This window comes from Magnolia sinica, chromosome 5 (assembly GCF_029962835.1).
Source record: "Magnolia sinica isolate HGM2019 chromosome 5, MsV1, whole genome shotgun sequence".
NCBI classification, from domain to species: domain Eukaryota; kingdom Viridiplantae; phylum Streptophyta; class Magnoliopsida; order Magnoliales; family Magnoliaceae; genus Magnolia; species Magnolia sinica.
Window position 1 is genome coordinate 6,154,147 of NC_080577.1, and position 72,089 is coordinate 6,226,235.

At 41.1% G+C, this 72,089-nt stretch overlaps 3 protein-coding genes across 8 annotated transcripts; 2 read left to right on the forward strand and 1 right to left on the reverse strand.

Annotated features, from left to right (window-relative positions):
• Positions 1 to 23,381: 23,381 nt before the first annotated feature.
• On the forward strand, positions 23,382 to 29,154 carry LOC131245265 (uncharacterized). Its single transcript, XM_058244602.1, has 3 exons — positions 23,382 to 23,701; positions 23,806 to 24,221; positions 28,513 to 29,154. The coding sequence occupies exons 1-3, from the start codon at positions 23,537 to 23,539 to the stop codon at positions 28,949 to 28,951; spliced, it is 1,020 nt and encodes a 339-aa protein (XP_058100585.1). The 5' UTR covers positions 23,382 to 23,536; the 3' UTR covers positions 28,952 to 29,154.
• Positions 29,155 to 30,059: 905 nt separating this feature from the next.
• Positions 30,060 to 48,766, reverse strand: LOC131245264 (homeobox-DDT domain protein RLT2-like). 4 transcript variants are annotated; one of them, XM_058244600.1, is made up of 19 exons: positions 47,990 to 48,766; positions 47,434 to 47,895; positions 45,389 to 45,468; positions 44,777 to 45,292; positions 44,462 to 44,683; positions 44,279 to 44,368; positions 43,952 to 44,116; positions 43,461 to 43,683; positions 41,346 to 41,446; positions 40,600 to 40,686; positions 40,337 to 40,489; positions 40,075 to 40,230; positions 39,567 to 39,776; positions 38,771 to 39,493; positions 38,140 to 38,694; positions 36,364 to 37,002; positions 36,148 to 36,252; positions 32,372 to 32,635; positions 30,060 to 31,451 (listed from the first exon to the last, which is right to left on the reverse strand). In XM_058244600.1, the coding sequence occupies exons 1-19, from the start codon at positions 48,099 to 48,101 to the stop codon at positions 30,651 to 30,653; spliced, it is 5,664 nt and encodes a 1,887-aa protein (XP_058100583.1). In that variant the 5' UTR covers positions 48,102 to 48,766; the 3' UTR covers positions 30,060 to 30,650. The 4 variants fall into 4 exon arrangements, with proteins under 4 accessions (XP_058100583.1, XP_058100582.1, XP_058100581.1 ...); XM_058244599.1 differs by having other exon boundaries at positions 30,060 to 31,445; positions 44,279 to 44,377; XM_058244598.1 differs by having other exon boundaries at positions 44,279 to 44,377.
• A 12,675-nt stretch (positions 48,767 to 61,441) lies between these two features.
• Positions 61,442 to 68,817, forward strand: LOC131245266 (uncharacterized). 3 transcript variants are annotated; one of them, XR_009170818.1, is made up of 4 exons: positions 61,442 to 61,548; positions 67,696 to 67,988; positions 68,148 to 68,235; positions 68,615 to 68,817. XR_009170818.1 is itself a non-coding variant. In XM_058244603.1 (4 exons), exons 1-3 carry the CDS (start codon positions 67,180 to 67,182, stop codon positions 67,986 to 67,988), a joined length of 624 nt encoding a protein of 207 aa, XP_058100586.1. In that variant the 5' UTR covers positions 67,165 to 67,179; the 3' UTR covers positions 68,148 to 68,235. The 3 variants fall into 3 exon arrangements, 1 of the variants encoding a protein (XP_058100586.1); XM_058244603.1 differs by lacking the exons at positions 61,442 to 61,548; positions 68,615 to 68,817 and adding exons at positions 67,165 to 67,230; positions 67,321 to 67,428 and having other exon boundaries at positions 67,524 to 67,988; XR_009170819.1 differs by lacking the exon at positions 61,442 to 61,548 and adding an exon at positions 67,414 to 67,428 and having other exon boundaries at positions 67,524 to 67,988; positions 68,615 to 68,815.
• The last annotated feature ends 3,272 nt before the right edge of the window (positions 68,818 to 72,089 follow it).

Consider the following 72,089-nt stretch of genomic DNA (forward strand, 5'->3'; position numbering starts at 1 on the left):
TTTTTATTTTTTATTATCTTTTTTGAAAAGTCTTTGTGAGGAGTCTGGATAAGGATTCAGAACAGTTATTCCCTCAAGGAGGACAGTGCGACTTCACGTCCTCCCCTGCGTCACCAAAAGATTTTCTCATTCACTTGCAGCCGACATGTTTATTCAACCGTACTAATTTTTGGGCGAGGACATGTTGGTAGCGAGTCTAATTCAATGAGCGGCCTGGATTTTACACACGTGTACCACATTATAAGAGAAGCCCGAGAAAGGATCCTAGTTTTTCTTCCCTCGTGTGCACCACTGACAGTAGCCACAAGCGAACGGGGACATTCTTCAGTCTTCACGAGCAGGTTACAAGTACTCGTACCGAGGTTTAGTTACTTTCGACATGTGATGTGCGTCGGTGGGTCCGGCTAGAAGGTTACATCATTTAGGTCCCAAGTTCTACTTAATCACAAATTTGCCACCAAGTGGCATGCTAAATCCAGGCTCCCCATCCTCCGTCGCCAAACACGAAAGTATCATACATGCCCACAGAAACACATGCCTGTGCGATCTGGGATGTCCATTTTATGTTCCTCACTGTCATTGTTCTCTAATAAAAGAAACCTCTCCCACCCAATCATCAATGTGGGCCACATGCGTATGAAACAATGGACAATTAGAGTGATTATAACCAACGGTCTACATTCAGTAAGAATGTGTCGCTCAGCTGATAAGTGGGCCAGACTGAATTTTAGGATGAGCCGTCTGAGGCATGGGGACCACCACTTGAACGTCCCTGATCCAACATACATGTGCTATATTGGCAAGGATGGGGCGTCTGAACCGAGGCTGACTTGAGGAGAGGCGGTTCGAGGAGAAATGCCTTGACCAATATGGACTTGGCCCTGATTGACCTGGGTGATAACATGACTGATCGTAGTTGGGAGATCCCATGCATTATTTGAAGACTCGGGTCGGCGGACTACTGCTATGTCGTGGGGAATGATCACATATGTTCGAGCTGTGTGGGGCCTAACGTGGGGTTTCAGTGCATGCTATCCAACCCCATCCGTCAGATTCACCTCTTGTCGAGCCCAGAGCCCAAACATCAACCTCATCAAAAGATACGGTGGGCTACACGACGGCGAGGAGACGCCCACCAGCAAGACTTCCTCATTGCATGTGGGGCCCAACGTGCTGTTTATATGCCATCGAATCCGTTGACCTCATGCTTTACCCATGGTCCGTTCAGATGGGGACGAAGATGGATGCCTATTGCGCGGTGAACCCAACACCACGAAGCTGCTATGTGGTGTAAGGACTCTGTGGGGCCTACCGTGATGTATATGTTTTATCCACGCCATACATCCATTTTTCCAGCTCATTTTAGAGCATATACAAAACTCAATTGGTCCACACCATAGGAAAGAATGGATATTGAACGCCAACCATTGAAAACTTCTTGGAGGCCACGAAAGTTTTGGATCAGCTTATATCTGTGTTTTCACTTCATCCAGGTCTATGTGACCCTCTGAACAGTCTGGCTGGGGTTTTAACGGTGGACATCATGATCCCCACTGTTTACTGAGATGTGGTCCACTTGAGCTTTGAATATTCTTCAATTTAGTTCTTACTTCTAAAATTAGCTGGAAAAATGGATGGACGGTGTGGATAAAACACCTGCATCAAGGTGAGCCCCACAGACTCCTCTTACCACGTAGCTTCGTGCTGTAGGGTTCACCGCGCAATAGGCAGTGCTCGGTAGTTTCTTCAAGCGAGTTGGTCCGTACCGAACATCTGCATCGCACTCCCGATCCGCTTTGAGCTGCCTTTGTTCATGAAGAAAGAAAACTGATCACCTACCACTTCTTTAGAGAATCAGTACCATTTTTTATTTTTTTTTTCAACACACGCACACACACCCCACACACTCACGCTGGAGGAATTTCACCACCTATGGGTACTCGAACCCTTGACCGGGAGTTGAAACTCCTGAGAGTCTACCACCCGAGCAAGAGTAAGGACCATGAAACCGTTGGAAGACCACTCCAGAACAAGCGATGGGGTGCCGATCTCAGTGTATTCATTGTATATCCAATCCGTCCGTCTATTTTTACTAGCATATTATTGAACATGATCCAAAAATGAAGCATACACAGATGTTATTGAAAATGTTTTGATTAAAAATATTTATATAAATATATAAAAAGGTTTATGAAAAACTTAGTTTTTTGTGTTTTGAGAATAATGTCATAAGGTAAATAAGAAGAATTTTTTTTTTCTTAATAAGTAGGGTGTTGAGTACCTTGTTATTTGCTCGGTGAATCAAAGGAGTACTGAAACTTGCGTATTCTAGTACGAACACATATGCATGCGCATAGGCTCAGACTCAATGCGAAGGTATAGGCATGTGAGGTAGTGATAAATCAGACAATGCAAAAATCGCTAGATGTGGTTAGCCCAACAGGCATAAATGGCTAACCAGTAAGTTTAAACGGCTAGTATGCAGCTTATTTTCCCACATGTAAAATAGTAAAAAATTGTCAAATAACGACTAGTTTCACTAAAAAAAAAAAAAAAAAAAAAAAAAAAGAAGAAGAAGAAGAAGAAGAAGAAGATCAATTAGAGTTATGACCCTAGATCAAAACGTACAGCTATCCTAGCCTATATTAACTGAACTTGGCTAGTTTATTTCATCACCACAAACCACTTGACTTACTCTTTCGTATGAACCAATAAAGCCCCAAGTGTTCTCTTATCAAGCCAACAAGGTTTAATACGAACCTAAGCCAGCGAGTCCACAAGAACCAAACTAGTGTAGGTCTAAGCTGGTAATTTCGCTTTTTGTCTCTCTCTGGCTTGGGAATTTTTCCTTTAAGTTTTCATCTGCTGGCAAACTGTGTTTATAGAGTTTCAATAGTGGTTTCTTCGTGCTTGCTAAATGCAGAACCACGCATAGTCTCATCTTATCCTAAAAGCTATTTACCTACAACATGTAAACAGTCTCAATTACTTTAAGAATGGGTGAATAACGCTTTAAGGACAGTGTGATCACACGTGCTTCAGTATGTCCTTAAATATTTTCGCTTTATCCTTTTTTTTTTATATAAAAATTATAAATCGATAAGTTGAGAATATCAAATTCTCAACAACAAATTTTAGTTAAACTACATCACAAGAAACAAGGGCTGTTAACTATTAAAATCATTCTATTAGCCACAAAACTTTTGGATCAAGCTGATATTTGTGTTTCCATTCATCCAAGTCTCCTAAGATTTGTATATGTTTCATTTCATTGCCCAAACCAATTCGACAATTAATTTATCTCACTGGATGTTGGACCCATCAAATATCTTAATGCGAACCAAATCAATTCTAATCATTTTATTTTCCACTCATCACTCTAATGGCTAGACATTAGATGGACAGGATCGTCCCACAGGAATGATTTTTTAGACGTAAGCCACCCTGCTACATCCTTGTGATTTGCACATCACTCTTCTGCGTGTTACGTGCAAGGACGGTTCTTGCGGCCTTGTAGTACCTTCCGTTATATACAGCAAAGAAGCGGAGACAAATAAGACCTAGAGGTGCTACTATACACTGCTTGTGCAGATACACTGTACAGTACTAATTTGAATTTTCAGTTTGTACAAGTGAGAGTCATTGTTGAATGATCCAAACCATTGATATTGTGGGCCACAAATGCACTAGAAATCTACTAACGTAAGAATCCTACACCTTTCAACATGTGGCGACAAAGAAACAGCTTCCTAACCCATGTAAGGCCAAACGTTAAGTGACTAAAATCTTTGAATATGGATCTTTAGGACATGGACCATCCATGACGAGTCCCATCATCTCAGAAATTTTCAACCAGTGAAGCACGGGTGCGTGCGCTACTTGTACGAATTAAAAATCATAATGTACTGTAAACAGTTAAATTCGTACACATCTACTCATATACATGTGGCTTCCAGGACGGGATCCTCTGCAACGACTGTTTTAAGCAGGCATAAAACACCCAAGCTTTTTAGGCCTCACCATGTTGTATATGTAAATCGAGTCTGTCCATCAGTTGAGAACCCTTATTTGAGCCGTACATAATGAAAGATTATCCTGACAAAAAAAAAAATCTCCAATGGGCCACACCAATATAACATTGATCGTAAAGCCTGAAAGTTCATTTGTTGTGACCTGCCTGAATTTTTTATCCCATGGGTCAGGTTTTGGGTTGGGTCCAAGAGGAGTGTAAAAATTACGAGTGGGTTTTCACACAAAATGGTAATCAAGAGCATATGATCCCATTGGATCCTTAGGGTGGCCCACCAATCGGACCCATTTAAAAGCCAAGTCCAATTTAGATTAGTTTTGTGAGTTCCTATACCTTATCCATTTATATTGGGGCTGCTTCATTCAATCATTTTATTTTATTCTTTTACATATTAAAATTACTTTTGTTCTTTGGTATTATATTAATTTTAGTTACGGTGCTCTCACGTGGGTAAATATATTAATTTCCGTTGAAATATTTTAATCAAAATATCACACGTGTAGAAAAATTCACTAGAATACTTCAAATGAGTAGATGGAATTGAAACACCAGATAAGAATTATTTCCATTAAAAAACTCCAAGTACCTGTGGCACATCTACCATACATGTGGCTAGAGGCGGGCATGGGATTACCCGATCCAGCTAACTCGATTTATCCGACTTGGTCCGATCCGACTCAACCTGAACCGACTGGGTGAGTTCGTCCGAACCGAGTAAGCTTCGCCCAATTCGAACTTAAACTGAGTCGAGTTTGAGTTACCTAGTAACTCGATCCGACTCGACCCAAAACTTGATCTGGTTAGACTCGACTCGATCCGAAACCCAACTCGACACGACTCTCTAACCCTACCCGACTCAATCCCAACTTCTCTCTCTCCCTTCCTCATCCCCCTCATCTTCCAAGCCCGGCAACCACCCACCACCATCACTCTCCTCCTCCTCCTCCTCCTCCTCCTCCTCCTCCTCTCTCTCCTCTCCACTCCCTCCCTCATCTCTCAATCCAACTCGGTGCCAACTCAGCCGGACTTGGTACTTCTGACTGGATCGGACTCGGTCCAGATCAGTCCAGGCCCGATTGAACTCACATTGACTCGGGCATGCTGGTCTTGGTATTGAGTCGGTTTGAGTTTGGGCCAAGCCTATTTCAAAACCGGATCAAGTCGAGTCAGCCCTAACTTGGTTCGACTCAACTCGATGCCCATCTCTACATGTGGCATTTAGATAAGCCAATCTAGATCATCTAAGCCGTGGGCCCCCTCGTAGATGAGGGGAACCACAAAAATATCATACTAATAGGCTAATTCGACCGTCCAATTTTGCCATTTGAATTTGGATTCATGTTGTTTCCTTTCTACCCGTCCATTTGATTGTCATCAAGTAAGGATTGTCTAATTGATATGTATTTTTTTAGATTAATCTCAATCCATCAGTGGCCCACAATTTGGATGGTCACGATGGGTGTTCATGTATGCTATGACCAACACGGATGTGTTGCTAATGCTCCCGTAATGAAACTAACTACCACGACAGTCTGAGCCCGGCCCATTAGCTAGAAAAGGTGTAGACAAATGTGGCCCATAAAGTGATTATTGGGCCATTCCATCATTGCATTGGGACTCACTTGATTCATGGTTTGGGTGGCACGTGCACAATACGGTGGACCACACACTCTCATTGATCGAACCGTAGATCAGTCACACATGCTATATGTTCGCAGAAAAGGTGGTATGTTGGATGATGGCTTTAGGTGATCAGTTCTCTGCAATGGGGGGCCCGTGCAATGAAAAGCTACGTGGGGCCCAAACTAATGTTATGCGACATCCACTCCATCGGCGCAAGCAGACGTGTAATTAACCAAAAGGCCAATCCAAAACTTTAGTAGATCATAGTGCAATCGAATACGTGGACGTCTCCTGTTGAAATGTTCTTGTGTCCTAATGAGATTTAGATCAGGCTGATGTTTGGTTTTCCTGGTACTCAGCTTATCAACGGCCAGTTGAAATCCAAACATCATGGCGGACTTGAGGAAGGTTTCAACGGTGGGTATGTGTCACCATCCCGACTATTTCCTGAGGTGTAGCCCACCTAAGTTTTGGAGTAGCCTGATTTTCGGGCTCACTATGTGACATGGCCTGGAGGAAATGCTGGAAAGGGTCATTTGTTTTGGAGGAGCCTTTTTCTTTTTTTTGTGTTCCCACCAACAATTGTTGTAGGGAAACTGCCGTCCTCTTAACATTTACTCAAACAAGTTCCATGAATTAGAGAGGTCAGGTGCGTTTAGAATATTTTATTTTAGAACTGTGACTTAAGAGAGTGGGTTCCGCAGTTTAATAGCTCTAATTTCAGTTAATACATGTAACATGTACATCAAGTGTGATCGCTGCACGAGTATCAGATAGGTTTCTAATTTTCTAATTTGGAGCGGCCTTTCACATCCAAAAGCTGCCAGACTCATCCAAGTCAACTCATCGAGTCAATCCAGCTGATCAAGCCTTGGGCTGAGTCTGGTACACAGCTAGTTTACCACACAACTCAGTTCTAAAACCAGACGGAGTTGAGTTGACTTGGCTGAGTTCCAAGACGAGTCAATGAGTTTTTGACATACAGATCATAGTATCAACGCATAAAATATTAAACATCTCTCACTCTAAAGAGAGTGATTAATGCAGCCCACATTGTCACATCAGCCCACTGCATTTGATTATAGTCTATGCCAGCTCACTACATATCGTTATAACCCATGTTTATATAATTAATTTTTAAAAGTATCACATTTTTTGAAATGATATGACCGTTCCCTTTAGGATTCTAATTGATTGAGACTATGTAGCTAAATTTTTAGGAGGTAATCAGCCATCCATGCTCTCCATACAGTTGTCACTTTCTTTTATAAAGAAAAGTTATATAAAGTTAAATTTTGAATGGCCCCTAGTCTAACAAACAATATACAACGCTTTGTGTTAGCCCGTAGTTCTCCATTTAACCCATGCGTAAGATGCTTGAATAGACTATAAGAACTTTCTTTTAGATTGAAAAGTGTTCTAGTTATTTGATCAACACGATCAACTTCATTTGATCTCAATTGTCAACTAATATAGAACTAATTATCATAATTGGGTGTAAGATCTTGGACTTCTACTGTTAATTTGTTCTTTAAGATTTAAAAAATAATAATCTCTAACTGCAATTGTTAAATGCTATAATGATTAATGAGAGGAAGTTGGTTCCTCAGCAATGTTTGTTAATTCAAGAAGGGATAGTCGCATGCCTAACAATGCCTTCCAAAAAGTGGGAAAATCTCGATTTTATGATATTTTCTTAAGTATTTTATAAGAAGTTCCAATTCAATAAAGTTGTTTATTCTCTAGGCTGACATTCTTCAGGGTGTACCCCCATCCATTATTGGGATTTGGACATCAAAATCATATTCAATTGATAACCGGAGTGCATCAACAGCTTAAAGAAGGGTGTCCATGGACCATCAGTGATGTGTGTCCAGTAATTAATATTCGGAATGGCCCCTAGTGATTGAATAGGTGTCTTTATTTTGATAATTTTTAGCCATAGATAATGAGTCATGAGTCATGTTCATGGAAACCATTTCCAAACTCTCAACACGGGAATCCTAACTACAACGTACTTTTCTCTGTCATTTCTTCATATTTCCTTTCAACCCCATTAGTGAAAGCCAAAGCTACCCTATATCAAATTAAGTTTGGTTCTTTCTTTGGTAATCTAACCATTGCAAGGCGATGACAAAAGACCAATTTCATTATCCCATTTCGTAAGGATTATGGCAATACTAGTATATGTTATTTGCCCTTAAATTCTCTATGAAAATTTCTATACAACATATCTTTTTTAGCACAACAACTGGGGTTGTGTTTGTGAAAGGGCACCTTCAAACCATTTTCAAGGAGATATTTCATCCGTTTACTGTTTGGTCATTTCTTGAAGCACATTGGAATTGGTTGAACTAATGTTCATGACATTTGACATGATGCAACGGAATATTGCAATATTTTGCCTAACAAAACGGCTTGCTGCCATAGAGAACTGAAGAACTTCTAGTTGGGAAAGTCCAAGGTACACCTCTATTAGACCCTACTTGTCCTTATTAAATGGTGAAAAGTAGAAACACCGAAAAATATGCTAATTTTAGAATTTCAGTAATGAAATTACTTCTATGTATAATCACAATCACCTTATACGGAAACACGAAACACACACGAAGACAGAAAATTCCATCAAAGATGTAAATTATCAACTACAAAAGAAGAGAACACTATAAAAACCATGAGATCTCTAAATTTAGTGGATTAGAATTTCTATAGAACTAATGGTAGAGAGGAAAAAGAAACATTTCAAACCAAAACCACATACATAAAATATATAGACCTTCATTTCAAAAAATTCAATTAGAGACTAACTTCATTATCTGTTATATTATGGTGTTAATGAGGTATACCGAATTAATACACGCTTTTCTAATTATATAAACTAATTTACACCCTCTAATCCAATAGATCCATTGTGTGACCCCTGATACTATAATTATCCATGGGAGAACAATACTACACCAGATTCATAAATGGACTAGAAATTATTCTTCCAAATCTCCAATTGCTTATCCTAAATCGTTAATTTGATCACACTAAATCGAACACATTTAATTCGATATGTGAATGTACACATATCCAAATGCTTTGATCAAGATGCTCACTTATCCACTTGTAAGATTGATTCCATTTTTTGTTATGGACATAGTAAGAAAATATAGCTATACTTGTACATATCCAGATTTCTCCTGCCTTTGCTATAAATAAACAAAATCTGTACCACTTTCCAAAGAATAAGATTACAACTATATGTGCTGGGCCTATGTGATGGCTGCATAACATCCACTCTCTATTAAAGTTCAAAACCTCATGTTTCTCCTTCGAGTACAAAATCAGGCCTATCAAAAAATTAAGAGGGAAAAATAATATAAACTCAAGCTTACACCATTAAAATTTGGGCAGTCAATGAGTTCCCAAATCTATTGGTACTTGATGGACCCAACCTGACTTTAATGGGTCCAGGTCTAATTTTTAGGAGCCGTCAAGTAATCGGGTTGAGTCCAGGTCTAACCTTTCGAGACCTGGTTAAATTAGGCTCTGATCAAATTTGAGTCTGGTTCATCAAACTTGGACTTGATTAAAATCAGAAGAGGTCAGGGTCCCAGTTAATTTTAATATTAGGATCATATATGTGAAATATATATTATTCTAACAATGTATTAAGGTTTTCCTAAGCCACGAGCATGTAAGAGAGAGAAACTCACTTACACCACGTGTTGAAGTGGTACATGTGTGTAAGATCTAATCCATCCATTGAGGTGGGTCCAATGATGCAATGCTGCTATTTGAACTGAACCAACTAGATTTAAAGAATTAATAGAGACCTGAACATGCATGATAGGAATCGGATCGAACAAGACCTGGATATGAAATGACATAGACGGGGAAGAGGCGAACCCAATTAACTCACGCATGGTACCATAGGACTCAGACCCGAACTTGACCCCTTGATACCCTTAGCGAAACTCACGTAACATGGCCCAACTGAGCTTTTCAATGGCCTTATCTTATAGGTGCCCATTAATCGTGATGGGGAGATGTTAAAAATCCAATAGATGAAAAGGGCCCAACGCATAATCTATAGTTTGAAAGGTTTTAATGTTTGGGCCGTTCCATCGGTTCCTATGGTGTGACCCACCTGTATTTTGGATCAGTCTAGTTTTGCTTCTGATGTAGAGCGGGTCGCGGACAGTTACATGGCCAAGATGGATCAGAAAAGGCCAGTCGACGACAGAAGTGATCCAGACCATCGAACCTTAAATCGGACGTACCTTGCAATCCGGAATGAGTTATCTGACGTAAAATATATGATTTTGGGGTAGAACGAGCTACTGAAGCCAACCAACCCGCTACACCGGGTTGCGCAGCTCGGAATTGCGAAAAACCCCTGGATCGACGGTCGTTTCCCTGTTTTAATTTCGTTTTTACTATAAATAGTAAGTTTTAGTTTAATTATAACTCTTCATCCATTGGGTTTTAGAAGTTGCGCCCAACGTGAAAAGAGCTTAGAATAATCAGGAGAACGGTTTGGTGAAGCCAAATAGGACACTTACTATTTTTGGTCGAAAACCTTGCACACTAGTAGACATCACGACCGTCTATAAATAGTAAGTTTACTATTTATAGTAAGTTGCGAATTCTAGGAGTTTGAGTTGTAGTTTGATTCTAATTTCTTTCTCATTGCTTGGTACCCTTATTTAAAGGGTTGTGAACTCATTTTTATGAATCAATTAATCAATTTCGAATTTATTAGAATTTATTTCTATTTTCTGCTTTCTTTCCTTGTGGATTCGAGAAGTCTCTGTGAGGAGTCCAGAGAAGCTCCGTGGATTCGGAGTAGTTATCCTCATCACGTTCATCCCTGCGTCAATTGGTATCAGAGCGAGGATTCCCCTCAGGCCGTTGGCAAACAATGAAGGTATGAATCAAAATTCTGTGGACGGTGATCCAGGGATTCGTTATCTTTCGGAAAGAATGAAATCTTTCCACCAGGAGAGTCAGCTGACCATGCAAGGGCTGCAGGCAACTCTCGACCGTCTTGCGGATGCGCTACTCCCGCCCCGAGCCCTAGGTGGTGCTCCACCACCTTTGGTTGCTCCCCCACCCATGGTGGCTCCACCACCCATGGTTGCTGTACGACGCAACCCCGATTTTCGTAGAGCACTACCAATGGCAAACCGTAGGGCTACACCAGATGATTCAAGTTCTAATGACGAGGACCTTAATGAGGGTTTTGCCCGACGACCAATCCATAGAGGTGATCATCTATATCGTGCTGAAAAAGACTATCGAGGTAAGGCTGAACTTCCTAGTTTTAACGGTTTATTATGTATAGAAGATTTTCTCGATTGGCTAGCCGAAATAGAGAGATATTTTGATTACATGAACGTTTCAGATCATAAAAGGGTAAAATTAGTAGCGTTTAAATTAAAATCTGGTGCTTCTGTATGGTGGGAACAATTACAACTCTCACGAGCCGCCAGAACAAGGCGCCCATCTCATCATGGCCACGGATGAGACGTCTTCTTCGATCTTTATTTCTCCCTAGTAATTATTAGCAGATATTATTCCAGCAATATCAAAATTGCAGATAAAAAAATCGAACAGTCACAGATTACACTAAAGAATTTCAACGGCTGGCTACACGAAATGATCTGTCAGAATCTGAGTCACAGAAGGTGGCACGATTTATAGGTGGGTTGCGACCAACAATTCAGGACCGAGTTCAGATGTACCCAGTCGGGACTGTGGATGAAGCAGTTCAATTGACGGGTAGGGCAGATACACAACTTGCAAGAGCTCCTGCTCATCCACATCCTTTAACTAGACCCCCCATAACGGGTCCCACGCAGGATCTAGTGCTGCCACGAGAAAAAGACCTAATACCTCAACTTCCTACAACCGCAAACCGTGACACGGGGAGCTGCTCATCCAGACCTCAACGTGCAGCACCCACAACAGCGGGTCCGAGTAGGATTCCAAATCCTTATGCTCGGCTAAGGTCGAACAATTGTTACCGTTGTGGCCAACTAGGCCACTTATCAAATACTTGTCCTCAACGTCTCACAGCACACTTGACTATAAACGAAGGGAGCATTGAAGATGAGGTCGCAGAAGAAGACCATCGCTTTGATGAACATGAACAAACCACTGAAGAAATAGCAAGTGGCAATAAAATGACGGGTGAGGATCGTGGCGAATTTCTAGTTATGAGGCGATTGTTGTATGCCCCATGAAAGGAATTACATCCACAACGACACAATATATTTCGTACTCGATGCACCGTTAACGGAAAGGTTTGTGATGTGATCATAGACAGTAGTAGTAGCGAGAACATCATCTCGAGAGTGATGGTGGACAAGTTGCGGCTGCCAACGATGAAACATCCTTCCCCGTACTCAATTGGCTGGATAAAAAAGGTGAATGAGACCAAGGTAACTGAACAATGCACTATCTCATTTTCAATTGGCAAAAATTATAAGGATCAAATACTTTGTGACGTGTTCGATATAGAAGCTTGTCATATGTTACTCAGTCGGACCGTGATGCGACCCATCGGGGATGAGATAATGTTTACGTATTTGTTAAGAACAGTCGAAAAATAATCCTTGCCCCTATGGCACCAGAGAACCACCCTGAAGCCTCTAAAGTGGAGGGGAGTTCCCTTTTGACCATTCGGAATTTTATGAAGGAATCCAAGGAAACCAGTGAGTTATACGCTGTAGTGGTTAAGGGCGAGAAAGAGGAACCCTCAAACATCCCTCCAAGTTTAAGACTGTTGCTAAACGAATTCAAAGAAGTCTAGCCTGAGGATTGACCTGATGGATTGCCCCCCATGAGGGACATCCAACATCACATAGACCTCATCCGTGGGGCTAGCCTGCCCAACCGCCCTCATTATCAGATGAGTCTGAAGGAGTGTGAGATACTTCAGGGGCAAGTGAAGGAATTGATCCGTAAGGGTCTCTTGAAAGACCATGAGCTCATGTGTCATACCAGCATTATTAACGCCAAAAAAAGATGGAAGCTGGTGTATGTGTGTCGACAGCCGGGCAATCAACAAAATTACCATCAAATATCAGTTCCCAATACCACGGTTGGACGACATGCTCGATATGTTAGAAGGGACCAAGGTGTTCTCTAAACTAGATCTAAGGAGCGGGTACCATCAGATTCGTATTCGACCCGGTGATGAGTAGAAAACGGCATTCAATACCAAGGAAGGGTTGTATGAGTGGCTGGTCATGCCCTTCGGCCTATTAAACGCACCAAGTACTTTTATGCGTTTGATGAATCAAGTTCTAAAATCTTTCACTGGCCGATTTGTGGTATATTTTGATGACATATTGATATATAGCCAGGATGAAGTGAAGCACAGGAAACATCTCAGGCAGGGCTGCAGATCCTACAAATTAACAAATTATACCTCAACTTAAAGAAGTATAGTTTTTTTAACTGACAGCCTGTTGTTTTTAGGATTTGTTATAACGTCCATAGGCATTCGTGTGAACGATGAAAAGGTGCGAGCTATTAGGGAATGGCCGATCCCGATAAACATTCATGAGGTGAGGAGTTTTCACAGGTTAGCAACTTTTTATCATCAATTTGTGCGAGATTTTAGCACCATAGTCACGCCTATAACAGATTGCATGAAAAAAAGACCATTCCAGTGGACCGATAAAGCTGACAAGAGCTTTCATGAGATCAAGCATCGTTTGTCTACAATACCGGTTTTGGTGCTTCCTAATTTCGACAAATTGTTTGAGGTTGAGTGTGACGCTTCATACGTCGAAATTGGAGGAGTATTATCACAGGAAGGCAGGTCGGTAGCCTTCTAGAGCAAGAAGCTCAGCGAAGCCCGAAAGAAGTGGTCGACTTATGAGCTTGAGTTGTACGCAGTTGTTCAGGCGCTGCGACATTGGCGACATTATCTGATTTAAAGAGAGTTTGTTTTGTACACTGACCATTAAGCATTAAAGTTTATTAATAGTCAGACTAACGTGAATCATGTGCATGTTAGATGGGTTGCATTTTTATAGGAATTCACGTTCGTTCTGAAGCGCAAGTCAGTGCAGCAAAACAAGATGGCTGATGCACTTAGCCGTCGTGCATCACTACTTATTATGATGAGCAACGAGGTGGTCGGCTTCGACTGTCTCAAGGAGTTATATGCCGAGGATGAAGACTTCAAAGATTCTTAGATAAAGTGCCAAGAATGTCACCCCAGTGACCTTCATATACAGAATGATTTTCTCTTCAAAGAGAATTGATTATGCATCCCCCAAAGTTCTCTAAGGGAGCAGATTATTCAGGAGCTACATGGAGGTGGCCTTGGTGGACACTTGGGGCATGACAAGACGCGAGTTCTTGTGGAAGAGCGGTATTACTGGCCGCAATTAGTAGGAGATATGTAAAAAGCCATACAATGTTGCCATGTTTGTCAGACCTCCAAAGGGCAATCTCAGAATACGAGCCTCTACACCCCGTTACCTGTGCCTAACAGTCTTGGGAGGATTTATCAATGGACTTCGTGCTTGGTCTCCCACGAACACAACGCGGCATGGATTCAGTGTTCGTCGTGGTAGATCGTTTCTCCAAGATGGCGCACTTTATCTCATGCAAGAAGACCCTCGATGCAACACACGTGGCGAATCTATTTTTCAAGGAGGTCGTACGGCTACACGGGGTCCCCAAGACCATTATTTCCGATCGTGACACGAAGTTCATTAGCTACTTTTGGTGGACTTTATGGAATCAATTCGATACACGACTTCAATTCAGCAGTGCTTACCACCCACAGACTGATGGGCAGACCGAAGTTGTGAATCGCACGTTGGGAAACCTCCTTCTCTGTATATTTTAGGAGAAAAATCAAAGCAGTGGGATTTGGCCTTATCTCAAGCAGAGTTTGTATTCAACAACATGGTGAACCGCTCGACAGGGAGATCACCGTTCCAGATTATTTACGAACGAGTGTCTCGCCACACACTTAACTTGGTCCCTCTGCCCAAGCACCCAGGCACGAGTATTGCAGCAGAACATATGGCAGACAAGATCATGGGCATCCATACAAAAGTGTAGACCAAGCTACATGCCTCGAATAAGAAGTACAAGGAACAAGCAGACAAGCATCGGCGACAAAAAGTGTTTGAGGTGGACGACCGCATTATGACTCATCTGCGCAAAGAGAGATTTTCGACCGGGACGTACAACAAGTTAAAAAATAAGAAGAATGGATCGGTACCAATCATCCAAAAAATCAATGACAACACTTATGTTGTTGATCTTCCAGATGACATGGCAATCTCACGGACTTTCAATATCGCGGACCTGACCGAGTATCATGAACCAGAATGATGTAGAGCAGGTCGCGGACAATTACATGGCCAAGATGGATCAGAAAAGGCCCGGTCAACGACAGAAGTGATCCAGACCATCGAACGTTAAATCAGGCGTATCTTGCAATCCGGAATGAGTTATCTGACGTAAAATATATGATTTTGGGGTAGAACGAGCTACTGAAGCCAACCAACCCTGCTACGCCGGGTTGTGCAGCCCGGAATTGCGAAAAACCCCTGGATTGACGGTCGTTTCCCTGTTTTAATTTCGTTTTTACTATAAATAGTAAGTTTTAGTTTGATTATAACTCTTCATCCGTCGGGCTTTAGGAGTTGCGCCCAACGTGAAAAGAGCTTAGAATAATTAGGAGAACGGTTTGGTGAAGCCAAATAGGACACTTACTATTTTTGGCCGAAAACCTTGCGCACTAGTAGACATCACGACCGTCTATAAATAGTAAGTTTACTATTTATAGTAAGTCGCGGATTCTAAGAGTTTGAGTTGTAGTTTGATTATAATTTCTTTCCCATTGCTTGGTAGCCCTATTTAAAGGGTTGTAAACTCGTTTTTATTCATCAATTAATCAATTTTGAATTTATTAGAATTTATTTCTATTTTCTGCTTTCTTTCCTCGTGGATTCGAGAAGTCTCTGTGAGGAGTCCAGAGAAGCTCCGTGGATTCGGAGTAGTTATCCTCATCACGTTCATCCCTGCGTCAATTGATATCAAAGCGAGGATTCCCCTCGGGCCGATGGCAAACAACGAAAGTATGAATCAAAGTCCTGTGGACGGTGATCCAGGGATTCGTTATCTTTCGGAAAGAATGGAAGCTTTCCACCGGGAGAGTCAGTTGACCATGCAAGGGCTGCAGGCAACTCTCGACCGTCTTGCGGATGCGCTACTTCCGCCCCGAGCCCTAGGCGGTGCTCCACCACCCATGGTTGTTGTACGACACAACCCCGATTTTCGTAGAGCACTACCAGTGGCAAACCGTAGGGCTACACCAGATGATTCAAGTTCTAGCGACGAGGACCTTAATGAGGGTTTTGCTCGACGACCAATCCATGGAGGTGATCATCTAGATCGTGCTGAAACTGAACTTCCTATTTTAACGGTTTATTACATATAGAAGATTTTCTCGATTGGTTGCCGAAATAGAGAGATATTTTGATTACATGGATGTGCGGATCATAAAAGGGTAAAATTGGTAGCGTTTAAATTAAAATCGTGCTTCGCATGGTGGGAATAATTACAACTCTCACGAGCCCGCAAAACAAGGCACCCATCTCATCATGGCCATGGATGAGGCGTCTTCTTCGATCACGATTTCTCCCGGTGATTATGAGCAAATATTATTCCAACAGCAATATCAAAATTGCAGACAAGAAAATCGAACAATTACATCGAAGAATTTCAACGGTTGGCTACACGAAACGATCCGTCAAAATCTAAGTCAGAGAAGGTGGCACGATTTATAGGTGGGTTGCGGCCGATAATTCAGGATCGAGTTCGGATGCACCAATCGGGACCGTGGATGAAGCGATTCAATTGGCGGGTAGGATAGAAACACAACTTGCAAGAGCTCTGTCGTCCATATCCTTCAAATCGACCCCCATGACGGGTCCCACGCAGAATCCAGTGCTGCCAAGGAAAAGATCCAGGACCTCAACTTCCTACAACCGCAAACCATGATACGGGAAGCGGCTCATCCAGACCTCAACGTGCGGCACCCACAATAGCGAGTCCGAGTAGGATTCCAAATCCTTATACTCGGCCAAGGTCGAACAATTGTTACCGCTATGGCCAACCAGTGCCACTTATCAAACACTTGTCTCAACATCCCGCAGCACACTTAACTATAAATGAAAGGGGCACTGAAGATGAGGCCGTAGAAGAAGACCATCACTTTGATGAACATGAACAAACCACTGAAGAAATAGCAGGTGGCGATGAAGTGACGGGCGATGATCATGGTGAATTTCTAGTTGTGAGGCGATTACTGTATACCCCACGAAAGGAATTACATCTACAACGACATAATATATTTCGTACTCGGTGCATCATCAATGGAAAGGTCTATGATGTGATCATAGACAGTGGTAGTAGCGAGAATATCGTCTCAAGAGTGATGGTGGACAAGTTGCAACTATCAACGATGAAATATCCTTCCCCGTACTCAATTGGGTGGATAAAAAAGGTGAATGAGACCAAGGTAACTGAACAATGCACTATCTCGTTTTCAATTGGCAAAAATTATAAGGATCAAATACTTTGTGACGTGGTCGATATGGAAGCTTGTCATATGTTACTCGGTTGACCCTGGCAGTCGGACCGTGATGCGACCCATCGAGGACGAGATAATGTCTACGTATTCGTCAAGGATAGTCGAAAAATAATCCTTGCCCCTATGGCACCAGAGAACCACCATGAAGCCTCTAAAGTGGAGGGGAGTTCCCTATTGACCATTCGAGATTTCATGGAGGAATCTAAGGAAACTGGCGAGGTATACGCCGTAGTAGTAAAGGGCGAGGAAGAGGAATCCTCAAACATCCCTCCAAGTTTAAGACTGTTACTAAACGAATTCAAAGAAGTCTGGCCTGAGGATTTACCTGATGGATTGCCCCCCATGAGGGACATCCAACATCACATAGACCTCGTCCCTGGGGCTAGCTTGCCCAATCGCCCTCATTATCGGATGAGTCCGAAGGAGTGTGAGATACTTCAGAGACAAGTGGAGGAATTGATCCGTAAGGGTCTCTTGAGAGAGAGCATGAGCCCATGTGCCGTACCAGCATTATTAACGCCAAAAAAAGATGGAAGCTGGCCCATGTGTGTCGACAGTCGAGCAATCAATAAAATTACCATCAAATATCGGTTTCCAATACCACGGTTGGACAACATGCTCGATATGTTAAAAGGGGCCAAGGTGTTCTCTAAACTAGATCTAAGGAGCGGGTACCATCAGATTCGTATTCGACCCGGTGATGAGTGGAAAACGGCATTCAAGACTAAGGAAGGGTTGCATGAGTGGATGGTCATGCCCTTCGGCCTATCAAACGCACCAAGTACTTTTATGCGTTTAATGAATCAAGTTCTAAAACCGTTCACTGGCCGATTTGTGGTAGTATATTTTGATGACATATTGATATATAGCCAGGATGAGGCGGAGCACAGGAAACATCTCAGGCAGGTGCTACAGGTCCTACAACTTAACAAGTTGTACCTCAACTTGAAGAAGTGTAGTTTTTTAACTGACAGCCTATTGTTTCTAGGATTTGTTGTAACATCCACAGGCATTCGTGTGGACGATGAAAAGGTGCGAGCTATTAGGGAATGGCCGATCCCGACAAACATTCATGAGGTGAGGAGTTTTCATGGGTTGGCGACTTTCTATCGTCGATTTGTACGAGATTTTAACACCATAGTCGCGCCTATAACAGATTGCATGAAAAAAGGACCGTTCCAGTGGACTGGTAAAGCTGATAAGAGCTTTCATGAGATCAAGCATCGTTTGTCTACAACACCGGTCTTGGTGCTTCCTAATTTCGACAAATTGTTTGAGGTTGAGTGTGACGCTTCATACATCGGAATTGGAGGAGTATTATCACAGGAAGATAGGCCGGTAGCAGTGAAGCTCAGCCAAGCTCGAAAGAAGTGGTCGACTTATGAGCTTGAGTTATACGTAGAAGCGATGCGACATTGGCGGCATTATCTCGATTCAAAGAGAGTTTGTTTTGTACATCGACCATCAAGCATTAAAGTTTATTAATAGTCGGACTAACGTGAATCGTGTGCATGCTAGATGGGTTGCATTTTTACAGAATTCACGTTCATTCTGAAGCACAAGTTAGGGCAGCAAGGTGGCTGATACACTTAGCCGTCGTGCATCACTACTAGTCACAATGAGCAACGAGGTAGTCGGCTTCGTCTATCTATGTTGAGGATGAGACTTCAAAGATTCTTGGATGAAGTGTCGAGAAGTCACCCCGGTGACCTTCATATACAGACGATTTTCTCTTCAAAAGGAATCGATTGTGCATCCCCCAAAGTTCTCTTAGGGAGCAGATTATTCGGGAGCTACATGGAAGTGGCCTTGGTGGACACCTTGGGCAGACAAGGCGCGAGCTCTTGTGGAAGAGCGGTATTGTCGCCGCGATTAGTACGTGATGTGGGAAAAGTCGTACAACGTTGTCGTGTTTGTCAGACCTCCAAGGGGCAATCTCAGAATACGGGCCTCTACACCCCGTTACCTGTGCCTGACGGTCCTTGGGAGGATTTATCAATGGACTTCGTGCTTGGTCTCCCACGAACACAACGCGGCATGGATTCGGTGTTCGTGGTGGTAGATCGTTTCTCAAAGATGGCACACTTTATCCCATGCAAAAAGACCCTCGATGCAACACACGTAGCGAATTTATTTTTCAGGGAGGTCGTTCGGCTACATGGGGTCCCCAAGACCATTACTTCCGATCGTGACACGAAGTTCATTAGCCACTTTTGGCGAACTTTATGGAATCGATTCGATACACGACTTCAATTCAACAGTGCTTGCCACCCACAGATGGTGGGGCGGACCGAAGTTATGAATCGCACATTGGGAAACCTCCTTCACGTATTTCGGGAGAAAAATCGAAGCAGGGATTTGTCCTTGTCCCAAGCAGAGTTTGCATTCAACAACATGGTGAACTGCTCGACAAGGAGATTACCGTTCCAGATTATCTACGGACGAGTGCCTCGCCACACACTTGACTTGGTCCCTCTACCCAAGCACTCAGGCACGAGCATTGCAGTAGAACATATGACAGACAAGATCATGGGCATCCATGCAGAAGTGCAGACTAAGCTACATGCCTCTAACGAGAAGTATAAGGAACAAGCGAATAAGCATCGGCGACAAAAAGTGTTCGAGGTGGGCGATCGCGTTATGGTCCATCTGCGCAAAGAGAGATTTCCGACCGAGACGTACAACAAGTTGAAAAATAAGAATATTGGACCCATCCCAATCATCTAAAGATCAATGACAACGCTTATATTGTTGATCTTCCAGATGGCATGGCAATCTCACAGATTTTCAATGTCGCAGACCTGACCAAGTATCATAAACCAGAGCATGACGAGAACTCGAGGACGAGTTCTTTTGAAGTGGAGGAGACTAATGTAGAGCGGGTCGTGGACAGTTACATGGCCAAGATGGATCAGAAAAGGCCCGGTCAACGACAGAAGCGATCCAGACCATCGAACCTTAAATCAGGCGTATCTTGCAATCCGGAATGAGTTATCTGACGTAAAATATATGATTTTGGGGTAGAACGAGTTACTTAAGCCAACCAACCCGCTACGTCGGGTTGCGCAGCCCGGAATTGCAAAAAACCCCTGGATTGACGGTCGTTTCCCTGTTTTAATTTCGTTTTTACTATAAATAGTAAGTTTTAGTTTGATTATAACTCTTCATCCGTCGGGCTTTAGGAGTTGCGCCCAACGTGAAAAGAGCTTAGAATAATTAGGAGAACGGTTTGGTGAAGCCAAATAGGACACTTACTATTTTTGGCCGAGAACCTTGCGCACTAGTAGACATCACGACCGTCTATAAATAGTAAGTTTACTATTTATAGTAAGTCGCGGATTCTAAGAGTTTGAGTTGTAGTTTGATTCTAATTTCTTTCCCATTGCTTGGTAGCCCTATTTAAAGGGTTGTAAACTCGTTTTTATTCATCAATTAATCAATTTCGAATTTATTAGAATTTATTTCTATTTTCTGCTTTCTTTCCTCGTGGATTCGAGAAGTCACTGTGAGGAGTCTAGAGAAGCTCCGTGGATTCGGAGTAGTTATCCTCATCACGTTCATCCCTGCGTCACAGAACATGGCGAGAACTCGAGGACGAGATCTTTTGAAGTGGAGGAGACTGATGTAGAGCAGGTCGCGGACAGTTACATGGCCAAGATGGATCAGAAAAGGCCCGATCGACGACAGAAGTGATCCAGACCATCAAACCTTAAATCAGACGTATCTTGCAATCCGGAATGAGTTATCTGACGTAAAATATATGATTTTGGGGTAGAACGAGCTACTGAAACTAACCAACCCGCTACGTCGGGTTGCGCAGCCCAGAATTGTGAAAAACCCCTGAACCGACGGTCGTTTCCCTGTTTTAATTTCGTTTTTACTATAAATAGTAAGTTTTAGTTTGATTATAACTCTTCATCCGTCGGGCTTTAGGAGTTGCGCCCAACGTGAAAAGAGCTTAGAATAATTAGGAGAATGGTTTGGTGAAGCCAAATAGGACACTTACTATTTTTGGTCGAAAACCTTGCGCACTAGTAGACATCGCGACCGTCTATAGTAAGTTGTGGATTCTAGGAGTTTGAGTTGTAGTTTGATTCTAATTTCTTTCCCATTGCTTGGTACCCTTATTTAAAGGGTTGTAAACTCGTTTTTATGAATCAATTAATCAATTTCGAATTTATTAGAATTTATTTCTATTTTCTGCTTTCTTTCCTCGTGGATTCGAGAAGTCTCTGTGAGGAGTCCAGAGAAACTTCGTGGATTCGGAGTAGTTATCCTCATCACGTTCATCCTTGCATCAGCTTCTATGTAAGAGATGAACTTCAAGGGCTAGTGGCTCCAAGTATGTGCTTGTGGAGGGATGTGAATTACCCACTACCTGGACAAGGAGCCTCTTGCAATGTTTGTGAGAAACCCACCCTATCCCGGTTCATGCTAGGACATGAGCCCTAGAATGAGGCAGATTAAAAACTCAATTGGTCATACCATAGGAAATAGTGAGGAATGAATGCCTCCCACTGAAACATTTTGGAGCCACGGAAGTTTTAGATAAGGTGAATGATTTTTGTCTTTCAGTTTATCCTGGTGGGAATGACTTTATGAACGGTTTGGATGGCATATAAACATCATCGTCAACCCTACAAAGGTTTCAATGGTAGGCACTTTACTCTCCACTTTTTATTGTCATACGGCTCACTAGAGTTTTTTATCAGCAACATTTTTAGGCTCATGTACTTGCATAAGTTTGCTAAATAAATGAATGTGATAGATTTCTCAGACAATGGGCCTCATCTAACTTAGTTTGGGTTGTTGGGTTTTAGGCAATATATATATATATATATATATATATATATATATATATATATATATATATATATATATATATATATATATACTTGAACCCTCGAACCCTTATATTAAAAAAAAACTTGATGTTATAAGAGATGCGTTATTTGAAGTCGTTCGGTCTAACATGGGGCTCAATCAAATCCTTCTATGTGGCCATGGATCTAAGCTACATACATCACTGTGGAGATGTCTGGGCTCCACAATCAGGGAGCCCTTACGGGGTGACTTTGTTGCCACCAACGTCCACGTGGTGACCTAAGGTGGCAGGAATTGATTGGCCACAAATGAGCCCCATAAAGCATAGTTTGACCTTGTTAGGTTGACTATATACTCAACTGGGCCGGACGTGGATTGGGTACTACCCCGGCCTGTCCCGAGCTCCGAACAGGCAGGGTTCCGAGAGGCTAACCTGATGTATGGGTTTATCCACACCGATCATCAATTTTTCCAGATTATTTTAGCAGATAAGACTAAAAATGAGACATATCCAATTTTCAAGTGGACCACACAGTAGGAGTTAAACGCCTGTTATTAAAAACTTTTTGGGAGCCGTAGAAATTTTGGATTAATCTGATATTTATGTTTTACTCTCATTAGGGTACATGTGACCTTATGAACAGGTTGGATGGAAAGTAAACATCATGTTGAGCCATTGGAAGATTTCAACTGTGGACGACATTATTACCGCTGCTTCCCGTGGTGTGGTCCACTTGAGCGTTGAATCTGTCTAATTTTTATTTATTTTGGCTTATACCTTAAAATTATATGAAAAAATGGATGGACAGTGTGGATAAACCCATACATAATGATGGCCTCCACAAGTAATAAAGCTGGAGAAATTGAGTAAGTAATAAAAACAAGAGACTAGTGTAAACTGCCCTCGCACGGGTCCACTTTGAAATCGGACCAAGTCACACGTGTCTGTCATCTGAGCAGCTCCCAGGCGATCCTGACCGAGTAAGTTGCTTCATCCAAAATCAAGCCAACATAATCATCGCATGAGCCAATTGACACATTGCCCAATTTCTCTCGACCATCCATTTACCATGTACAGAAATGGCCCACCTTCTAATCATACAGTGCTGATTTTTCGTACATGGCATCTAGATCGATGGGATTGCCTGACCAACCGCTCTGATAACCCACACGTGCTCCTTGCCCACACATGTAAGTGCAAGTAGCATCCTTACTGGAATGGGTGATAGTGAGAAAACGGCTTACTTCTGGAACCTTCCACACCTTTCTCTTCCCCCCCCCCCCAAAAAAAAAAAAAATCATCCACTCTCAGACTAGACAACCACAAACCAAAACCCACAGCACCAGCAACAACAACAACAACAACAAAGGAGAAGCCATCAAAGCAGCATCAACTACAACAAGTGGTGAAAAAAAAACAGCAATAGTAAGAGAAGGATATGGGCGTGGACTACTACAAGATCCTTGAAGTAGACAAGAACTCCAAGGAAGACGATCTAAAGAAGGCGTACAGGAAGCTGGCCATGAAATGGCACCCCGACAAAAATCCCAACAATAAGAAAGAAGCCGAAGCTAAATTCAAACAGATCTCCGAAGCCTACGATGTATCTCTCTCTTTCCTTAATCAAACGCCCACCCCACCATCTCCTTCTTTGTTGTTGTTGTTGTTGTTGCTGTTGTGATCTTTTTATATTGATATCAAATCCAGGTCCTTAGCGATCCGCAGAAGCGGGCCATCTACGATCAATATGGGGAAGAAGGGCTGAAAGGGCAGGTCCCACCTCCCGGCGCTGCTGGTGGGCCGTCCGTCTTCCAGACCGGAGATGGGCCCAACGTGTTCAGATTCAACCCCAGAAATGCGGATGACATTTTCGCTGAGTTTTTCGGTTTCTCAAGTCCGTTCGGAGGAGGGATGGGAGGTGGGGGCGGCGGGTTGAGGGCTGGATCGAGGTTCCCCGGCGGGATGTTCGCGGACGATTTCTTCGGGTCGTTCGGAGAGGCTTCAATGAATCAGCCTCGGAAGGCGGCGCCGATTGAGAATACGTTGCCCTGCAGCCTGGAGGATCTGTATAAGGGGACCACGAAGAAGATGAAGATTTCAAGGGAGATTGCGGATGCAAGCGGGTTAGTTTTCCCTTCTATCTTACTTTTATTTTCGATTGGGATATGTTCTCCAAGCATTTCTTTTTTATTATTATTATGTGGGTATTCTCTGTTTTTGGGTATTGATTAATGGGAAGGTGCTTTAATGATTTTTTTTTACCTTTTTATGTGTGGGTAGTTTATGCTCATTCCATGTTTTCAGATGTTGTTTGAATGTTCTAAGATGTGGGTTTTGTTTGTTTTTTGATAGTGTAGTGGGTGGTGATGCCTTTTCGTGTTCGTGTTGTGTATATGTAGCGGGTGGTTTATAATCATTTTATGTGAATAGATTGGTACTAGAAGAGTAGTCTGAATAGATTGAAAATGGAATTGGCATTTGTTGTTGTTGTTGTTGTTGTTGTCATCATCATCTACTATAGATCTGTTCTGTTGAGAATGTTTTATCTTATACCTGTTTTGGTTAATTAGTGCCAAATATAGTGTTTATAACTTTATCTTGTTATGTTTGATTAAATTGTTGCGAGGATTCAACATTTCCAATGTTTCTGTTGCTTTGCTTTGAGGAGCCTTGAGTGGTTTGCTAGTTGGATCTCGCTCTTCCTTAAACAGAATCACAGTTTTTCTTCTTAAGTCAAAATGTGATGTTTGAAACTTTTGGCAGCCATTTTCAAGTACCATTAATTCACTTGCTGTCACAAAATATGGGGTGTATGCATATGTTCTTGCTCAAATGTCATAGTAGTAGAAATCTCCCAATTCAGAGAGAGCAACTTGATGGAATGAAGCTTGCATAATGTAGGGTTACAAAATCTCCCACTAAGGTGCTTTTATTATTTTCTCATGTTGTATGAAGTTGTTAGTCTGCATATGAGGAATTATAATGTCCTGTGCAGTGGATTGAGTACATTTTGGCCCATGTTTTTATGGACCAGGCCATCCATCCAATGGTCCCCACTGCAGATGGGAAAATCCTAGGCATTCGATCAGTTGCCTACAAATAGGCAGTGGAGAATAAAAATAAATAAAAAGCAACGGTCCACAATCGGTGGAAACTAAGCCAAAAAATCAATTGTCTGGGATTTTGCAATTTGGGAGATTTTAGTCGTGCCATGGCAGGGCCGGTCAGATCAATACCTAACAACTTCACTGCAACTTGAATACAATATTATTAAAGAGCCTACAATTGATGGGACCCAGTCCTTTTGAACTGTTTCATTCCTGAAAATGAGTTCATATCATTGTAGTTAATCCCAATCATGTAATAGAGATGATGACAGCTGGTTTTTAATTGGGTTGTCAACGGGGCAGGCCTGGAGTTGGCTTCAGCCCCAATTTTGAACTGTTTCATTCCTGAAAATGAGTTCATATCATTGTAGTTAATCCCAATCATGTATTAGAGATGATGACAGCTGGTTTTTAATTGGGTTGTCAACGGGCCAGGCCTGGAGTTGGCTTCAGCCCCAATTTTGAAATGTTTGGGCCAGGCCTATTCAAAAAAAGGCCAGGCCCATTGACAGCCCTAGTTATCAAGATTATTTTTAATCCTTACCAAAAAGGGCTATGATCTCTAATACAAAATTATGATTAACTAAAATGGGATGGACTCATTTTTAGGTGTCTACCAAACAGGCGCTTAGATTGTGCTCCCAATCTAGATGTTGGTTTCTCAAAGTAAGAATCTACCAAGTTGTAGTAGCTGGAAATAGCAAGCAAACATGTTATTTATAGGCAGTCCTGCTTCCATTTTCAGATGCATTCTTTATACTTGCACTAGTTATCCCAAGTTCTAGACTTCCTTTATTTTACCAATTACAATACATATAAAGCAGTGAAATGGAATTTGTTGAGGGTAAATCCAAACCTTTATTTAGAGGACATGCTGTTTGGAGAATCCCCTCCTCTGTCCAGTTTTATTATATTAAGTGGCTGTGAGCCTCCTTTTGCCAAGCAAATGACTCCTTGGAAGGTGCTGGAGAAACATTAGATCCTTTGATAGACAACCTCCATTGCAGGCCTACTACCCCAACATTGTTCTTGCCAGCCTGCATGTTACCTGTGATAGAGTACCAGCGTTGGTACTGTTACGGGTCCGTGCGCAATCCCCTTGGGCCCTTAAATCTTAGGATACAAGGACAACAATGATACTCATTTACTAGTTAAGTTCTTTATTGTTAAAAATTCCTTAAAATATACACGTGTGCACGTGTTTCATATATATGTGTGCATGTGTGCCATATTTTGTGTGTGTGTGTGTGTGTGTGTGTGTGTGTGTGTGTGTGAGAGAGAGAGAGAGAGAGAGAGAGATGTTGCCCATAAAATTCAAGCTGGGTGGAAGAAATGAAGATGTTCCTCTAAAGTTTTATGTGATCGTCATGTACCACCCAAACTGCAAGGGAAAATTTATAAGATAGCTATATAAGACTAGCCATGCTTTATGGGACAGAATATTGGGCAGTTAAGGAACAACATGTTCAAAGGATTAGTGTAGTTGAAATGAAGATGTTGAGATGGATGTGGCAAGACGAGGAAGGGTAAAACTACAAATGAATGCATTCAAGGGAACTCAGGAGTAGCATCAATAGGTAATAAGATGAGGGAAAGTAGACTTAGATCGTTTGGTCATGTGCAACGGAGACCAAGGACCGCACCGGTTAGGAGTGAGTTGGCAGAAGTTGAAGGATCTAAAAGGGCAAGGGGAAGGCCCAAAAGGATGTGGATAGAGGTAATAAGAAAAGACTAGATGGCCTATAGTCTAACTGAAGGTCTGTCCCATGATAGAGTGGAATGGTGGAATAGAGCGGAATGGCAAAACAAGATTCTTGTAGCCAACCCCAATCAATTGGAATGAGGCTTGGTTGATGATGATCATGATAATTAATATTTTATTGTCTTATTACTTATTATTTTAATATAATGTCTGGGTATATGGAAATTGTCTAGAATGCGTCTTGCAAAACCCAAGTAGCAGGGACAAGGATATGATAATGGTGGTGATTATGAATGCTGATGTGTATGGCTGAGCCATATCCATTGTGCACACCATTCCCGTATTTTGTCATATCTGAATGGGTCTCCAAGGCATTCAAAGGATCTGTATTTGTTATATGAGTTGCCTTGGAGTTTGATGTGCTACCTATTATAGATGGACACCAAAAGATCCAGATCTATGTGAATTTTTTGCATTAACATCATGTTTTGATATGCCACCAATTCTACGCTATTTTGTAATATTATATGCATTACATTGGATTTTGATATGCTGCCAACTCTACACTGATACAGATTCAAGTGTTTGTATAGATTAATTACGCAGAGTCAGTGTCTGCACGTTTTTTTTTTTTTAACAGAAGATGAACAAAATGGCCTCTAATACCTCATAGTTATTGTGTACTAACATTTTTATGTTTGGAGAATGCTGCAGATTTTATTTTATTTTTTGAACAATCCTTTTTAAATGTGACGACATTTGAGAACTCATATCACCATCATCTAAGTCTTATCCCAACTAATTGGGGCTGGCTACATGAATTGTGTTCTACCATTCTTTCTGTATTTAGGACCATATCCTCAATTAAATCATAGGTCTGTAAATCTTGTTTTTACTACCTCCATTCATATGTTCTCATGTTGAATTGAGAAAAAGAGCAGCAGTTGTATATCCAAGTGTGCATTTTTTCTGTAATAAGGAGACCTAGAACGTTATCACTTTCTTTCACAAGTCCATTATTGTACAATGAAACATATGATTTATTATATGGTATGCCTTACTTTGGATGGGTCATATCTAAAAAGGAAAACACACGTTGATTTTACAACCCTAAAACCTTCCAATTGGATGACTTTTAATGGGAAAAAAATGAATGGTTGATTGAGCTTTGGCCATTTTTTTCCTAAATCCATTGGTTTTATGTTCCCATTGTTCATAAATATAATGGTTGGAATCAGGGTTTTAAGACTCGTCCGAGTAGGGTGCGACTAAGACAAGTTGACTTGGACTCAATGGGACCTGATCCGGTTTAACATCACGAGTCAGCCCTGACTCGGGAGGAGTCACAAATAATACAGGGCCAGACGAGTTTATCCGAGTCGCCGAGTTATTTAACCATGGTTGGAATTGTTTTCTCGGTGTGATGTTTGAGACCAGGTAGATGTGACCATTGTCCGATTTACAAGCATTTGTGAGTTGTTGATAACTTGAACCAAAAATAACGGAATGCTGTTGTAATGCTGTTGTCTTGCCCTTCTCAAACTATATCATCTTTTGCTTCTGGGACATTATCCTGTTGTAACCTCCATGTACCCTAATGTTCAGGAGAACCATGCCAGTGGAGGAGATTCTGACAATCGAGGTCAAGCCCGGCTGGAAGAAAGGAACTAAAATCACATTCCCAGAGAAGGGTAATGAACAGCCCAATGTCATCCCTGCAGATCTTGTCTTCATCATTGACGAGAAGCCACACAATGTATTCACAAGGGATGGGAATGATCTGGTCGTTACGCAGAAGATACCACTGGTTGAAGCTCTGACTGGCTGCACCGTCCATTTGACAACACTCGATGGCCGGAGCTTAACCATCCCCATCCAGTCCATAATCCATCCAAGTTATGAGGAGATTGTTCCAAGGGAAGGAATGCCGATACCCAAGGAACCCACAAAGAGAGGGAATCTTAGGATCAAGTTCAACATCAAATTCCCATCAAGGCTAACTGCGGAGCAGAAGGCTGGAATCAAGAGACTGTTGCCACCATGAGACCCATTGGGAATGGTTTTGGTTAGCTATAATGACAGTAAGTTGAAGGCTGGAATCAAGACCGTTGCTTGCCGTCTTGAGATCCCTTGTGAATGGTTTTGGTTAGCTGTAATGAAATTAAGTTAAACAGAACGTGGGATTTGCATTTATGGATTGTAATTTTAGTGAGGTTACATATGTAATAAACGCAATTTACATCTGTAGCTCTGTTGGTTGAATGTTGGAAATGATGAAGTGGAAATCTATGTAATTTGCAGCTGAGAAAAACACCCACAGCGGAAGATAGCTATGGTGGATCTTGCCACCACCTGATTTATTGATATTGATGAAGGGAGTCCACTTGATTTTTCAGGAGAAACAGGCTTCAATCTGGATCCAATCCGACTGAAAGGCAACAAGGTTCACCAAGGGGTGGCAAAACATGACCCGACCTGACCTGGAAAATCACGGTTTCAGTGACCTATTTCCCATGAGTTGGGTTGAGGTTATGTTTTTGTCGACCTATGATTAAATGGGGTAGGTGTGAGTTTGCTAGGCGAGACTCAGGAAAGGTTATAAATATGGTCCTTCCTTTTCCTACCTTGCCATGTACCTATTAATTATATATTATATTGGTTATGATGGCTGTAATTTGCCTTATAGTAGGATGCGATTTTATATTAATTAGGAGTAATAAATATACTAACTATTTTTATATTGTTATGAGATGAGCATTTTTTAAATTTTATTTTTAACATTTTTAATCAAATGGATTAGGTGGTTTGGGTTTGGGTTTGGGTTTGGGTTTAACCCATTTATAGGTGGGTTAGGTTGAGGTTGAGATTTTTAACCAATTTAATGAATGAATGGATTGAGTTTTAAGTTGGATCCATCGATCCAACCAATCCCATTGCCACCCCTAGGTTCACCCATCATAGACTTTTACTATGGCCATTTTCTGATGGATGCCCCTGGGAAACCAGCTGTATTTTTGAAATACAGGTCATATGCAAGTTGCCCTCTTTAACCTATATAATTATATCCACATGATGACTGTTGGTAAAGATTGTTCAGGTGTTGGATTAGTGCTCATTACACAGCCCATTGCCTGAGTGAGTGTGCGCTCAACTTCTTGCTTAATCCATTTTTCTATTTTTAAAAATAAAACCCATGCTATGGGTAGAAATGGAAGAAAGTTCTATTTATCTACATTTTCCCATCATTTTCAACTACTTTTTTCTTTTACATGAAAAGAAGACATGGACCATTAACCCAACGATTTAGCACATGAAAACTCATTTGGAGCAGCAACTCGAGCAGCAGAAAAGTGTCTGGCGCTCGTTCACTTGGAGAACTTCTGAACAATTCAGCAAGGCAATGGGGCTCACCACACATATAGGGTCCTTTACTGCAGACTGTCTCTCACGGCTGGAACTATTTGAGATGAAATTCAATCCATTGTTGAGTTGCAAAGCATCTGACAGTTTGTACTGTTGACAAATGGGGGAGCTGTGTAACATTAGAGATGTTCTCCCTATCTGCTTGACCCAAAACAAATCAGTGACTCCTACATCTGCCTCATTATCATTCCTCCAAACACCACATGTGAAACCATCAGACCGAGCTGCCGAATTAAATAAAAGAATGCAAGCTATGATGCTTTCCATTGCTTCTGGTGGACATTGTCTCTCTGTATATATTCAACAAGGTCACAAATTTCTTAATCACTATACTCTTCTGAAGACATGGATGCTGTGCCTTCATCTTCATCCCCATTTCCATCACCATCCCCAGACCCATCTCCATCATCCATGCCACCATAACCATCCCCATTCCCACCACCTTCCCCATCCTCATCCCCCTCTTCATCTCCATCCCGATCCCCATCTCCCTCATCGGCCCCTTCATCATCATCCTCTTCACTGTCGTCCATCAACTCCTTTGACTTGCCACTATAGGTATTGACATAGACTGCCCCCCGATCATCATACTCATCCCCAGATGCTTGAACATTGTCATCGGACTCAGACATCCCTGCACTGTTATCTTCGGCCTCATCTGCATACATCCTTCCAGTTCCATCTCTGTCCCACTCCTCCCCTCCGGAACTTCTCGGCGACTCCCCACCTGTATTCTGTTTGGCATTGCTGATGTTGTGGAAACCACTATCCTTTTTTACCACTTTATTCTCTGGTTTCTGTTTCTTCCTGATCGTGCGACGGCCCCGTCTACGTCCCCGTCCTCGTGTACGTGCTCTCTGCACCTGCCCTTGTGCCAACCTGTCACCGTAGCCAGCATTTTCCTTGCTGCATTCTGCTCGTGAGCTGCCACTCCCTCTTTGCCACCTTCCACCACGGCTACGGCCACGACCCCTACCACGGCTGCCACGTCCACGGGTTAGGCTGCGTCCGCTCCCAGGGTCAGCCCAGAAGTCTTCTTGTGGATACTCAACTTGGTCTGGGGTAGCTGATGGTTCCAGATCTTGGATATTCTTAACAACTGCATACTTTGATGGCTGTTTCTGTGCATAATCAGAAGACGCTAATCATGCTTTAAACTTGAAGAGGAACCCAAGGAACACTAATGTAACAAACAAAACACTTCAATTTGATGAAATGCCCCCAGACTTCAGGATGAATCCTTGGCCCTTGGGACTTCCAAAATGACAAGTTTTGCACATTCTATCAGAACAAATTGTCAGGTACTCCCAGAGACTACGAGTTGCATATGCTCCTAGTGAATAGAAGACCAGCCCAGATAATAAATATGGAATTGTCCGGTGCAGCCCACACTTCATGGGCCACCATGCAAGATCACACCCAATTGTATGATCCATCTGAAAATCAGCCTTCTTTTATAGTTTTGGCATCCACTTCAAGCCATGGAAAAATGGCTAAGATTGTCTCATCATTTTGATTCTTTTGACCCATAAGCAATCAATGATCAACCGACCAAATGGATGGTTGCAATTGTTGATGGGACCTATTTCCCACAAACAATCTTCACCATCCATTTTATAGACTACTCATCAGATGATTAGAATAGTAATGACCGGGTGTTTTTGCTCAGTACCCCATGAAGTATGAGCTGGACCTAATGAACACTTCAGATCTATTTTAATTGAATTGTCCATGTTCCCTACACGGACTAGAATTCCTACTGTGCGTGCGTGTGTGTGAGAGAGAGAAATGTCAAAGTGGAATATAGTTACAAAGCTGTTATTGAATCTGTATTGGCTTCATTTATAATCACAAAAGTAGCAAACAATAATCTCTTATTAGCATGCACAAGTTTTTATAAGCAAATCCTATGATAGTTATGTTGCGTAACAGTTAGCAATGTTTTGTAAAATTCAAGTTGATTCTGGTATCAATTTATCATGAAATCTGGATAAATGGTCCGAGTCTGCAAAAAGAAATTAATAAACAGAATGCTACTTACAATGAATTCTCCGGCCTCCTTGTCTTTATGAGACTCTACCTTCTGTTGAAGCATGTAAGAAATGGATGCATCAAATTCCATAAGCCTTAATGCCACAGCAGCTGTGGTCTGAGGTATCCATGGTAGCACAGGAACTGATGCAGGAAGGGTAGCATCATCATCAACAGCATATACTGGTTTAGAGGAACCCAGAAGTTCCTTGGTTGTCTCAAAACTTGAAGACAAGTAGTCCCGTTTTATAGCACCTTCCAACAGAGTCAGGAGCTGCAAGGATACAACATTATACATCATTATCATCTAATTATTTTATTCTAGAGCACTTCCCAACATACTCGGTTAAAGAAGGGATGCTGAGGCATTTGACACTGTGCCCGAATGACTTAAGAAAACAAGCTAAGGCAAACATGTCTAATCCACACAATAAACAGCCAGACATGGAGAAAGTATTTATTGCCATGCAAACATTCAATCAGTAATGCAACATTGCTGCAATGCATTTGAAGTAATGCTTGGCGGGTTGATGGCAAGAATTTAATTAAACAAGAAGACAGAGCATTAAAATTAAGAAACATCATTCACTGGTTAAGCATATGAACAGGAAATGTCTAGAAAATAAAGCATGAACATCATCAAAGCAGCCTCTATTAGATCTGAATCCCTGATCTGGAAAGCAATTTCATGGCCAAGAATTTCTGCTCTTATCACTTTCTATTCTGGATTGGGAACGAAGAGAAGGTAATATTTTAGGAGGATAGTGGATGCTCTAATGTGCCATTGGTGAATTGTTTGAAGATATGCCTGTTATCGCTGTCAGAAAAGGGGTTACTGTGAATCACTTCTTCGAACGGTAGGGAGGTGAGGTTATTTAATGCCCTACTTTTCAGAGCAATTTGAAGGATAGTGAGCTTGCTTATCTTGAGCACCTTTTAGCTTTGGTCCAGGGCGTATAAATCCCTCATTTGGGCTCTGATACAAGATTTTGGGTGATGGATTCAAATGGCAAGATCTCCATCAGCTCGTTTTCTCAACCATTATCTGGGTGCCTCCGCTGTCTATTCTGTGCATTCTCTAGGATTTGAACTGCCCCAGTCACGCTGAACATCAGAAACTTTGCTTAGACTGCCGCTCTTGACAAATAGTCACAATATTCATTTTAGATCACCTCAAGATTAGGCGCTTTGCAATCGCAAACAGATGCAGCTTGTACACCGTGAAGAAGGATCCGTCACATCTGTTGCTCCATCACCCTGTATCGAAGAAACCTTGAGCTGCAGTCTCATCCAAGATTGACATGAAGCGGGCATTTCCTGCCTCAGCTAGGGATGTGATCAAGTGTTGGGCATCCTCAGTATGGGGCCCCCTTGGTAAGATTCTTTGGAATATGGCCGTACTTGCTGGCCTCTGGAGTTTGTGACTGGGAAGAAAAAAGAGTTGTTAAATGCAAACCTCCATCAGTGCAGTTGGTATGCAAGAAGATTTTCAGCCTTCCAATTTCCCAGGCAAAGTTTAATATCAGGCTCTCAGCTTCAAGGGGTTGTTTGCAGTGTTCATAGAAGCAGGGTGGTATTTAATTTTGATGGATGCCATCGAGGAAACTAGGGCTTTCTGGTGTCGGTGACATCCTTGGTGACAGCAATGGTGGAATAATTGTGGATTTTTTTGGCGTCAAATGGGATTAGAGATTCAATTTTGCCGAAGTTGCGGTCTTGATCCAAGCCAGCAGGATTGAGTTGCAGCATGCAATCTGAACTGAGGCAAAGGATCTAGTATCGGATCCTATTATTTGTTTAAAGTGGCTCTAGAACTGCAATCTCGTGGGTCAGCAGCAGACTTATTAGAGGAAGCAGGTGACGTCTGCACGGGCTGGGATGTTTCCTTTATTCATACGTTCTTATGAGACATCTCGCCATATCTGGTGCTAGTAGGGTTAATGTTCATTTTTGTCAAGAGATGATGGGTAGCTTCTTTTTCTCTTTGTTAGTGTTTGTTGTGTTTGTTGCAGCATCTTCGATGAGGATATTGGGCCATCATATAGGGTCTACCAAAGGAGGAGGGCCTAGTCAACAGCCCCAGCTTCGTTACGGATGGACGACATCTATATGGGGCCTAGCAGGCCACTTTGAAGACCCCACGTGCATGGATCGTGCATCTGGAAGACTGCATACTGGGAAGAGGCATGTGGGTTACTATGATAGGAGAATTTGACAATTGGATTTTGACCGTTGGCCTATCTAACAGTCAAATCATCATCTGCATGCCATCGGACTACTGGTCCACTCAGATTTTGGACCACATGGGTCCCTAGTTGTAGGAGTTTTTATTTTTTACATTATTTTGGACATGCTCGATGGTTTGGATTAGGATTTAATAGTTTAGATTCATTATTTTTGAGTTTACACATTTTATTTAGTACTAGGGGCATTATTGTAAATATTGCTTTTTGATACTATAAATAAGACGGGGGACATCCACACCCTAGCCCATGAAATTTGAAGAAAAATGCTATTTCTTTCTCTATTTCTTCTTGCATGAGATTTGCAGGTGAAGTTCTAGACTCTAGAAGGATTAGAGAGAATGTGCGAGGCCTCGAGAGTGATCCAAATCATCCAAACATCCACCCATCGAAACCCTAGGCCGCATGCCCCTTACCCATGGCCGTACACACATGCGCATGCCCACACGCATGAGCGTGTAAGGTTGTCCACATGGGCAGCCACTTCCCCTTTTCTTTTTGATTTGTTTCTCCCATAAAACTGTTAACTCTAATGCCTGATTTCATCCCTTTTAAAACCCAGACCTTAATCTTCCCCTAAACTAATGCAAGGGCATTTTCACACCGGGCTCGAGGAGGGTTCGACCAAGGACCTAAACCATGGATGTGGGGCCTACGGTATGAGATAGAGAGATTAATTCGCCATGCTCAATCAGTTCAAACTTTTCGAGCAAGTGCTTAATTGTCCTGCATCAAATTGGTATCAAAACGGGAGATCTCGTGTTCGAGACTCCTCACCGAGGATGATTAATGCAGGGACATTTTCACACCGGGCTCAAGTGGGGTGGCCTGTGGGATGGGGAGCACACTCGAGGTGGGCAGCCCGCAGAACCCATGTGATTTGGGGCCCCATGTGAGAGAGGTGGCTCGTGTGAGGCGGAACCTATGTGATTTGGGGCCCACAAAGAGGGTTCGGCCGAGAACCTAACCCATGAATGTGGGGCCTAGGCTATGAGATAAAGGGATTAATTTGCCATGCTCTATAAATTCGAGCTTTTAGAGCAAGAGGTTAATTGTCCTGCACCATAAACCCTAACCCTAGGTTTCCTATTTTGAACCTTTAGCCCCAAGTTGTGTTCAAACTTGAAACTAACAATCTAGTTGAGCGTTGGGACTATCCTATGCTAGAACGGGATTCCCATATCTCGTAGGAACCATTCTTTCATAACTTTATATTGATTATGCATGATAGGATGTCAATTTTGGTTAGAACCTGGCTAGTAAAACTGGAATTCTCTAATTTGTGGTAGAGTACATATTTCTTTCATACTTGATTTAACTGTATTAATCTGGAAATTGATCTCATTCATTACTTTGGCTTAGACAACCCTAATCCTGCATCAATCTTGCTGCACGTTTGTTCTCTGTTTTGCCTCTTTTATGTTGGGTATTGGGGCCTTTGTTTCCTAGTCCCTTTTTGTAACTCCTCCGTTGGGATAATTTAATTATCAAAGAAAAAATAAATAAATAAATTGCACAAAAATAGTTTAGAAGCATCAAAAACCTGAAAAAGGTCCTCCACTGATGATGCAGAATGCAGTTTTACACCCCAAGACTTCCGATAGACTTCGGTCCAAAAAGATTGAAGAGCTTCCGGGGGAATAGAAGCCTATAAAAGATTAAAAATAAAAAGATAAATGCAGTAGGCTAAATCAAACACTCTGAACATCTAAATAAGAAAAGAAAAGAAGAGAAGGGTTTAAAGTGTAATGCCTCCCACCTCGATAAAAGCCAGCTGTGCCTTGAGCATTTTTCCCCTAGTGGGAAGGGAAGAATCTGAGCAATGGATATTCCAGGTAGGGTCAACCCTTCTCTTTTCTTCACATTGAGCCACATGTTCACCAAAAGTTACATCAAAACTGTGAAAGGTGTCAAAGGTCTTATGGCAAGAAGGGCAGTGCTTGTCTTTGGAGGAGTATGAATTGTGGCAAAAGTCGCAAGTAACCAACAGCTCTGAGCATCGTTTTTTACCATATTTTAAGGCACATAACATTGATGGGTTAAAGCATTCTTGCCACAGCCATTTCTCAAAATCTTGATATCTCTCCAAGGCGTCACTTTTCTCAGTTTCATTCCTTCCAAGCTCAATTTGGAAAGATGTGGAATTCTCCACTGTATCAGAACTAAGGTCACACACCATACTGCCAGAGTTATCAGTTCCCACAGCACAATCAGGACTGGAAGCAAATTCGATAGTTTCTGCTTTGACAGGAGGTCCAGTTGGGTCCACAGTGTTGGACTGACCTAGGTTCCTTTTTGCAGTGTCTTTGAAGGATGCCTCAATTTTTTGCAACATTGACTGCAAATGGGATTCCCGGATCCCACGTGTATCCAAAGAAGCCAAGAGAGCATCAAATGCCTGCACATGCACTAAATTAACTGAGGAAAAAATAATGAACTCAAAATGCTGATAGCATGTCCAGTGCAAAATTCAAGATCTCTCTAGATCAATTGGCATAATCTAGGAAAGGAAGGGGAGTGGAATAGAGCAAACATGATGACATGAATGCATCTCTGCCTTGAAGATCAAACTACAAGAAAATCAGGCAGAAATTAAGTGTTACTATTAAGAAGGGAATGAAGACAGGTTCATCCCCAGCTTGAGGTCGTGAACCATTAACAATTGTTACTATTAAGCCGACAGGCTTACAGCTGCAGCAAGTGGTTCACTTGCAGCATGAGGTCACAACAACCTCAAGTGGTTTATGGCAGTCATGATACCCTCAAATGTAATGTAGAGGTCAGGAGTTCACACCAAGATTACCCCAAAAAAAGGCAGAAAGATCATACAGGATCAGAATAAGACCTCTGGGGACTTGCTACACCCTGAGGCTCCAAGAGCTCAGGGAAAAAACAAGCTCCAGTACCATGACAATTTTGCAACTTGTGAGGAAGGAGAAAATTTGAAATTTCAGAGCGATGTACAAGATCAAAGTTCACTCACCCAACATACAAAGGTTTTACAACTACCACTAGCTGGGAAACTGACTAAAATATTCTGGGAAAAACAAGCCACGGAGTTTATGAAATACGATGAAACAATCTCTCTATAGTGACATCAGCGTGACTCATTAGAAATATGAAAACTAAAACATACTCGAAAGCATGCATCAAATTAGTACAAATTCACGCAGAGCACTTTGGATGTTTAAAACCAAATTGGATTCATAAATAATTGCACCATAAAAGGACAGACAGATGTGTAAACCAACTAGAAATGCTTGCAGAACAAATACATTTTGTGAGATGCTACCCTTTGAAGTCCTGGAATAACTATTAAACATTTTTAGTAGAAAGTCCACCAAAGACATCTAACTGAAAGGATGTTAAATAATTTTTAGTAGTAAGTCCACCAAAGACATCTAACTGAAAGGATGTTAAATATTCATTCTTATAACTCACTACTTGTGAAGAATACTAAGATGCATGTAGACATGTGATGCAGTTATAGAGAGAGAGAGAGAGAGAGAGAGAGAGAGAGAGAGAGAGTAGCTACCTCCTCTGAATCAATAAGCCTCCAGCAGCCATTTTGAGACTCAAGAAAGATTCTGCCAGAACCGGGATCATTCCTGGAAGAGGATGTAGCAAACTGCCAGTATCGGTTACGCCTTCGATCTTGACCTAGTGGCAGAGACCTGTATACGTACATCTCCTCTGCCTTATGACCAATATAGGATTTTAACTGTGAACGTGACTTTTCTGCTGCATACCCGTGTTGAAATTGCAAATTATCTTGACCTGTAGAGAACTCTTGCCCTAACAAGTTCCTATCAGTGGACATATTATTAAAATAATTCTGAGCATTGTGTGGATCAAGAGAGGTTTCTTGCTTGGCTGCAGGGTTCAGGGATGCCCCATTACCCTTGCTATCTACCCCAAGCAATGGGCTGTGATTGCCCTCAGCGGCAGCACCAGTCACGTTTGTTTCAGTCTTGCCTCCCATAAAAGAGGAATACTGCTTTATTACATACTCTTCTTTCATGCGCCTTTTATCCAGTTGTGCCTCAGCCCACATCTGCTTTTTAAGAGCATTTGCTGCTTCCAAACGTTCCTGCACAAGTCATTAGCTCAAATTACAGATAACAGATTGGAAGAAATAAGCCAATATATCTGATTTAAATGATTACCTCAAGCACCACACGGATTGAATTTCCTTCGATCGCCACACTAATTAAGGCAACAAGGGAATTAAGGCGCTCCTCAACACTAAGATTTGAATATTCTCCTTCCATCAGTCCCTGAACCCATGGTTCCCCAGCATTGCTTTCATCTATCTCTGTGTCATCTTGATCATCATTGCTTGCCTCATGGCGGTTTGAAGCAACATCAAGGGACTGGCCATTGATAGCACCTGAACCGCTAGCATCTTTGGAACCTTCGGAAGGAAATGGAGAGAAACCTTTTCCCACATTACGTAGACCATTTTGAGGAGTTCCTCCAACCTCATCACAGACTGTTTCCCCCTTTTCATTTTGAGAGCTATCTGCTTGAGCACCTTTTATTCCACTTGCATGGAGCACCTTGTTTGGAGTTGCTAGGGTACCTATGTCATCAACTTCAGGATCATCAGCGCCATCACATTCAGAATCTTCATCTCTTTCAATATCCTCAGCATCTTCTGTATCCTTTTCAGCTTCCTCTGAATCTGAAAATCCACTTTCAAATATCTGTATTTTCTCCCTGGCTGCTGATAGTATTGCATCAGCATCCGCAGGGTCCTTTCTGAAAGCAGGACGTACACAATACGTTGAAGGAGCTGTTCTTTCAAAAAGGAGTCCATCCCTTGACAATGCAGCTGCAATAGATGCCTCTGGTGTCTTGCTTGTTGTCAGGTCCCGAAGGCCGGATTTCTTACAACAAACAGAAATAAAATTAGAGCAGAGCAGAGAGAGAAATAAGACTCCACTGTCAGTCAGCAATTACCTGAATCTTGTCTGCAACTTCTAATATTGTTAATCCTTTGCTTCCCTCGAGAGAAAGAACATGAAATGCAGCAAATTTTACTGTTCCAGGTGTCAAGCGATGTCTGGATCTACGTCGATGAGAAAACCCCTTTTCTTGCATCACAGCAACAGCATTTTCAGCAGCAGCACCATTACGTAAAGTAGAAACAATATCTTCACCGTCATGACCCTGCACGCATAAGGAAAATCATCTTATTGGTCATAAAATCATAAATTTACAGATCATCTGGAATTCACATGTAAGTTGCTAAGAAAACAGTACCAAAGCTTCAACATTTGAAAAGAAAGTTACTGCAGCGTTGATCCTAAAAACTAAATAAAACAAGCCAGGAAATTTTAAAACCTTCTTTGTTGCTACATATTTTCAGAACTCTTGTCATCTCATAAGTCAATTTTCATTGCCCAAAATATTTCGATGACATACTTAGAATTCTTTCAAAAAAAAAAAAGAAATGCCCTGTTTATACCTCATTGTCATCACGAAAATAAGCCCGTGGGACACTCCTTTTCTTCAGTTGGGGACCAAATCCTGCAGATAATGCAAACTGTCGCAATATTTCAGGCCATGTCAATGGATTCAAGTGGCGCTGCCAGCTGCGAATATCAAAACCCCATGCATATGCCTGACAATAAGCAAAGATTTACCATGAGGATCTCAACAGGGGACAGAATATAGGACAAAAAACATAATTTGTAGAAAAACAGCATGCAGCTGCAGAATAAACATACCCCTTCAACAATTTGTGGGTGTCCACCTCCAGGATTAGCCGCGCTATTTTGGTTGGCTCCTAATCCAATAGAGGGTGTCCTTGCAACATCTTCAATATCTTTTATTATGGACTTCAGAAGAGCAACATGTATCTCACCCAACAACCTTGGATCCTGAAACAGTATAAAGCAGTTAAACCAGATTATCAAAATTGCTTGGAAGCAGAAAACCGGGAAGGGCAGATCTATGAGCAAAGTTGCAACAGATCTGGTGAAGAACTCACATAGTCATGAAAGGCCTGTACAAACTCATCAAGAGTAAATGGCCAAAGATTGAGAACGTCGGCAAAAGTAACTAGAAACCTCCAAACCTGAAATTACAATCAAAACTATCAAAGGTTTCCCCATGAAAGCAATAAGTAATGTTTGACCTTGGCTGAGACAATCTACTAAAACCAGCTACTGACAAAACAAGAATCAGTCATTGCTTGAGCACATGAGCATGTGTGTAATCCATTATCTAAACCAGAAATACATTCCCTAGGCATGATCAAGAAAAATAAATAACAGAGCTAACAACATAGCCTTTTTGCTTTCTTGGTCTGAATAATATCAGTATTTTCAGAAAGAAAAGACAGCCTTGTTTAAGCAATACAAAAGGCTTAATTAACCATGCAAACAAGGAAATAATGCTGTATCTTTATGCCCCGCATCTCCATCTTTAAAAATCATTGTTTAGGGTGTGTTTGGTTGCACCAAATATCATGAAATTTCATGATATTTTGCACCAAGTTGGGCTAGTTAATCACGAAATTTCATGATATTTCATGGAACCAAGTGCACCCTTTCCTAGAAAAGAAAACATGCAAATAAAAAATGTATAGAAAAAACACACACACACACACACACACACACAAACAAACAAACAATGTATAGGAGAGTGATGCATTCTTTTGAGGAAATTATGTTGTCAGTAATGAAAAAATGATCGACAAGAAGCACATGGAAGATAAACGTAACAGGAAGATACCATAAGAAGGTTGCCAATGTCTTCCTCAGAACTCGTCCATGGCTGAAATGCAAATGGCTTTTTTAACCTTACTGACTTGGGAGGAAATCTAACCAATTTATCTGAAACACCAAAACCTTGTTAGATCTCCGATTAGAAATAAGAACTCTTACACTTTAAGAGAGTAGACTAAAATAAGAAAACAAACTTACAAGGGGTGGAACGTAATTAGCATAAGACACAACTTCATCAACAAGATTTAAGTGAATGCTGTGCTAAAATACAAATTTACCATTAGTGAATTTGCCATCGAAAAAACCACCCATACATGTGAGTGAGTTCAATGGATCATATCCTTCAAAATTTATTTATTTTGTACTTCTTTTTTTCTGTTCTTTTCTTTTCTTTTCTTTTTTTTGAAAGATATTTAACTTTATCTTGTTCCTTGGCGGGAAAGCTGGAATGGAAGCTGTGCGCTTGCATTATTAAACCACTCAATTTTCATGATGCAAGGATACTAACAACCTTTGGCCCCCCAAGTAGCAAAGAAGTAGCCTCTTGCCTTATTAAACCACTCAATTTTCTTAAATCTTAGAGACAACATGCTTTGCCAAATAATTATTTTTTTCTGGTTCCACCACTGAGATGTTTAATATGGTGTCAGATTCACAAGCATTTGCAGACAAGGATTGGTATAGCCCCCAATATAGCAACTAAGTTTTTGAGGCATCATCAAAGCTAGAACAAAACTTACCATGAGATCAAAATTGCAAAGAATTTTCAATTTTCATCAATTACAAAGACAAAGTGATATGCTAATCCACAACCGCCTAGTGGAATTTCTAGGAGGATATCCCATTCCAGGCTTCCCAGTTGAAGCTATGTCATCTACGGAGGTTGAAAGCAGAACTGTGCTTTGCAAAACAACTCAAACATAAAGAAATCATCCATGAAGGGGATTCAATGTGGCTACAAATGTCTTGAACAGCCTCTCCACCCTTTCATACCCAAATAGTACCATCATCAGTAAAACTGCATATTTTCAATGTCTAGGAAGAGAAAGGAACTCCAAGGCCATTTTTTGTCAACGTTGCATGTAATAGAGGCTGATGAGTGGCTTGAGAGCCCCACATCTCTTTGATCTAATATTTTGTGTAAGGACTTGTCTTGTTATTCTTAGGCTGTCAGCCCCTTCTTATGCATTATCCTTTTTTCCTACAAAAAGAATAAGGATCGGTGTGTTGCAGAGGGAGGAACATATTAAACCAAACTTCTAACACAACATAAATCAAATGTTAGGGCACTCAAAAAATGATGACACAAATTTTCTATTTAATGGTTTAAAAAAATGGTTCTTCCAGCCCATGTCTGAAATTTCCATTTGCAAATTTCCACCAAAACAGCTCAAGAAATGGAAATTTCAGATCTAGGGCAGCAATGACCATTTTTTACCATTAAATAGAACATTCGTTATTGAGTGCCCCAGCATTGATTCTGGAGCATTACCGCTTCCGGCCTGTATCGCTTAACAGCCTTGGCCATTACTATTATGTATCGGCCGATATGTAACCGATTTGGCACACCTTGTCGTCCCCAATATGTCCACTTTGTCTCTGCAGTGAGGAGACTGCGGAGCACCTTTTTCATGCATTATGGCTTCTCTAGGATTTGGTGTGGACTCTTCAATAGGTTTTGAGGTTTTCTTGGTGATGCCTGGCAGCATCCAACCTCTTTTCCAAGCTCAAAAGGGGGGTGGGGGGGGGCGTTTAGGTCCTTGGTAATGAGGCCGAGTCCGCTAGGCAGGTTTTCATACAAAGCTAGAAATAGAGCAATATCCTAAGACTCCTACAACAAGATATACGCTGGTTGTAACAGGGTCCTATGATGTTTCTTGGGGGCATGTTTCACTCCTTTCAGCTGGGTGATTCCTCATCACCTCTGCCTTTTTTGTTTGAATTAGTTGGGCCTCTTGCCCATACTTCTTAATAATTTTTTTGCCACTCAAAAAAATAGAAGAAAAAAGAAAACAGTTCAGCAAACTTAATTTGCATAGGCAACAACAAAAGGCCATTACTTATCATAGATACTGGATAAACTTCTGAAGCAAATGGAGGGGATAAGTGAAGCAACATGTACCTCTGAACAAGTCCAAGTGCTGCAGAGTGTCACTGTCAAGGGAAATTATTGAAGGAAGTCCTTTGCTTGACGCAGCCAACTCCATAAGCTCTAAGCGCTCATCCTCAATAAGCTCCATCGATTCTCTGGCAATTCTGCGAGCAGTGGCCCTCTCATTAGCAGCTTTCAGTCTCGCAGCCTCCTTCTCCCTTCGCATTTCTTCTTTCTGCCTCAATTTCTCAATCTGCATTCATGAGGGGGAAATTTGAAGTCCCTAATCCTTGAGAGTGAAACATTTCATTGTTATTTATCATTGGTGAATAATTTATTACAGAAGAAAGTAGCAACACTGTATTTAAATACAATGGATCGGTCATTCCGGATCAGAGGCTTTTGTCTAGCGATGCCCTGTTTTGCAAGGACATCGGCTAATGAATTGGCCTCGCTGGTAACATTTCTAGAGAATGAAATATTTCATAACAGCTGTAGGTTACTGTTGTTGTGAATCTTACCCTCAGACTTTCTTTCTGCAGAAATCTCTCCCTTCGCTCAATTTCACGCCTTTGCTCCCGCTGGAATCGCTCTTCCTCTCGCTGCTTTTCACGCATTAGCCTCTCCTCTTCCTTCCGTCTTTCACGATCATGTTTCTCCATTTCTCTCCGAACTTGCTCCTCCCTCTTAAGATACAAATTTCTGATGTTAGTTTGCAACTAATGCACTTCACAGAATGCATGTACGTGCCCCCACAATGGAGCGACAAAAGCAACAACTTATACAGGCAGTGAAGTTTTCCAATGAATAGCGAAAAAAAAAAAAAGATCAAGAGTGATGAGAAACACCTTTCGCCTCAAGATATCTTGTCTTTCAAGCTCCTTCCTTATCCGTTTTTCATGGGCTTCAACTTCCTTCGCTATTCTTGCATCTTCATTCTGCATTAGCTAAAAACACTTCAACATATGAACTTCTAGACTCCGTTAAGGAAAAAACATAATCCATAAGTTCTTCCCCACAATTATAGATACCTTTCGTTTTCTCTCCATCCGGGAAGCATCTTCCTCATGGAAAATCCTCCTGTCAGATGATACAAATGTATTTTCGAGTCCAACAATTGGGTGAGCACCAAACTGTGCATCAGGTTCAACGGTCATAAGGGAGTTCTTGTGTGGAAGATCATCATACTCAGGCTCTTTCCTGATCAGGTTTTCATGGGTGTCAACTTCCTTTGCTATTCTTACATCTTCACTCTGCATTTGCCAAAACACTTCAAAACATGAAATCCTTACTCTGGTTGGATGAAAAGAGAATCTGTGAGTTCTTATCCACAAAATTATATATACCTTTCGTTTTCTCTCCATTCGTGAAGCATCCTCATTATGGAAAACCCTCCTGTCAGATGATACAAAAGTATTTTCTAGTCCAACAACTGGGTGACCACCAAAATGAGCATCAGTTCCAACACTCGGAAGGGAGTTCTTGTGTGGAACACTGTCATACTCAGTTGGAGCTGAAGAAAATACGTGGCCTTGCCTGCCTTGTTGAGGCAAAAGATTAACACTTGACATCTGACCTTGGAAACCATAACTTTTTGCCACCTGTTCATTTCCATGCCGAAATGACGAAGGCCGGCCACTTGGAGTATCAACTGAAGAGTCATAGAAATGAGATGGAGCAACTCTTTCATATGAATCAGAACGGATACTTGGCTGCTCAGGAAGAAACTGATATTCATGGAGAGCCCTTGGACCAGTTTGAGAATGAACCGCATGAACACTTCCTACAGTAGTAGGCTTCTTTATCCCACCAGATGAACTCGGCACAAAACAATGTTCCATAGCAGGCAGGAGTGATGATGCCTGCCAACGATAACCACAAGTCAGGCCAAGAAAAAACCACTGGCATGCCAATAGAGACTGCATTAAAATTATGCTCTAAATGGAAAAATAACCAACTTTGATTGATGTGGGATCTTGTCTCTCAAATACTTTGCCATCGTAAGGCCGTGAAGATTGCTTTTGCTGCCCTGTAATTGCTGCTCCAGATGAAAACATTGGGGAAATCAGCCACGTGTCTACTTTAAATAGCTTTGCCAAACGATAATGCCCAAATTCAGGTGATAAATACATTTTCCTCACATATGTGTATCCACCGAAACAAGAGAATGTGCTCCCAAATATTCCACCTTTATTAGCAGTGAGCAGAAATTTTATGCTATGCATATTCAAGATCCAATTCTTGCTACCACCCACATTTTAAAGAATGAGTGTGAATCTCATTTCAAAAGGGCAGAGGATTATGCCCACCACTAAAGGACAGTTGAGAGATTGACGAAAAATCTCATATCCAGATGAGAACAGAAGTCACGGAAAAATAATAGAACTACTGTAATAATGAAGATAAAAACAAGTCAAATCCTCAAGGGGTAAAAGCAAGCAAAGTAGAGCCATTAAATAAGATCCATGCAATACTCCATAATTGACACCGTCAAGACCAAGTTTGGGTTGTGGAATGCCACTAGAGCATTCTTTGAGGATCTTTATTTTTATTTTATTTTATTAAGAATATTGACGTCTGTATACTAGCACAAGTTTCTAAATAATATAATATTTATCAATGAAGAAGAAAAATAAATCATAACCAATATCCCTTTGAGCAAATATCCTTGTTGGAAATCCTACAAGTCTTCCATGAGAGACGTATATGCCATATGGCTCTTCACAGTGTGAATCCTGCATTGCATCAGTTCCCAAACTGAAATTATAAAATCACTTCATCTGATCTTCTTCTTTTTTCCCTTTCTTTGATTAATAAATCAGTTCATCTGATCTTTTGTTTTCTTTGATGAATAAATCAGTTCAATTGGTGTCCCAGTTCAACTTGAATATGTTTCTAGAGAACAGGGGCAATGGCGAAGCCTTTAGGAAAAAAAAAAAAAAGGTTAAAAAAATGAATCATATAGCAAAGAACAAGAAGAAAAATATATAAATATTATCATCACCATAGCTTTGTGCCAACTATTACGGGTCGGCTTGCATTACTGCTTGGCAAAGTTTAACAACCAGCTGCCTACCTGACATCAACCCTCTTTTATCCAAGCTTGAAGCTTGGGACCTAAAGGCATATTGCTGCCAAAAGGAGATGTATGGGTTGCTGGGTATGGGCTGCGTATTTATAGAACAAAAAAGGTAACCAAAAACATAACAGGGAAAAACTTACACAGATGTATTTCTTTGTGAATGAGGAAAAAAGCAGAGAAAATTTCCCAAAAATAATGTATCCAGGAAGCATGAATGCCAAACAGTTTCTTTAGAATAATAATAATTTAAAAAAAAAAAAAAGACGAAGAACAAATAGAATAGAAAATAAGCCAGTCGCTCAACACTCAAAAGCAAAACCATTTATGATCAGCCATTCAAAAATTCCATCTTCATATGACAAAGTTTCGTACCAAATGAGGCAATGCTGACCATGCAACTGCCGTTTATTCTCATCCGTGACCTTAAAAAACTAAGTCTTGAATTCTATAACAGTAGTATCAACCTTGAGAACTCACATGTTCCCAATCCCAAGCTACTTAAACACTCTTAATAACATCAATCCTCTACGATCTTTGACAATTCAAAAGAGGAATTTTTATAACCTACTAAAGCTTCAAATAATTTTAGTAGTTTAGCAACTTAGTTTCTGTCCAAAATTTTAAACAAAAAATAAAAAATAAAAAATCCAATATGTTAAATAAACAGCAAACTACAAAACTGCAAGCATCTAAAGAACTCAACCGTTTAATTACCCATCCATTCATCTAATCCAACAATCAAAAAATAAAACGCAAACAACCAGAAACCCATATTAATCAAAACAATTTCTTTATCTACTTAGATAACAAATTAACAATACACAAGAAAACCGCAAAGCAAACATCCAGAAATGGAAGACATGAGCACATCCATACATACATTCATGCAAATACGAATGGATACGTGAATGCATGCAATACCTAGTGGTGCCCCAAATGCATCAGGTGGCAATGGATCAAACTCCACACCGAGAATCGGTCCATCTTCCCTCAACGGCTCCCCAAGCTGCGACTCCACGAAAGCAATCGCCCTGAGCTCCGAAATCGACTGCGGTGGCTCATAATACCTCTTCATCACTGGCAAATCGTTCCCAATCCTCGCCACGGCCGTGGCCGCCCGCGCAACAACCTTTCTCCCATCCACCTGCCTGAAAGGACTCGATGCCGGCCCCGGCCCAAGCTCAACAGCCGACTCCGCCACCGGCGCCATCACCTCATCTCCACCAACCGCCGTCGCAGCCGCCTCCTTCCTCGGCCGCTTCACCGGTGCGACCTTCCGATCCTTCAACCGCCTGTGGCAGAACCACATCTGGAGTTGCCGATCCGTTAGCCCAAGCTTCTTCGAGAGCTCCGCACGCAACGATTCCGACGGGTACGTCTCAACTGGCGGAATTCAACAAACAGCTCCTTCAAAACAAATCCAAGATCCAGAAAAAACCACAAAAAATCAACATAAGAAAGAAAAAATTCCACGGACCGGCATAGGTCTTCTCGAGGAGTTCGAGCTGAGAAGCGGTCTTCATCTTCCGCTTCGTGGATTTGTTATCTCCATCTGGTGGACGCTTCTTCTCTCCATCTGCGATCTCCATAGAAGAAGAAAAAACCCTAGAACAAGAGAGATTGGAAAGGAAGGAAGGAGAAGAGAAAAGGGGGAAATAGAAAGAACAATAGAAGAGAGAATAGAAAGAGGGATTAGGGTTTGGTTTTTATTATATTTGGGATGGGAGGAAAAGGAAAATAGATTGGAGAGATGTGCGGTGAGATTTGATTTTGAGAAGGAATGAGAGAATAAAAATAAAAATAATAATAATAATAATAATAGTAGGGAGAGGAGTCATAAAAGGAAATCGAGAAGAGGAAAGAGAAAAAGGAGAGATTGAGAAAGGGATACGAACAGTCGTTCAATTCCATCTCAAAACGTTACGTGATGTAATGTAGCGTTGTAAATTTTTTTCCGCGGCGTGTTTATTTTTTTCTTTTTGTTTTTTTTTTTTTTTTAAGATGCTTTGAAATCTCGGAAGAGGATTCGTGGGTTTTTTTTTCTTTTTTCTTTTTTTTTCTTTTCGTTCGAAGATCTTTGGTGAGAGAGAGTCGGGGTTGGGTGGGTTTGAGTCTTCGGTGGAAATCCAAGCCCCTCGTTTTTCGGGGTTTGAGTCTTGGGTACGAGCGATCGTGTTGATATTCGTGTTCGTCTTGTATGTGGGGCCCACCTCTCTCTCTCTCTCTTTCTCTCTCTTTCTTTCTTTCTTTCTGACTCTGCCTATCTATCTCTCTCCATGTGTATGTTATGGCCACGTGTTTCAGCGCGCGGCATCTATGGGACAGGATAAAGATCCGGTGCGAAGCATGCGTAACGGAACTTCTGCATGTTTGATCGGACGATTTCCGTGTAAAGGTCATGGGAAGTAGGACCCGCTTATATTTCTTGATTCCCAAGATGGAATGGGGCCGGCTTTGCAAGGACATATATCTGGGACCCGAAATACTGCAGCAAGGAAGCCAGAGCAACGTAAAGCTGTGAGGCCTACGTGTGTACTTGATATCCAATCCGTCCACCCTCTTCTCCCGCTCATGTTAGCAAAAATGGGCCAATCCAAAACTTAAGTGGCTCATGCCACAGGTGAAATGTAAGGATGTGGACGTCTACCATTGGAACATCTTGGGGCCCACCATGGGCCCACCATATTTTTTTCTTGAAGCTGATATTTGGCTTTAACCTTCATCCTAGTGCACTCACCTTGTGAACGGGTTGGATGGCAGATAAAAAAATACGGTGGGCCCAAAAAAGTTTCAGTGGTGGCGATTCCTATCCCCACTTTTCCCTGCAGTATGGCCCACTTGGGTTTTAAAGCGGCCTGATTTTGGGTTACTTAACAACATGACCTGGGCCAAATGACGGACGGACTGGATGTCACGAGAACACATCAAGGTGGACACCACAGAGCGTTAGTTGCACGAACTCCAGAAAATTAGCATCCCACGTGTTGAAGCTCCACTGTTGGTGTTGCACGATTGATGTTTTCTCGTTACTCGTGCACGTACTCACTCAAATAAAAAATGTTCAGCACACGTGTAACTTATGCAAATAGCATGTGCCAAATCTGGCACGTTATGAACGAGATGGGCCCGTCTGTCATCACATGATCGAGAAATCAGACCAGTCGAGTCATTGGAGGGGCCACGTGCGTATGCAACTAAGTTTCTTCAAAGAAAAACAACGGACGGTCCATATTCCGCAGCTCGTATTTCCCAGTCGATAAGTGGACCATCCTAATGTTTCGGCAGGACCATCTGTATGGTGGGATTCAAACGTTGAACAGCTCAGATTTCCCGCATGAGTTATGGGTTAGTAGTAGCAGTTTGGCGCTTGCAGATTGCTTATAGAGCCATGCGCAACGTTGACAAAAGTCTCGCGTTACGTTGTTCTAGCGGAACGCCGATTGGGTCCTATGCCCTCCCGTTTCCAGCTGGCAACGGGCAAGAGCTTTGAGTGGCCACCGTAGTGTATGAGTTTTATCCGCACCGTCCATTAATTTTCTAGTATCCTTTATGGGTGTAATTTTAAAAATGAAGAAAATCCAACACAAATATTTACCACACAATGGGTATTAAAATATTACCATTGAAAATTTTTGGGGGCCACGGAAGTTTTGGATCGAGCCTATATTTGTTTTTTCTGTTCATCCGGATCCATGTAACTTTATGAATAGGTTGGACTTCAAATAAACAACACATTGGGCCCTAGAAATGTTTCACCGGTAAGAATCATTATCACCGCTGCTTCCTTTGGTGTGGTCCACATGGTAGTTGGATTTGCCTCATTTTCGAGGTTATTTCCTGAAATGACATGGAAAAATGAATGGACGGTCTGGATAAAACCCATACATTACGGGGCCACTCAAAGCTCCTGCCCATTCCTATCTGGAGACGGGCAAGGTAGGACCCTATCCGTGTTCGTTATAGTGACGCCCCCTCTAATTTTCATTTTGTAATTGAAATGGTACAATTTTGTACCTACTTCATTCCCATATTAGAAAATAAGCATAAGCAAAGGACTACCGTCCATCAGATGTGTCGCCATATTTTCACTGTAGATGCTAAAAATAAATCAAATCCAAGACATAGTGGACCACACCATAAGAAACGATGTAAAACCATGGCTAAAATATATAATTTCACGTGGTGTGGAATGTATGAGACTTTTAATCTCTATATTTTCTGAGAATCCATTCATCCTGGTTTGGCTCGTTAGATAAGTGGCTTGGATTGTATAAACACACTACCGTGGACCCCGGAAACAATTTGTACATTTCAATGGTGGAACTTCCCATATCGACTGTTCCCAGTGGTGTAGACCACACTTGTTTGGAATTGGCCTAATTTAGTTTTCCATTTAAAATATATGATGATGCAGCTGATGGACGGAGTGGATCTAATGATACACATCAAAAAATAGTCACGCCTCCGCATAATCACGCGCAAGCGTTTTCCAAAAGCAAATCGATTTCAGGGCGTAGCTAGCCATGTGATATCATTTACCTGGACATTTTATTAATTCAAAGGCCGACATGAGCTAAGACAAGGCTAGTTAGACCAACATCTCAATTTTCAGGTATGGTACATCAGACCGATGGCATCACCTAAACATGGGCCCCACTCGCACAAAACGAAAACCCGATTTTGATATGCATTTACTTGGGTCGACGGTCATTAAAGTTCCTCTTTAAAAATTGGTTGTGAGTCGGTCCGATGCACACGTGCCATAAAATGTACGTAGAGTGTCAGTCAGAACTGCCAAAATGTGGCCCCTTTATGGATGGACGATCTTAACGAATTCCATTGACTTTGGGACATACGAGTTAGGCATATGGATTGATGGAGGATAACTCCCCATACTCATGCACGCAGCGGACGCGGATTGCCTGTGTCCCGGGCAAGGAGATATTCTTGTTGCCACGTTGTCTGTGTAGGACCCGAAGAGATTCCCGTGATAAATCCACTCCGTCCATCAGTTTTAAAAGACGACAATAGTTAAGTATTTTAAAAATAAGGCAGATGTAAAACTTTTTGTGCCACACCAAATGAGACAGAGGGAACGGAAACTTCCACCATTGAAATCTTTGTGGGGCTGACCATAATATTTATATACCATCCAAATCGTTCATAGGGTTAATAACACTCAGATAAACTGTAGAAATAAATAAAATAATGATACAAAACTTCTCTCACCCTGACAAAGTTTCCAATGGTGGACTTTCAATCTACGCTGTTTCGTGTAATATGGCCAGCATGAGCTTTTAATCTGCCTTATTTTATAATTCTAACCTATTGTGATCTTGAAAAACCGATGGACGGATTGAATTTGTCACGGGAATCTCTGTGGGCCCCGCATAGCTTGAGACAACAGTGCTGGGCACAGGCAATCCGCTTCCGCACGTAGCCAGGGATGCGTGGCAAGGAGCTCACCACGCAACTGCGTGATGTGGATGCTCTGTGGGACCCACTGTAATGTATTTGTTTTATCCATGCCGTCCATACGTTTTTCCGGATTATTTTATGGGATTATACAAAAATTTAAGTATATCCAAAGATCAAGTGGACACCACCACATAATGGGGATAATACTCCACCGTTGAAACCTTCCTATGGCCCACAGTGATGTTTGTTTGTAATCCAACCTGTTCATAAGGTCACCCAGGCATGGATGAAGGGACTAGACAAATATCAGATTGATCCGAAACTTCTGTGCCCCCAGGAAGTTTCCATGGTAGGCGTTCAACTCTCTCTTTTCCTGCGGCGTGGTCCACTTGAGATTTGTGTGCTTCAATTTTGCTATAATGCCATAAAATGAGTTGGAAAAACGGATGGACAGTGCGGATAAAACGCATACATCACGGCAGGCCCCAAAGAGTATATGGTGTGAGCTCCTCACCGCACAATCCCCGTCCCGCAGCCACTGCGAACGTTGCTATTATGAGCTTCAATCCAAACCATCCAGGTGATCTCAGTCAGATTGATCAGCCTATCTCGACCTTCTACTAAATAGCATCTGTCGATTGAATTTGGACCGCTGACTGCATACTATGCACAAAGGGAGCGAAAATTCGGACCGTTTGATTGAAGTACATGCACGCCACGTGTACAGTGACTCTGTGCGTGTTTATCTTCCCAGCGTCTCAAGTATCTCCTTGTTAGCTGAAGATGGAAGAATGCCCCCGATCGTCTGATTATATGTTAGGAGGCCTCATCTTTGAATATATACGGTACACACGGGTTTTCAATTTTGACAAGTGGGGTCCATGGTTCGGTGATCCAGACCGTTGGTTTGTTATGTTCTGTTATCAATGGACTAGAACTTAAAACTTTTCCTGACAAATAAATCCTAATCTTTGGATTTGTCGCAAACAGACAGTTAAGAAAGAGAGTAGAACCGTCCACATTCAAGGCTCGAGTAAGGGTAGCTATGATCTTCCAATATGGCGTGTCGGTGGGGCATTCTTCATCCCCGTGGTTAGGATGATTAGACCAACGATCCGGATTGTTGAACCGTGCATACGCAGGCACTCAGACTGTGTACACGCGGCATAACTTAAATTAAACCGAATGAATCCGGCCCACTGTATCCTGGTCACCATCCCAAAATGAGATTAGTTGAAAAATCCTAACCTGTGATTCTTTTGTTGAAATATGGTTATTGGATTTATTATTTTTTTTCATTTTGAACTGTACAATAAATGTCCACCAATGGTTAGTCACGCAATCAATCAAGTATGAAATTTGATTCATGATGCATTTAAACTAAGAACCAGAATAGGTCAGCTTAATTTGACTTAGTTGCCAGCCACGGATGCAATTTCTAAGTAAATTTAAGTGCCTGAGTAACATCCATCACAATCTCAAGAGTATTAAAGTTTCTCTCATTATTCAAAGAAGGGACAAGGCACCCTTTAATGACTCATTTACAAAATATCACTGGCTTCCACTCATTCCAAGACTCTTTCAAGTGGGGCCCGGTCGGGGAGAGCGGATTAGGCGTTAAGACCATGGTGTGTTCCCCTGGGCTTGGTACTCACCTTGATGCATGCAATGTATATTCATACTGTTAATTAGTTTTAAAAAATAAAAATAAAAAAAAACTCATTTTAAGATATGGTCTCTTAAATAAATCACACCTAAATCTCAAGTGGATCATGCCATAGGAAAGAGTGGTAATTGACGGTTAAAGACTTTTTGTAGGTGACAAAAATATTGGATAGATTATATATGGTCAAAATGACTTTATTAATAAGTTGGATGGCAAATAAATAGCATGGTGGGCCTAAGGAAGTTTTTAATGTTAAGTGTTTAGTGACCATTGTTTCATGTGGAGTGGTCCACTTGAGATTTGGATCTATTTAAATTTTTGGATCATGCTCTAAAATGAGTTTATAAAATTGGTAAACGACATGAATATATAACACATAAATCAAGGTGGGCCTTATAATTAGGGAAAAACCCGTGTAATCTCCTGGTGGAGGATTGGTCCTACAACACTTTCCCAATGGTAAGATTGGTGACCCAACCTAGCAAGATTTGATGGAGATGGGAGTGATAGGGCACGTACTGTACTAAACAGCATTCAAATGCATAAGATTAAGCACCTCCCTTGCCTGTGCCAAAGTTGAATGGATACGGCAGATTTTGATTGATCGGCTGGTTGTTGAGACGTGGTCTAGCAAGTACTTTGACGGCTTTCAAATATACTTTGTATGGACCATTTCTAGTAATATTCCGTCGTCCAATCAATTCCTGCCACATCAGCAGGGCAGTTCTCAGTCAATTTTTGTTTCAAACACACATTGCCTGGTTCATACAGCCAAACGTGGTCCAATCAAATCCCAAAAATGGATGTCCCCTGCAGCCCGCGAGAGTACCCAGAACAGCAGTCCACCGAGATGCAGATTGGCCTGGGCCTCAATGATTGGAAGTTGGAACTGCTCAGCCTGTAGCCTTACCATGGCCATGGTGCAAAAACTGTAGAGTTTGGACCGTCCAATTAATTGATGCTTACTCATCTAAGGGATATATAGTCTTTCTTTTCTTTTTTTTAACGACCAATTTTCATCCTTGATCGGGTGGGGCCCACCCAATGGGACTGGACATCCACGATGGAGCCACTGACCGAGTGATTCCAATATAATGATAGCCCCCACATACGATGCAAAACCCCACTAACAACGATTTGACGACTGCCCTTTTTCAGATTTTTTTAAACGCTAAAGCCATAGCTTTTGTCATTTTGCAAATTTCCATAGAGGTTATATCTCATCTTACCTACCTAAATAAATAAATTTAAAAAAAAAAAGAAAAAAAAAAAGCCTTGAATGAATCTAATTTGTAGGATCCTCAGGCAAGACTCTGCACGGTACTCGGATTTTGTAGTCTGACATTTGGAATCACGGTCCAACGATCCCAATGATTCTCTGTTGCGTCTCACATGGACTTGCCCGGAAAGATAACTGACCAAGGAACTACAGTTGGAATACCGCACCATTTTCCGGGTCGGCCGACGTGCAACGTGTGCAGGACATCAGGACCATGAATAGGTGGGCCCCACCATGAAGTTCAGGTAAGGTTGTCAATGGATCGATTGTTGATCAGGATCCTATTCGAATTCAATCTGTTTAAGTCGGATTTGGATCGAATTTGGATCGTGAAAGCAAGATCGACTTCTAATTGGATTCTATTTGGATCTATCACCGTTCAATTGATCCAACATATTTATAGTACACTGAGGGTATGCTTGAATTACATCAAAAAGTTCATTATTTTTAATGAATTGTTTTATGAACAAAAAAAAAAGAAGAAGAAGAAGAGGAAAATGCATTAATAGTATACTTGGATCAAATTTGAATTGGATTCAAATTTTCAAATCTTTTAACGCTTTGGAATTGGAGTAGAGTTTTTTAAGATCCATCGCATATTAGATCAGATTCCAGTATTGGATATTCTTATTGGATTGGATTCAAATGTGCACAAATCTACTTCGAAATCCGACCCATTTACACTCCTACGGGCGGAAAAATTAGGACGATCTGCTCAATGAGGGCAAGACCACTAGAATCTACGGGCAGCAACGCTTTAACTCAGCACATGTGAGGTTCACCCATTGAGCAGATGAGCCTGGTTTTCATTAAGAGTCATCTTTATGGTGGGGCCTACCGTTTCATGGTTGATATTAGCAGGAAAGATGATATACCATTGCCTGTAGGTGATCAATTCTCCCTCGAAGATATACGGTAGAAGGTCTTAAGCTCTCCATTTTGTGGCCCACCGATCAAACTGTTTGGAAGGGAGAAACAAGGATGGCCACACATTGAATTGTAACGGAAAAAAGACCAAAAATCTGTGACTCGGATCTTCAAGAAAGTTGCTTCGATTGGAAGGAATGCTTTTGTTATTTTGTTAGGTTGGGTTGGTTTGGAATTTGTTTTCCCATGGCATGGAGTTTATTAATAATGGAAAGGGGCTAGCATTGAAAGAGATGAAATGCACCGTTTTAGTTTATTGGTAGGAGAAGATTGGAGTAGTTTTCTCTTTTCTCATTTTTTTAAACAGTTTGATTGCCACATATTAGCTAAGAATGCAATCGGTAGATGGATTGATGCTGCAAGGAACCGATGATACCACCAAGTAGGTTTCTTTATCTATGGTGGTCACCACGGAATAAGGGAATAAATAAAAGTGAGGTAGTTCCGAATGTTAAAACAAATTCTCCTAATCACCCTTGATATCTCTAGGAGTTGCTTAGATCTGAGGGTATATTACCATTGCTCTGATTGGATTGTAATATGTTTGAGTTAGTAGCTGTGATTACTAGAAATTAAAATATCAATGGGCTTATCTAGATTTTGGTAAAAGAGAAATATAATGATCATCTAATTATGAATTCTCATGGATTTAATGAGGATTATTGAAACATGGATTTTCATGGACTTCAATTTTTAGGAGCCTTGGACGCTAAGGGGGCATTTGGATCATAAGTTACTTAAGATAAGCTACTTATGCAATAAGCAACTTCTCTCAGTTTCTACTTAATTAATAAATAAGTATGTTTGGTAAGCAATGTACTAATCATTCAAAAAGTAGAAAAATATATTTGGTTTCCAACATCATAAGTAATTATCCAGAAGTTTGTTTAGTCCCTCTCACATCCATCATCCATCATATGGGCCCAACCTTTGATGTGGATCATTAATTGTGTGACCCCCACCTTTGATGTGGGCTATCCATCGTGTAGGGCCCACCTTGGTTGTGTGTCATTCATTATTTGGGTCTGATCCTTAATGTACATGGTCCATTAAGTAGAACCCACCTTTCATGTTAGTCATCCATCACGTGGGGCCCACCATCAATGTTGTTGCCCATCATGTAGGGCCCATCTTCAATATCCATTGCCCATCACGTGGACTTAGAGATGCGCACGGGACGGCTTAATTCACCTGATTTGACTTGTCCGACTCATTCAAACCTGACTCGACCCGAATCGAATGGGTGAGTTGGTCTGAACCAAGTAAGCTTCGCCCAATCTGAACTCAAATCGAGTCGAGTTTGAGTTACCTAGTAACTCGACCCGAAACTCAATCCGGTCAAATTCGACTCAATCCGAAACAAACTCGACTTGGATCCGGGTGTGTGTGTGTGTGTGTGTGTGTGTGTGTGTGTGTGTGTGTGTGTGTATAAACCTGATTTCTAAGTATCTCCAACCTATACGCCACCTCCAATCCTAAACTCTCTCTCTTCCAAGCCCGGCAACCACCCACCACCATCGCCACCTTCCTCCTCCTCCTCCTCCTCCTCCTCCTCTCTCTCTCTCTCTCTCTCATCTCCACTCCCTCCCTCCCTCATCTCCCGATCTGAATCGGTGCCAACTCAAACTGACTTGGTACTTTTAACTGGGGTGAACTCGGTCCGAATTAATCCGGGGCAGACCCGGACTCGGATCGGTTTAGGCATGTTGGACTGGTATCAAGTTGAGTCGAGTTCAGGTCAGGCTTATTTCAAAATCGGATCGAGTCAGGTTTGTCCTAACTCAGTCCGACTCAACTCGATGCCCAGCTCTACGTGGAGCCCACCTTTGATGTGGATTGTCCATCATGTGGGCCCACCTCCAATGTGGCTCGTCCATCATGCGGGATCCACCTTGGATTTGGGCCACTCATCAATAGGCCAACCTTTGATATTGATTGTCCATGATGTGGGGCCCACCTTGATGTAGATCATCCATCATGTAGGGCCACCATTATTAATTGCCCATCATGTGGAGCCCACCTTGATGTGGGTTGCCCATCATGCGTGGCTCACGTTAGATGTGTATCATTCATCATTAAGGGCGGACCTTTAATGTGGATCATTTATCATGTGGGGCCACCTCGATATGGGGCCATCATCACATGGCTCCATCAGATCGTCTACCCATTCATTGAATGATTTTTCAATCTCATGAACTTATAAAGGGTTCATGGCCATAAAGAGTACATTGCCTTAAATAAATTTCTAAATTGTTATATCACCGATGAAAATGAAATAAATAAGTTATTTTTAGAAGTTGAAAAGCAATAAAAAAAAAAGTTGGGAAAATAAGTTACTTTTTCAAAAATGCTTTTTATTTAAGTTTAATAACCAAACTAACTTATTTTAGAAAAGTAACTTATTAACTTATGCAAGTTAAAAAGGCTACTTATTTGGTAGTATCCAAATGGGCCTTTACCATCAAATAAGTTACTTTTCTACTTACAGTATTAGATAAATAACTTATTTAAGATAAGTTTGGTTTGAGATCAATCATAAGTAACTTTTTTTTTACTTAAAGTTACTTAATCGCTTCAACTTAATAAGTAGAAACCAAGATAAGCTAATCAAGGTATATGCAACTTATCTTAGTTTTTACTTATTAAATAAGCTTCTTTGGTAAATAACTTGGCAGTTATAAAGTAGAAAAACATGGTTTATTCTCAATATCACATAAGTATTTATCCCTCACGTTTGTTTGGTCCATCCTCATATTCATTGTCCATTATGTGAGCCGAACCTTTATTGTGAAATGTTCATTGAGTGGGCCCCATCTTTGATGTGGGTTGTCCATCATGCAGAGTCCACATTGGATGTGAGTCATTTATTATTAGGGGTTGACTTTTAATGTGCACCATCTATTATGTAGGGTCCGCTTTTTATGTTGGTCATTCATCATGTGGGCCCACCATCAATATTATTATTCATCATGTAAGGTTCACCTTCAATATCCACCACCCATCCTACGAACTGTCCATCATGAGGGCACCACTTCTGATGTGGTTCATCCATCATGCAGGCTGGACATAAATGTGGGCCAGCCATTGTTAAGGTTGACCTTTGATGTGAATCGTCCATCATGTGGAGCCCACCTTGATATGGGTCATCCATCCTATGAAGCCCACCTTTGATGTGGATTGTCCATCATGTGAGCCTCACCTTTAATGTGAATTGTCCTTCATATGAGCCCCACATTCAATGCAATCATTTATTACCACTACAAGAAAATAGGCCTTTAGCCACAATTTTTTAGCCTCAATTGAAAAAATAGAGGCTAAATGTGTCTTTTAGCCTCTGTTGCTAAGCAATTGAGGCTAATAGTTCATCTTTCACCTCAGTTGCATAGGAATCGAGGCAAAAAGTTTACCTTTTAGCCTCAGTTGCATAGGAACTGAGGCGAAAAAGTCTACCTTTTAGCCTCAATTTCATAGTAACCGAGGCAAAAAGTCTACCTTTTAGCCTCAATTGCATAGGAACTGAGGCGAAAAGTCTACCTTTTAGCCTCAATTGCTAGGAACCGAGGCGAAAAGTCTACCTTTTAGCCTCAGTTGCACAGGAACCGAGGCGAAAAGTCTACCTTTTAGCCTCAGTTGCATAGGAACTGAGGCCAAAAGTCTATCTTTTAGCCTCAGCTGCATATGAACCGAGACGAAAAGTCTACCTTTTAGCCTCAATTGCATAGGAACCGAGGCGAAAAGTGTACCTTTTAGCCTCAATTGCACAGGAACCGAGGTAAAAAGTCTACCTTTTAGCCTTAGTTGCAGGAACCAAGGCGAAAAGTCTACCTTTTAGCCTCAATTGCATAGGAACTGAGGCGAAAAGTCTACCTTTTAGCCTCAGTTGCACACGAACTAAGGCGAAAAGTCTACCTTTTAGCCTCAGTTACACAGGAACCGAGGCGAAAAGTCTACCTTTTAGCCTCAGTTGCCAGGAACCGAGGCGAAAAGTCTACCTTTTAGCCTTAGTTGCACAGGAACCGAAGCGAAAAGTCGACCTTTTAGCCTCAGTTGCACAGGAACCGAGGTGAAAAGTCTACCTTTTAGGTGAAAAGTCTACCTTTTAGCCTCACTTGCATAGGAATTGAGGTGAAAAGTTAACTTTTTAGCCTCACTTGTATAGGAATCGAGGCGAAAAGTCAATTTTTTAGCCTCGGGTTAACTTTTTAGTCTCAATTACATAAACGAGGCTAAAAGTCTACCATCTAAACCATAGTTATCAACCACACCATCTTAGTACCCACGTCATACGTGTGTGATATCCAGACCGTTCATCTGTCTAGACTTACCATGGATGGGCCCACTAACGAACCTAATTTAGTTAGGTTGATCCCAACCACCAATTAGAATATTTGGCCATCACCCTCCCCAATGTCCATTATAGTTCCCTTTGATGTGGTCCACCTGAATTATGCATCACTCATCTAGACCAATTAGATTTGATGAATTCACTCCTCATTTGGACCGTACATCTCAATAATCACTCCTGTCCACAACTCAGGTGGGCCATATCATAGCTTGAGGTTACGGTAATTACCATACATTGGGTCATGGTCCAAAATCATCTTAGAGATCGTATCCATACACTAGGGATTGCCTGACGAGTGACTCTGATCTTACACACGTGTGCCTTGATTCCACGTGTGAGCTAGTCGAAGGAATACACCAGCATTTCTCAGTTAATAAGCTGACCATAACAACCATACTTCACTTCTTCTTCTCTGCTTCGATCCACGCTCTCTCTCTCTCTCGATTGGAAGAAGGAGAGCTGCTAGAAGACCTTATCATTCAAATCCATATCTAAATCAGTTCAAGGTAAGCTCGATTCTTTTCATTTCGCTCCTTCCTCTCCTTTCCTCTCGATCTCAGTTTCTCGAAAAAGAGCTGAAACCCTAGTCTCCGCCCCTTTTCTCTTGATCTCTCCTTCCATTTTTCTAGCGATTTCTAATCTTTAATCGAGAGATTCATACACAGAAAGCTCGTAGATGCAAAAATACGTGTCTTCTGAACTCAAAATCTTCAATCGGCTGAAATAGAAGCAGATTCAGCTGCGGAAGCTCTTAGTTGTGAAGATCTGTGATTTCCGCAGCCTAGATCTTCGATCGATGATATATATAGAAGCTGTGTTTACCTTATCAGAAGGGATATCAATCGATCTGTGCTTCTTTTTTTTGCTTGATTGAGACATTTCAAGTTTAGCAGATCTGCGATTTCTGAGGTTCTGATCGTCGAATTTTTAAGTGGGAGATATCTCCTACTTTTTGCTGTGTTCTTTCAGATCTAGGGATTTTACTGGAAAGAAAGCTTTTGCACGCATCAGCGGCTCAGATATCCACTTTCAAGGTCTAGATCTTTGATCTGATGCGATTGGAGTGATTGTAACTTCTACCTTGAGCAATTTACATTCTCATCCTGCATTTGGAGGTAATTTGAAGGAATTATTTGCTTCTGAGTCCTTGCTATCTGCAATAATCTAGAAATATTTAAATTTTTTTGTTATTTTATTCTGCATGTTTACAATAAATGGTTGAGTCCTTGATATTAGTTGTCATGTAATCCATAAACCTTTAAAATATAATGATGGCTACTTAACTTATTTGCTACTTAACATGAGAGTATACATCGATTTCCGTGCAGGCCAGGTAGGTCACAATCTGCTTCCCATGCTAGATAAACAAGGGGCATATACACCGATTTCCGGGCAGGCCAGGTAGGTCACAATCTACTTCCCACGCTAGATGAATCTCAACTTTTTGTTATCTTTTCTTACTGAGATTTGAGCTTCCCTATCTCTAGATTAGGTTTTCTCTGCTATTTTTGGGAGATTTTGCTAAATCTAATAGATCAGAACGATCTAGGATTAGGTTTTGGTGCTTGTAGTGGTTTGATTTTATTGTAGATCTGTTCGTATATTTCATGTTTGGATTATGGATATCAATTTTGTTCTATTGTCTTTTTACTGAAATGGAGTAGAGGAGATGTACTGTTTGGTTAGTATGGAAGGCGATCTAGCATATCAGTAGCTTTTCTGATGATGCAATGGAAAATTATAGATCTGTTTTCCTTTCAGATCTCATTGTTTGGAGTTTTGATTTTATTTATTTATTTTCCTTCTTTTTCATTTCAACCATCTCCACTGTATTGAAAGGCAAAGGAAATGCCCTATTGAGGCACTCTGGCTTGATAAAGGTTGTTCAAAACATCTTTTTCTTAATGTCTTTAATCTTTTTCATGGCTCTTTAAATCCTTTGAATAGAAATAATATTATATCTAGTTATCAACTCAAGGGGTAGTAGGGTTCATCCTATATACCCAATTACCCCTTGAAGCAATCCAGTGCATCCCGTTGCATTATGGAGCTCCTTCATGGTTTAGGTATATGCATCTTAGCAGCTTAGCAAATCAATGAATCAATCCTATAAGGGTTCCAAAGGTTTCTCAATGCTTCCCTTACCAAGAACCAATTCTCTCTAGAGTGAAAACTTCAGTGATGGCCAATTTATGCTCAGTGTATTTCCAACGGAAGCTCCTCATAAAAACCATAATGCCAAGACAATCTTTTGAATAGGGATAAAACAGAGAATATGGGGTTGTGGTTTACCTAGTCACTAAGAGAACCATGTTCAGGAGAAAGGAACAGCCTCTTAAACGATATGATGTTACTATCCTTAGTGCAAGTTAACTCATATCTCATTATCTTTACAAAAGTCACAGCATTCACATGTGTACAACCGTCTATAATCATGAGGCAAAATGGGGGAGAACCTTCACAAGCCATCATGAAGGTAATGCCAGCCAACCCATACGAGGTTGCAAACAGTTTAAGAATCAAAACTCAAGCTTCTACTTGAAGAATATCATTCCAAGAGTGCTCAAAACACCATTACTGGAAATTTTCCTAATCAATGGTTCCACCTTGCCTTGAGCCACGGCATGGCTAAACAACACCCACCAAAACAATCTTTTGAATAGAGATAAATCAAAGAATTGGGGTTCTGGTTTACAGTTTTCCTAGTTACTCTGAGCATCATGTAGAGGAGAAAAGAACAGCCTCTTAACTTTGAGCATCATGTATAGGTATATGTTGATTTTTTTTAATCAATCAAAATCAACATCATTCAATCAAAGTAAAATGGAGTTAAGACAATTATACAATACACCATCTGTTTATTCAGGTTGTTGCAAGACACCGAACAAGCCTTGTACCCGGGATGTAAGAAGTTCACGAAACTCTCTTTTGTTGTTTGAATGTATCAACTTAAGTGCTTAAATGGATGGAGCAACAAGTCATTCACTATGTTGCTTGAATTGTTGAAAGAAGCACTCCCCAAGGGTGAGACGTTGCTGAGTTTCTTTTATGAGACCAAGAAGATTATTAAAGAACTGGGCCTCAGTTATAACAAGATCGATGCATGCCCCAATGATTGCCAGTTGTATTGGAAGACTAATGTGAACGATGAGTCATGTGCTATGTGTGGTACATCCAGATGGAAAACGACGGAACAAAATTTTGATGACGATGAGGCAACAACTATTCCCTCCAAAGTTAAGAAGATTCTAGCGAAGACATTGTGGCATTTTCCATTGACACCAAGGCTACAAAGGTTATTTATGGAAGCACAAACAGCTAAAAATATGAGATGGCATGACAAGGGACGAACCAATGATGAGTGCATGAGACATCCTGCTGATTCTCCTGTATGGAAATCTTTTGACGAGCAACACCCGAATTTTTCATGTGATAGTCATAATGTCAGGCTTGGGTTAGCAACTGATGGATTCAATCCCTTCGGGACGATGAGTATTGCTCATAGCACATGGCCTGTTGTTTTGATGTCGTACAATTTACCACCGTAGATGTGCATGAAGCAGCCTTACATCATGATGTCTCTACTTATACTAGGCCCGCATGACATTGGCAATTTATATCGACGTGTATCTACAACCGTTAATAGAAGAATTGCTTAAATTGTGGGAGGTCGGTGTCGACACTTACGATGCATTATCGAAGTTGAATTTTCGAATGCGTGCTACTTTGTTATGGACTATTAGTGACTTCCCTAGATATGCAATATTGTCAAGATGGAGCATAAAAGGTAAGCTCGCTTGTCCTAACTGCAATAAGGACACAGAGTCCCAATGGTTGACACATAGCCATAAGTTTTGTTACATGGGTCATCGTCGATTCTTGGATAGAAATCATAGGTATAGACATGATAAAAGGAACTTTAATGGAAAGATGGAGTTGAGAGAGGTGCCAAAACAACTGTCTGGAAATGAAGTGTTAGCTCAAGTGAGCAAACTTAACATAATATTTGGAAAGAAGTCTGATACCAAAGCTGGAAAGAAGAGAAATCGAGACAATAATAAGGAAAAGGGAAAGGCATCTTGTTGGAAGAAGAGAAGTATCTTATTTGATTTACCATATTGGGCAGGTAATATGTTGCGTCACAGCCTTGATGTGATGCACATAGAGAAGAATGTATGCGACAATGTGCTTGGGAGGTTGTTAAACATCGACGGGAAGACAAAGGACAATGTGAAGTCTCGTCTGGACCTCCAAGAAATGAAGATAAGACGAACACTTCACCCAAAGCAGAGGCCATCAGGCAAAACATATTTGCCCCCTGCGTGCTTCACAATGGTGAATAAGGAGAAGGATGATTTTTGTAGAGTCATAAAGAACATGAAGGTACCAGATGGCTATGCGAGTAATATCTCATGATGTACCAATCTCAAAATGAAGAAGATTTTAGGACTCAAGAGCCATGACACTCATGTTTTGATGCAACAAATACTTCTGATCGCCGTGCGAAGGACATTACCTCCAAATGTGAGCTCAATCCTAATTGAATTAAGCGGATTCTTTAGAGATTTGTGTTCCAAGGTTGGCCGGGTGTAGGATTTTAAGTTTCTTGAATCTCAGATTGCTTTAACGCTTTGCCATTTAGAGAGGATCTTTTCGCCATCATTCTTCGATATCATGGTGCATTTACCTATACATTTAGCCAGTGAGGCAATGTTAGCCGGGCCAGTACAGTACCGCTGGATGTACCCAATCGAAAGGTGTGTTTTAAGGTCTCAATATGACCTTTCATTTATCTTGTTGTAATAGATAAAATCATGTATATTAATATGTCTATTATTTGACTATAGGTACCTACAGAGACTAAAGTCCTACGTTCGAAACAGAAGTCGGCCAGAGGATTCAATTGCAGAGGGGTACCTAGCTGAAGAATGCCTAACATTCTGCTCTTAGTACTTACATGGTGTTGAGACAAGATTCAACAGACCGGTTCGAAATGAGGACTTTAGGGATGCGGCAGTAGGTCGTCCATTGGGAAAGATTAACGTGTTTATTATCGAATATGTTGATAGGACACAGGCACATAGATATGTGTTGTTCAACACTAATGCAGTCGCACCATTCATTGAGTAAGAGTAGTTTTATTTGTAACATTAATTCATAAGAGTCTCACTTGTTTACGACTTATTCATCGAATTGAATAAAAAGCAGTGAACATAGGAAAGTGATTAAGAAGGAGATGCCTCGAAGAGCACCGAGGCTCCTAGAACGCATCTACAATGAAAAGTTTTCAGATTGGCTTGGGAAGCATGTGGACCATGTTGGGAATAATCAAGTTCCGAGGGAAGTTAGAAGCCTGGCTCGGGGCCCTAACACTATTGCAAGAAGATTTAAAGGATACATCATTAATGGTTTCAGGTTTCGTACAAGAGACCGTGAGAGGGACTTGAAAACACAGAATAGTGGAGTTGTAGTGACGACAAAGACATCAAGCTTTGCAAGTACAAGTGATAGAAACCCTGTTATAAGGGATGTGGATTACTATGGTGTTTTAACAAATATTATCGAGTTGGATTATTGTGGGTCTAAGAAAGTTGTATTATTTAGGTGTGATTGGGTGGATGTAAGAACTCAGGGTAGGGGAATCAAGAAGGATGAATTTGGGTTCACGCTCGTGAATTTCAAACAATTATGGCATACTGGTTGGAACCTATATAATGAACCATATGTCTTAGCAACCCAAGTACAACAGGTATTCTATGTCCCCGATCCCATAGATCGTGATTGAAATGTTATTATCAGGTCAAAATCAAGGGATTTGTTCAAAATGGGCTTGAATGATTCTTTTGTTGATAATAATACATACCTTCAAAGCTTGCCTTGCATTAATCATACATTGGAAGCGAATATGCTTGCCAATGATGATAATGTGAGTTGAGATAGGGCAGATGTGGAGGGAAACGAAGTTAACACTCCACAAAACTTATCTAATTTGATTAAAGAGGACCATGATTCTGGGTCGGAATCTAATGATTAGGTATTGATGCTTAACATAAATGTGATGTATGCTTCCTTTTTTTTTATGCTCATAATTATTTGGTTAACTCTAATCTCATTACATATATTATTTTCATATTGTGAAGGAAATGAATATGTCGACCTCCGACCGAGCTTTATTGACCCGGTCCCGACCACCAACCAGGTCGGACAGAGTTCAGATAGTTCAACACCGACTCCGAGTATATAAATATATAATTTAAGTGAAGTGAAGTTAAGCTTGTAACTTTTATAGTTTTGTCGTGTTTTTGATTTAATTAAATTAGATATTATATTTCAAATATTTAGAATGCTCATATCTATTCTTTTGTTTCATAAAGAGGGTGGTATTCATAATAGACGATTTTGAGGCCCTACAGTCATCAGCGAGGTGGCGAACTTGCCACCCAATAAGCAGCTGAATATCAGTTGGTATAAGTATGGGCAGCCCATTGGACACAAGTACAACGAATTTACAAGGTGGCTGGGCATTTTATCTAGGAATGGGTGCTTAGCGCCTCTTGATCACGATAGTTGGCATCATGTGCCACTTTCTAACAAGAACGACATTTGGAATGAAGTGAAGGTAATATGAAATAAAAAATTCAATTACTCTTGTATTTTTGTATACTAAGTATAATCGATAATTGATGTATTGTAGATTAAGTGGAATATCGACGAGGAGCGTTGAAATTGGGTAATGAAGTCCATCGGAGCTTCATGGAAGGAGTGAAAGAAAAGGTTAAAAAAGGAATACTATAACCGATATTTGACTAATGAGGAATGACTAGCTCACTGTCCTGATCGAGTGGAGTCGACACACTGGAAGTGGCTCGTCACCTATTGGTCAAGTGATCAAAGACATGTAAAAATTAAACATAAAGAAAAATTATATCCATGTTGGTGTATATTGTTATTTATATTAAAATTTAGTTATTTTACTATGTCACATTGTAGGCCCGCACTCAAAGGAATAAAATCAACCACAGCAAGCATCGTATGGCCCACACTGCCGGCTCAAGGAGCTTTGCTCAAGTGCTTGAAGAAGAGGTAAATTCTTCTTTGATTTCTAAATTTGAAATGCCATCATTCTGCTTTAATATGATTGTTACCAACTCATTTGTTTTTACATAAAAAAAGCGGGCAAAGAATCTTGGTGGAGAGTCTCCTGATCGGGCAACATTGTTCATAACGACCCAACGGAAGAAAGATGGGAGTGTTGTCAACGAGGAGTCCGCTCATGTTATTGTATGTAGAAATTTATCAATCATTGACATCTCAGTTAATATTTTTCATTAAGTCATGATATTGAACAACTTATTTAATGTTTTTCTACACTACAGGAAATGATCGAGGAGTTACGGGCAACTCAGACTACTGAGTCCTCTCAGAGTAGTACTGCCCGAGACGATCTCTTATCCCAGATATTGGGACCAGAAAATCTAGGTCAGGTTCGCATGATGGGGTTAGGTCCCACAGCTTCCACGTTATGGGGCACGAGAAATACCATTGCAGAACTCAGGAGGGAGACTGATGAGTTGCGACGACACATGAATGAGCGGGTAGAGCAACTGGTGGAGGAGCGGATGAAAGAACAGATGGCTAAGCATCTAGAGCAGATGGAGCAACGGATGACAGAGCGAATAACGGAGCAGATGATGGCACGAATGAGAGATACTATGAACTCATTGGATCTAACGGACCAAACTTCGGGCAATGTACTAAATGTAGAGGCTAACTCAGTATCCACTCCTAGGGATGGACCTGAGGCTGAGGGACCTTGGTCGAAGGTTCCGAAGAATCAATAGGTAGTTTTTTGCTGGGATTCATTAATGTGTGATCTTTTACATGTATATTTATGTTTTATTACATTTCATGAGTTTTTTGTAGTTCACCATAATGGGTTTTGTGATCCCTTTATTTTTTGTAGTTCACCATCACCGAATAGTTGGTCCTTTATTTTTCAGGTCAAGTCGTATTTATGTGTATTTATGTGTTTGACATGCGAAAGAATCCAAGAGCTGTCTTGAAATGAGGGTTGCAAATTGGAAAAAGGTGGGCCATGCCTTTTTGCTTCATGCTTTGTTTGCTAATGAACTCCATTAGCTAGTGGCTTGTAGCTGGTTATTATGTTGACTTCTGATATCAGCAAACTTTCAAGAACTAATGTGTTACTTCTTGGCGATCGCCTTGGAGATTTAGGAATGTCTGATGGTTTGAACTATGAGAACCAAATTGCTGTTGGATTCTTGTAAGTAAATCACTGCCTTTCTGTCTTTTGTACTTATGTAGGAAAAATGTTTAGGCATTCCCATGTGTGATGCACATGCAATTTACTAGTGTGTGCATGCTCACATACACAGTACAATTCCACACACATGGGAAACAAAGCACAATTCATGATTCTTTTCAACTTCTTATTTTTCAAAAACAGGCGATTCCCTGCTCTTGCTTTTTGTTAAACTGCAACTAAAGTTCTTGTCTTGATGATGGTTTCAAAAACAGGCGATGCCAAGAACAACCACCTAGTGACTTCTCTATTGCTCAGTTCCGGTTTCTGGAGCGACTACTTGTCGTCCATGGGCACCGATGCTATAAGAGGATTACCCAAATGGTAAGAACTACAAAATACCTTCTTCCTCTACTTTCACTCAACACAAAACTGTATATTTATATGGGTTGCGTGGCTAATTTGTACTAGTGGAAATTACATTGCATTCAGATCTATTATTTCTTTTATAAGAATATTTTATTTTGCAATGATTTTATTTTGCAACGATTTTATTTTGCAGTTTAAACTTAATACCTGACTTTTTTAGATTTAACCACTTACCAAAAGCAATTCTAACCATCCAATTAATTGCTATCAAATGGATGGTTCAAAGTAAAATAGTGAGTGGCTCATATTTGAAGAGAGAAAAAATCATATGGTTAAACTTATTTTCTCACTGCACTTTTTCACTTATGTTCCATACACAATTGAGTCAACGATTTCAGTGGTCCAGATTGCATTACGAGCATGCCATGTTATATGCAATTTCTCACTCTGTGCCATATTTCTAATCAGCATCTATAGTACAAACTATTTTCTTTGAATTCAAATTACAAACATTTATAATAGATGTTTATGATAGATTATTCTCATTTCTGGAGTCAATGAAGTACACTTCTGTAATATCAATCCACTACGACTAATATATTGAGTTTATAATCATCATAGTGGGAGGAGCTTCAAGGTGGGTTTGAGCAACTAGATTTGCAGCATGTGTTCCTATTTGGCAGGTGATTCATCCAGCACTGAATGTTTTAGCTAATCTTGTTTGCCCTCCTCCTTCGATCAGCAACAAACCTTCTGTGCTTGCACAAGGTCAGCAATCTGTATCAATTACTATTAAAAATACAAAAGAGATGATGCTTGCAATTGTTCACTCCCCAAGTGTAGGGTTGTGATGTAGTAATAAACTCGGTGAGACCGAGGTCGAATCCCAAGGGACTGATACCTGTACGCTATCTGAAACTAGGTAGAATTAAAATTAGATTAAGATGAAATCTAGATAGAATGACCTTTTAGGGAATAATTGTGAAATAATTATTTCAATCTTAAGAAAATCAGAATTAAGAAACTAGGGATTCAAAGGATCCACTTGTAGAGATCAGGGAGATCTTATGCCTGCTTCAGGAATTATGGAAATTGAATTGAACTTACTTGATTTAGTTTTCAAGAGATGAAAGGTATATGAATTAGAGCGGATTCCATCACCAAACCATGCCCAGGAGACAAAGCAACAACAGAATTAAACCAATTACCAACCAATCAACAATGCATGAAGGTTAGAAAGGGTACCGTCATCCGACCATGCCCATGAGACGATGGTGAACAACAGGGCTTCCTGACGTCATAAACATCAAAAGGAGGAAGAAAATATTCAAAGCCATTGCAGACCCATTGTAATTTCAGTCACAACAGACCATTAAAGATTAAAAAATATTCCTTCGATAATCAACTAAAATCAAATTCAATTCATAAATTTAATAGTTAAATCAAGGCATAAAAATAGAGTCTTCCATCTCACTACAAGCTTCACCTCTTAGCCCTAGCTAAGAGGTTTAGCCTAGCATGATCATGCTAGAACCAAAGAAAAAAACATCAAAGGAAAGAAATAAAATAAAAGGAAAAGAAAAAGGAAAAACCGGATATCTCTCTCTCGTGCAATCATCTAGCCACGTCCCTGCCAAGCTTCCTTCTTCCCTTTTCTCCCCCTCTCTTCTCTCTCTCTCTCTCCATTTTATATGTGCCAGGGCAGTGCAGACGGAGGTTTTTGGAGAGAGACCTTGCTGGAGTCGGACTTTACGCACGCCCTCTGCTGCGACAATACCTCACGCAGTCATGAATGCGGCGTCTCCACTCTTCTTCTTCTTTTCTTTCTTTCCAAAAGGACAACGTCCTCTGGGAGTTTTTTGGCAGACCTACATGATGAACGGTTCAGATCGTCCGTCCGATCGCCCCCAAGAGCGCACAACCTACCGCAAAAGCCGGACAGCGTCCGGCTGCGAAACAGGGTGCGTAAAGCTCTTACGCTGTACTGATGGTGGGGCCCACATCACTTTTATTTTGAGAAATCCACGCCGTCCACTGCATTCTGCTCGAAAAATCAGGCGGGAATCACTGTTTTTGGATCAAAATCGGTGTGGTCCATGGATGCTTTCATTCAGCCATCCATTCCTGCGTTTGAACGGCTGGATTTCTCTCCTCGCGATCTTTTGCAATTCCACCACCTAGGCAGTGATAAGAGGCGTCATGGGGATCTGATGGATCGTCCGGATTGGACCTTTGAAACACGGTGGCCGCCCACAAAAGCCAACCGCAGATGGCAGCGTCGTTCGCTGTCACAGCAGTTGCCGTTTTGGAGAAGGAAGTCGGTCAAAACCAACTTTGACCAGGTTTCTTAATCCGGTGCACGTTGAGTGCACATATACTCTATACACATGTGATGCTCATGGGCCTTCATCATTATGGTCGTGAGAAATCCGTTCCGTCCATCCATTCTGTCATATCATTTAGACCGTCCAGACCAATTTTGAAGCATATCCAGATATCAGGCGAGCCCCACATAATGATTAAAGGGGCTGATCTGTCCGTTGAGCTACTTCCAGAGGGATCCAATGGCTGAATTTTGACGTGTACGCCTCGAGCCATGTATGAAGTTTTGAGCCGAACAGATGATGGAAACCCAGTGATCTTGCATTCTGGCTGACTTTCAGGCCGCTTGAGCTTCAGTTTCTCGATTTTTGCGGATCCGTGGTGTATAATTCCGTCGATCTTGGTCCCCTGGATTCTGGAGCGCCAAATCCATGCATTTAGCACCCCGATCCAGTCCCAGCTCGTAAATCCACCTTGCAACAGAAACATGATTAAAATGGGCTATTAAACGGTACCATGTTCATAAGTTCAGGCAATAACTGGGTCTGATATGCAATATTTGACCCCCAACACAACCCCCAACCAGCATTTTGCTAGTCTTGAGCAAAATATGTGAAAAGTAAGTTAAAAATTACAGAACAATTTTTATAAACTCGAGTGATTTTTACAGAATAATCCAGATATGAGAATTCTCAGATTCATGAATGCTGGGTACTACTTTCTCCTAGACTCAAGCACATGGTAACTTCATAATTAAGTTCAAAATATTAGTCCGTCAATTAGAACAATTCTAAACATTGAATTTCATGGGTGTATTGTGTAATCTCGACTTATCATTAAGGTTCACTTCTTAATTTCAGGATATCATTGTTAACCGATAAGGGAATTCACGATAACCCAAACTTGTCTCACACATTATCTTTTTCTTCTTTAAATTTTTGATTTTTTCATAAAAAGTAACGCCAAGAAGGGGAATCGAATCCTCACC

Coding starts and splice junctions, on each gene's coding strand:
- LOC131245265 (XM_058244602.1), top strand. CDS start 23,537: ATGGGCGTGGACTACTACAAGATCCTTGAAGTAGACAAGAACTCCAAG. Junction 23,702..23,805: donor AGATCTCCGAAGCCTACGAT/GTATCTCTCTCT, acceptor TATCAAATCCAG/GTCCTTAGCGATCCGCAGAA. Junction 24,222..28,512: donor GAGATTGCGGATGCAAGCGG/GTTAGTTTTCCC, acceptor CCTAATGTTCAG/GAGAACCATGCCAGTGGAGG.
- LOC131245264 (XM_058244598.1), bottom strand. CDS start 48,101: ATGGAGATCGCAGATGGAGAGAAGAAGCGTCCACCAGATGGAGATAAC. Junction 47,896..47,989: donor CCTCGAGAAGACCTATGCCG/GTCCGTGGAATT, acceptor GAATTCCGCCAG/TTGAGACGTACCCGTCGGAA. Junction 36,253..36,363: donor CACAGCTGGCTTTTATCGAG/GTGGGAGGCATT, acceptor AATCTTTTATAG/GCTTCTATTCCCCCGGAAGC.
- LOC131245266 (XM_058244603.1), top strand. CDS start 67,180: ATGGCCCACACTGCCGGCTCAAGGAGCTTTGCTCAAGTGCTTGAAGAA. Junction 67,231..67,320: donor CTCAAGTGCTTGAAGAAGAG/GTAAATTCTTCT, acceptor ACATAAAAAAAG/CGGGCAAAGAATCTTGGTGG. Junction 67,429..67,523: donor AGGAGTCCGCTCATGTTATT/GTATGTAGAAAT, acceptor TCTACACTACAG/GAAATGATCGAGGAGTTACG.